Source organism: Heptranchias perlo, chromosome 8, assembly GCF_035084215.1.
Source record: "Heptranchias perlo isolate sHepPer1 chromosome 8, sHepPer1.hap1, whole genome shotgun sequence".
Lineage (NCBI taxonomy): Eukaryota > Metazoa > Chordata > Chondrichthyes > Hexanchiformes > Hexanchidae > Heptranchias > Heptranchias perlo.
The window spans coordinates 88,638,840-88,710,928 of NC_090332.1; the positions used below are offsets into that span (position 1 = coordinate 88,638,840).

A 72,089-nucleotide genomic window follows, 5' to 3' on the forward strand; every position below is an offset into this window, starting at 1 on the left:
CCAATTAGACCCACTCCCCTGTTCTTACCCCATGGACCTGCATTTCTTTTCCTTTTCAAGTATTTATCCAATTCCCTGTTGAAAGTTATTATTGAATATGCTTCCACCGCCCTTTCAGGCAGCGCATTCCAGATCATAACAACTCGCTGCTTAAAAAAAATTCTCCTCATCTCCCCCTCTGGTTCTTTTGCCAATTATCTTAAATCTGTGCCCTCTGGTTACTGACCCAGTGTCCTCTGTTCTTGGACACAGCAGAACGGTCCCAGATTAACTGAACCTGTGCTCAAAATGAATGGAATATTAACAGTGCCTGTGAAAAATATTCTGCTAAACAAGTTTGGTGTGGGAGTTATTCAGTGGAATGATTGCTGAAGTGCTTTTAACAAGACTGAGGTTTATGTCTGTGCAGCAGTACTTGCAGGCTTGTCTGCCAATCACCGCACCATTGCGGAATATGTTATACATCCATTTTTTATTTAACTTGAGCTGAGTTTGACATGCCCTGGCATGCCTCTGTGTACAGAGGTCACGTTGCTGTGCTGGGTTTACCTGTTTGGGAGGTAAATAAAGAGCTAGTGGCAATTAATGTGTTTATTCAATCATTTTCAGCCATTCAAAGACTAACTACCAGATGTTGATATTAATAATTTAAAAACGGATTTCTGGTGAATTGTGTGCTCAATGAGGTAGGGGACATTGGCCAGTAAGGCAGTTAATGGTTCAGAAAAGAATTCAAACTGCGATAGGAAACACAGATTCAAAGTGATGAAAGGCAAATTCAGGACTTGTATCTTTTTTACCACAAAAGGTAATTAACAAATGCAATGGACTTCTCTGTCTGGTGATTGAAGCAGGGACCAAGGAATCATTTAAGAGAAGGTGAGTGCTGTGATGGAGCAAGTTTATCAAATGGCATTTCTTCATCTAAATCGATCTTATGATCTTGTTGCGAAATGGAACAGTTTGTCATTTTGTGTTAGCTTGGGGAAGATTTCCTTGATGTTCTACCTATAGCACAGGCCAGGTGTAGAATTAAGCTGCCTGTCTGCCCTGTCCCAGCAACATACTTTAACTTCAGCCACAGTACAGCACCCCTAACTTTGCCTGTGTGATACCGATATTTCTCATCAGCCATGCATGGGCGTCTGTAAGTGGAATTGCCGGTTTAGTGCTAACTTGTGGTGGGTTTTGTACTCCCTACTAGTAACTAGGTTGAGACTGGCCAAATCTATCTCACACAGGAGCCTACAACCAATAGAGAGGCGAGACTTTTATCAATCACTCTGGATCCATACCCAAGTTCCGAAGGGGAAAAATTTGCAGGGCTACGGAGAAAGAGCAGGGGAGTGGGACTAATCGGATAGCTCTTTCAAAGAGCCTGCACAGGCACAATGGGCCGAATGGCCTCCTTCTGTGCTGTATCATTCTATGATTCTACGATTTTATGAAAAAAGATACGATCATTTCAAGTACAGGATGTCACAAACTAAACTCGGATTATTTCCAGGCACACAGCAGACAGATGGAAGATGTAACCATGAGGAGCTTCGATAAAACCCAGTTCAAACCACCGCCTGGTTAACCTGAGTCTTTTCAGGTATCAGTTTAAAACCACTCAAGTGAAACATTTTCCTCTTCATAGACTGATGAACTCGCACCTTGGCAGAGCTGTCTTACTGACATTTAGATTTGTGTCGGTAGTGTACACATTTGCCTCTAAATATTTACAAACTATTAGCATCAATTAACGCTTTGGCTGACCTTCCTAGTTCCCTAGCAATGGGTTACTTCTCAAAACACAAGCCGACTTTCTTGAAATATATGAGTTTTATTTCCCAGCGAGCGGCAGGCGCCCTCAGGTTGAGAGTGATGATTTGTGGAGCCGATTAACCCTTTTGTCGGAAACGTTCTCAACAGACACTGCGGGCGACTGAAAGGAGTTAAGGCAGTTACTGGAAAAGAAGACGCTACCTTGCAGCTTCATCACTCGAGGCTTTACATGTGGCATTATCGCTGTCACTGGAAATTCATGAAATTCCTCCAATGGCAATAGACTCTCAGACCAATGCAACAAGTAGCAGCAGGCAGAGGCACTTTCCCCTCCTCGTACTTTGGCGGGATTTCTTTCATCGGTATTTCTCTCAGTGGACAAGAATGCCTGACGGGTTTTCCTTTGGAAAGAGTCTTTTGGAAGATCTTCTTCTAAAATAAGTAAATAAATAAAGTGCTTGTGTCGGGGAGCTGCGAGTAAGCTGGTAGCTGTTCTATGTACATTGTCACAGGCAGCACAGGACCCTATTTTCTGGCTGCCGAACCATGGATACTTTCCAGCACTGTAGCGGTAAACGGTGAGTGGTGTTTAGATACAGGAACTGATTCATACAGGACCAGACAAGTCTCATCCTTGATCCCTGCTGTGCGCTGGATTACCTGATCTCAGGAGAGGGGGTGGGGGAGGTTCTGCAGTTGAAAATGAACTACAATTTTTCTTTAATAAAAACAGAAAATGCTGGAAATACTCAGCAGGTCAGGCAGCATCTGTGGAGAAAGAAACAGAGTTAACGTTTCAGGTCGATGACCCTTTGTCAGAACTCCATTTTTATTTTACAAGTTTGATAAATAAAGTCTCCATAATCTGTAGTTTCCTGTCAATTGTGCTGCGGTCTAGTTTCACGTAATTTAATATACTTAGCAGTAATGTCTGCTTAACAGTTATACTTGTATGAAAATATTGATACTGAACACTAAAGAAACAATATAGTGGGGTAGTACACAGAGACGATGTCATGACCTGCTGTGAGATGTTATTTATATTTCCACAAGTAAAGCGGACCGGATAGCTAACGAGTGATGAAGTCAGTCTTGAGTTATGATCAGACCCCTGAAGAGCAGTATAAATCATAGTAGCCATGACAAATTCTAGCTATATCACACAATTAATATTATTTTGAAAGGGATTGGTTTTTTTTTTGATAATTTATATTTATTAATATTTTACATTAATTTTTCCCCCCAGTCATTTTAATCAACATTATGAGGGCAGAGTGCTGTAATAAAGTAAGCTGCATATAAGCATGATGTCAGTAAAGCTGCTTTGCACTCATCACCATCCTCAACATCGCTTTCAGTGAGTAAAGTTAAAATTGGGGCATAATAACAGCACCCAAAAATGTGACATCTTTAAATATATTAAAATCGTAAACAATTTTACAACACCAAGTTATAGTCCAGCAATTTTATTTTAAATTCACAAGCTTTCGGAGGCTTCCTCCTTCGTCAGGTGAACGATGTGAAAATCGTTATTTAAAACTATATTAAAATCGGTAGATGTCACCACATTCTAATTCAAAATGCATTGAAATCCCCAGTTAATACATTTTCCCATTCTGAAAGTGTCCACATTTACCTGCAATGCCTGTGGTGCCTCCAAGTGGGGTTCTCATCCTTGTGTTCAAATCCCTCCATGGCCTCGCCCCTCCCTATCTCTGTAACCTCCTCCAGCCCTACAACCCTCCGAGATCTCTGCGCTCCTCCAATTCTTGCCTCTTGCGCATCCCCGATTTTAATCGCTCCACCATTGGCGGCCGTGCCTTCAGCTGCCTAGGCCCTAAGCTCTGGCATTCCCTCCCTAAACGTCTCCGCCTCTCCACCTCTCTCTCCTCCTTTAAGACGCTCCTTAAAACCTACCTCTTTGACCAAGCTAGCATTAGCTAACGTTACATGATTGCCGAACCGTCTAAATCTATATACTGATCTGAATGGCGCCAGTACAGATTGGCAAAATTCAGGAGCAATGAATTTCATTGAAAAAATTAGGAGCAGCGCTAGAAGTGTTGAGGACTCAACGGGAGTCATTTTGACTTTCGGCAGTGGCTGGAAAGCTGGTGGTGGCAGATCCACTGCCTGTTATACACCCTGCCTCGACTTTCCCTTCCATTGACTTCAGTGTGAGGTGTACACTGAGCGGCTGATCCGTGACTGCCAGTTTTCCGCCAGAAGTGAAAATCGGCCCTAACCGTGCTAAAATCAGGAGCAATGAAAGTTGCAAAGAAAGGGGGGGAGGGGCAAAATGTTTCCACAAATCAGGAGCAGTAGAGTTGTGCGATAAGTTGGGAGCACACTCCCCAGCCCTCCCTCACATGTCACTATGGTCATTTTTCAGCTTCTCCTCTCCTCTACTGAGATAGTTTTTCTATTATATTTCATCGCTGAGATACCATTTCTACTCTGTCCCCACCCGCCCAAATCCCTGCTAAAATAGTTTCCTGGCCTTATCCTACCCCCTCCTCCAACGACCCTTGCCCTCACCACTCCCTGCCGAGGTAATTTCTCTCACCCCCACCCCTACTGTGGTAATTTCTCAACGTTGCTCTCCCTCCCCAGGGTAGTTTTCTGCCCACCCCCTTGCTGAGGTTGTTTCCCCCCCCCCCCCCCGCCCTCCTCCCATTCCTGTCCCTTCCTCCAGCCCCTTCTCTTTATTCTGCCCCTTCCTCTCCCCTCCTCTTTCCCACCCCCCTTCACCTCTCTTCCTCCCTGATTTGGTTGTCAGCTGGAACAGATATTTAAAGCAAGTTTAAAGATCCTGGCCTTACCAACAAGACCCTTCTACTCCTCACTCAACAAGATTGAGGTGGGGTGGGGTGGGTTGATGGGGGAGGTGCTAATTACGGACACTGTCTTGTCCTGACCCACCGAAAATGGAACTAAAGCACAGAGCTGAGAAACTAATTTCTATGCGTCTTACTGCTCAGACCCTCAGCTCTGTCGATCTCATTTGCTTTTTGTGGTATATATTAATGATTTGGACTTGAATGTGGGGGGGCTTGATTAAGAAGTTTGCAGATGATACAAAAATTGGCCGTGTGGTTGATAGTGAGGAGGAAAGCTGCAGACTGCAGGAAGATATCAATGGACTGGGGTCAGGTGGGCAGAAAAGTGGCAAATGGAATTCAATCCAGAGAAGTGTAAGGTAATGCATTTGGGGAGGGCAAACAAGGCAAGGGAATACACAATAAATGTGAGGATACTGAGAGGTGTAAAGGAATAAAGGAACCTTGGAGTGCATGTCCACAGATCCCTGAAGGTAGCAGGACAGGTTGATAAGGTGATTAAAAAGGCATACGGGATACTTTCCTTTAATGGCTGAGGCATTGAATATAAGAGCAGGGAGGTTATGCTAGAACTGTATAAAACACTAGTTAGGCCACAGCTTGAGTGCTGTGTTCAGTTCTGGTCACCACATTACAGGAAAGATGTGATTGCACTAGAGAGGGTACAGAGGAGATTTACGAGGATGTTGCCAGGGCTGGAGAATTTTAGCTATGAGGAAAGATTGGACAGGATGGGGTTCTTTTCTTTGAAACAAAGGAGGCTGAGGGGAGATTTAATTGAGGTATATAAAATTATGAGGGGCCTAGATAGAGAGGATAGGAAGGACCTATTTCCCTTAGCAGAGGGGTCAGTGACCAGGGGACATAGATTTAAAGTAATTGGTAGAAGGATTAGAGGGGAGTTGAGGAGAATTTTTTTCACCCAGAGGGTGGTGGGGGTCTGGAACTCACTGCCTGAAAGGGTGGTAGAGGCAGAAACCCTCAACTCATTTAAAAAGTACTTGGATGTGCACCTGAAGTGCTGTAACCTACAGGGCTACGGACTAAGCCCTGGAAATTGGGATTAAGCTGGATAACTCTTTCTCGGCTGGCACGGACATGATGGGCCGAATGGCTTCCTTCTGTACCGTACCTTTCTATGATCCTATGATTGCGACTGCAGTCTGTTGCATTTAGCTTTTATTTATAAAACCTCACTCCGTGGGATCCCTCCCCTTAGACCGCTCTCTGATTGTAGGTTTGAACCATTTCCAATCCAGGCGCTGGTGAAGCCACAGGGGGTGAAATCGGTCTTCGCCTGGAGAGTGACGCGGGTTCGTAGCGAATCAGGAGCCCGTTTATACACCCCGCGCCCGGTTTATGCACCCTCCGCCCGGTTTGTACACCTCCCCCGCCCATTTTACACATCCCCTGCCCGGTTTATACCCCCCCGCCCATTTTTTTTCCAATTGGCGAGGATCAATTTAACCCCCGCAATAGCTGGTCAACTTGCAGCCAGAGCCACATTATTTGGCCACTTACTGGTAGGTTGAGAGCTCGTACTTTAGGATACAAATATGGACAAGGAGCTGGAAAGTTAAACTGGGTTACTGATAAATTAGAGGACAGTTTTGGGGCTAAATCTACCCCCTAATTTTTAGCTTCACTTTATTAATTTGACCTTTAACTTCATCCACGGAGACTGTAGTTAGCGGGGAAGAAAGTATGCAGCGTATAACATGCATTTTATTTTTTAAAAATAAATGATTAAGTGTTTTTAAACTTTATTTTTTCAGCGCAGTATTTAACAGTTTCAGTGACACATGATAGTTGCAGAGACTGGGAAACTAACAGGAAAGTTATCCCAATCCCCACTGCGAATTAGCTCATACATGTTGACATAATAAATAAAAATTCTGTAGTCCTGTCATTGCATTAAATGCCGTAAATTACACTGTCTCCATGTGCAGTATATTCTCCATTATTATTATTGGGGGTGGGGTTATGTTAGCCAATCAATGCACCAGCCTAGCAGTTGGCCTGCTATCACTGATGCCACACTTTGGGATGTCTCGAGGCTGGGAAAGGCGCTATATAAATGCAAGCCTTTCTTTCTTTCTTCCTTCGCTCTGAAGCAGGCTTGCGATATTAGTCCAGGAATGACTCAGACGGTGAATTCCTGTCCGTTTCCATGGTGAAGCAGCTGGCTCCCACCCAGCACCCTCCTCCATGTGACAAGGGCGAGATTGGGAGTTCAGGGGGCACTTCTAACATGCCCCTACCACACTGTGGGACAGTGCATTGATGGTACAGCACTCTGGGCTTCACTCTTCTCTTCACTTTCTGATATTCAGCTAGCAAGAAAACCTGTTGAATTATAATACCAGTCATATTCTATGTCTCTCTCCACCTCCCTTCAATTTTCTCCCCTCCTCTGCTGACTGCCCCCGCAGGATATGTCCCCAGTGGTCTCTTTAAATATGGGTGTCAGTAGATTGTTTGATGGTGGAGGCGCAACAGAGCCAAACCAAACCCCTCTGTGACGCCCTGTTCACTCTTTCGTCCCCCTCCACCATCTGCTCTCCTTTCCCCGGCACCTTCCCATCATGCAAGCGCAGGAGATGCAACACCTGCCCATTCACCTCTTCCCACACCGCTGCCCAGGGCCCCAAACACTCCTCCCGGGTGAGACAGCAATTAAAGTGCACGTCCTCCGAACTGTATTCGCTTCTCACCGTACGGCCTCCTGTCTATCGGGGAGACAGAACGGAGATTAGCCGACCGCTTTGCTGATCGCTTCTGCTCTGTGCTTCCCTGAGCTTCCTATCACTTGCAACTTCAATTACCCGTCCCACTCCCACTCTGACCTCTCTGTCTTTGGCCTCCTACACTGTTCCAATGAAGCTCAATGCAAGCTCGAGGAACAGCCCCTCATCATTCTACTAGGCAGGTTGCAGCCCTCTGCCCTTAACATTGACTTTACAAACTTCACACTTTCTCTTGGGCAAGAAGTGTTCGCAATGTGGGTTGGGTGTGCCGGCGTTTCTGGGGATGGGGAGGGAAGGAGAGGGCTGGGGTGGGGATCCCCTTCGGAAGACCATGAGGTGATCCGCATTCCTTGCTGTCAATCTTCGATGAGGTTCCTGGTAGTCTCCAGCCTGCTCTGGTTGGCCAGTTTTTCCATCATCTCTCCTATCCTCCACCTCTTTAAGCCAGTTACAGACTTCTCTGTGTCTCCACTGACATCAATGCAGAGTGAAATCGTGTGGAACGTCTCACTTCATCCATCCAGACTGACCCCATACTCTCCTCATTGCAGCATCTAATGGTTTCTTAAATAATTGCAGGCTTTTCATCTCCACTACTCCACCCACAAGTCCATTCCATGCGTTGATCAATCTTTGTGTAAAGAGCTGCCTGACATTGAAGGAATATTTGGTGAGAATTAAAGTACAAATTTGGGTACAGTTTGTGCAAGAGTTGTTGCTGCTCAGTAACGATTCTGTGTTCTGTTACCTCTAAATATTATTCTAATTGTGATGAAATATTCACTGAATGTTTCCTTCGCATGACCTGTGTGTAATGCGAGGCATTGCTTTGTGCAGTGAGTCCTAGTGTATGGCTGGCGATATCTGTTCAACAGGTCACATCCATATTCAGCAGATTTGACGTGTACGTGTTTACTGCTTTTAATAGTTTCTGGTGGCAACAGTTATGTCAGACGAGTAATTACACTTGGGTTCACTGTTGTGTAGATCGCTTAAAACTACACAAACAGAACATGCACATGTGTGCTTAACAGTGACTACACTTCAAAAGTACCTCATTGGCTGTAAAGCGCTTTGGGACGTAATGAGGTTGTGAAAGGCGCTATATAAATGCAAGTTCTTTCTTTGTATGCACGTGAACATTATTTGCTTTTATGGACCTTTTCGCGTTTTATATTACCTAAAGCGGGAAAAAGAACTGCCAGTGCTGAGAATGGGAAATGAAACAGAAAATGCTGGAAAAGCACAGCACTGGGTGGAACAGGCTTGAGGGGCTGAATGGCCTCCTCCTGTGATCCTGTGTCCGATAACATTGGATAAAGAGAAGAGACAAGTTGATGTTTTGAGTTTAGATCTTTCTGCAGTAAATGTCAATACACAAGGATTTTATATTTAATTATTAATCAGAATGCTATATTCAGCCAATAGGGAATCTTCGTCCACAAGGCATATCTGAGTTAAAAAGGAAAGCTAAGCTCCTCTCACGACTCAGTTGGTAAACTGTCCAGTGTGGTACTGTGCCTCCAATTGGCTTCAGTGCCTCTGGGTTAAGGAAAGAAAAAATAAAACCAACCAGGTTTACCTCCTGGAAAGTGCGTATGTGCTGAGGTCAGGTTAGGATAGGTTTTGGTCCATGCTGTGATGCCCTCCATAGTTAATTGGCCTGTCAACGTTCACCGCCTACGCTCATATGTGAAGAATCGCCAGCTTGGCGAGATGCTAGAATTCTGCCAGAGCACATGGAACTGTACATCTGCACTGGGTCACTGCCTCTGGGAAAGGAAGGGACAAAAAGGGGAGAGAACTGGCCAAAAAAACTATATCGCAAATTAAGTTAATTATAACATCGACTTAATCCAATAGGTGAAAACAATATATCTTGTCTTTAGTAAACTTGGGAGAGTCGAATGTTTATCAGATTAGGGATAACACAGAGATAAATTAGCTAAACACACCTAATTTGTGTATGAAAATTAGGTTAATTAGACAATAGACTTATCTCTGCAACATGAAGGGTGTTCATCCTGCTGCTAGGAAGAACCTATTAATGAATTGTGCTAGCTAGATTTTATTTGCATACACAAATTAAGTTAGTTCTAAATGGACTTCCACTATAGCTGCAAAATGCCCATGGTTCTAATGATAAAGGTTATGATGGTTGTGTTCCCCTGTGGCTCTGTGGACATGGGCTCAGCGAGGTACTGCATTGAGCTATACCGACTAGATAGGTCTCAGCTTCGATTGAAGTTCGCTGATCTCAACCAGGGTGGAAAGACAACAATTAACTTCGGCGCCCCTGGGCTGGAAGGGGGAGGGTGGGGGTGGAAATCACCCCGATTACGATCCAGTTGGAAAATTCAAGCGATGGTCCCACGATCGAGACTTGTGTCTAGGTTGACAGGTGAAGAATGGACATTTGAGCTTGGTGTCAGAGGAGAGTCAGCAGCCCATGAACCAGCGCAGGAAAGGAGAGGAGAAAATTGGGTTGCAAAAAAATGTTGTGATTATTAGAGGTAATATTAATGAATGATGCTAGTCGCGGGAAATTTATAAATGGAAATGAGCTTGATAAAAGAAATAGATTTATCTTCTATCTCCCACATTATAAATGTGTGTTACACAAATATCTTCATAGCTCTTGTGTTTAAATATACAAATATTTGCACATGTCTTGAGTATGCTTGCTTCATTTGGTTCTTTTAATAAAATATTCGGTGCAATGCAACGTGTAGATTGGAGTGCTTATGACTTATGTCATTTCTAGATTGCTAAAGCCATCAATTCAGGTTACCTTTTGGATGAATATTGGTCAGTGTACTCTCTTCTAACAATAGTTGCACTGTTTTTTTACTGTCTGACTGTGACATAAAGGCTTTTAGCATTTGACAGGACACACCTTCCCCAGGAAAAGACTATGGGCACAGACTTAAAATCTGTTTAAGTACATAAATGTAGGGTTCGACAAGGACTTTGCTAAATTAAAGAGATGTATCAAGTTCCTTTACAAATAAAACCGGTGCACTTTTTACTGATCCATTTTTAAAACAAATGTCAAATGCTTCTGTTGGTAATTACAGTTTGAAAGTAGATTAACCCTTAACCCTCAGCTTCCTGAACGGCCACTGCGCCAAGGCAATGGAGGAGTTGGTGAAGAAAAGGGGCCCAGGCAGTAAAGAGTTAATACCTTGTTCATGTGCCCGAAAGTCAGTGATTAATCCACAGACTGATGCTTTCACCTTAGGGCTGGAGACTTTTCTTTCACAAATGACAAAATTGGGGACATTATACCCAGACTTCAATAAGTAAGTAGCTTAAAACACAAAATGAACTCTGGAAGTGCACAGCATTTCCCTGAGCACAGAGAACAAAACCCCGAGGGTGACTGTGTTGTCAAAACACAGCCGACACTTTCTGCAAAGCCCGATAAAAGTGTGTCACTGGATGTGCCTGTGGATTCCAGTGCCTGATCTTCATTGGAGGGTACTCTCTGTCCAAGTTGACTCTTTTCCCCCCTTTTGTTTAACACTAAAAGCAGCGCAGTGGAGGGGAAGATTTCTACACAGTGGCAGTGAAGGGAGGGAGGGAGAGAAACATGATGGGATCTAAACGTAGTCCCTGTGCCCTTGTGAAGGCTGCTCCCTCGAAGCCAGTATACCTTGCTGCCTTGCAACTTTTTGAGTGAACGTGAAGTAGTCAATGAAGGAAATCAGTATTAGGTTACATTTTGAACATTCGGAGGATATTTTCAGGCAGGTGTGGCACTTCTTTGATGTTACTGTACAGCAACAGAAGAAGGGAACAAGTGGAAAATCTAAACAAGCAAAACTAAAACCCAGGAGGACAGAAGCCCTTCCAAAATAGCCCCAGCGACGCCACTGCATAAAGGTCAGAAAAAAGTTCCTTTTAGGTGATATTCAAGCCTTTAATAGCTCCCAGCCAGTTTTACAATGATAATTTTCTTCATTGCAAGGAGAAAACAGACTACTTATCGTCTACCTGTCCATGGCAGTCTGGAAGTAGCAGTAATCCAATCTTGCTTGTTTAGGGGGGGTAAGAGAGCGCCTGAAGGCCTCCCCAGCACTGCTTTAATTACACCAAGAGCCAGGACAGGATTCGAGTTGCAAGTTAGGCCCTTGCTGAGATCACTAATTATAATATCAGTTTTCCCCAAATTGGCCAGACTGAACGGCTGTGGTGGCAGAGGTGACTTAAAGTTTAGCAAGTATGAGGGAGAGTTTACCGGCTCCTGTCGTGATCCTTGCCACAAATTCACCCCTGAAAACCAACAGTTGCCACAAACAGTGGGATCCCTCTTCAATCACCATTAGGAACATTTCATTTCCATCATACCCGACCTCAGCATGTCATGAGACTTAAACAAGAACATTCTGTGGTGAACGTTAGCTACTGCCGAACCAGAATGAATTACTGTTTGTCACTGAAATAAATACTGTTTGCAGGAGCTGCCCGGACAATTAAATTGACATATTTTCCCGCTTGTCTTTCAGTGCTTTTAGTCTGCATTCAATTTGTAAAAGTTTTTTTTTTGCTATCTATATATTTCTTGAACTGCGGTTTTCATTCGAGAAGGTTTCTTTTCGACGCCTGAAGAGATGAGTACGTAGGAGGGGGGAAAGTAAAACACGTAACTTTAGGCACATTGTTTGAGGAGCAACTTTGTTAGGGACCTTCAGGATAAGAATATTCGGTGAAGCCAGAAATGGGGGATTATATTTATCACATTGGAGAATGTATTTTCAGGCTATAGGGCAATGAACCCCATCGAGAGGTAGGACTTTTAAAACAAAACTTTCTTCTTGGGGTAATTAATTACCCCAGGAGACTTCAGAACTTTTCCTTAGTGATTGAAATAAAGTTCTGTTCCTGAGTTTTATAATTTTATGCTTTTTTATTTAGTCTGTTTGTCATTGCTTGTAGCTTGTTAGCAAATCTCAAAGTTCTCGAGGTTGTGAAGAGACAGAGGAAGGGAATAAATGCCCGCTTATATTCTTCGAAAGGTGCTCCCACTTCCATGGCATCTTGCTGTGCTTTATTTGATTTAAAGCTACAGGATTTTCATAGAAAGGGCAATGCTCACTTACGTTATAAAATATGTGCCTCATTTTCTTTAAATTATGTTTCTCAATTATGTCATCTGTTGAGAGCCATGATTTAAACAGCACATTACTGAAGTGTAAAACAAGTATATATCCTGACTTTAAACATTCTGGGTAATAATTCCAGCAGGAAAAAAAAGTGAAAATTGCAAGGTAATAGATAATTTTAAATATTTTAGAAAGACCTTTCAGCTCTTATATTGGATGCGATTTTGAATGACAAAAGAGTCATAATGTTTTGATGTTTAATAATGGAAATGTATTGCAACATTATTGAAACATACAGCAAGCAACAGCATTCCCTTTACCATGCCATGAATTTAGTAAATAGGCAGATGGATGATGACTCCAGCTAGGGCTGGGAATTGCAGGCAAAACGAACGTAGAAAACATCATCTTTAAATCTGCAAGAGATACCTCTAAAGTCTGTAAGAGGAGATTGATTGAACGTTCATCTTGAAAGGAGTGAGAGACAGACAGGAATTCTGTGCTCAAATAACTATTTATATTTCCACTTCATGTGGTTTTTGTTTCTCTGTCCAGTATTTTACAGTTTTAGGAAGAAATGTTATCAGCACAGTTCTTTTGCAGGCTAGCAGTAAGGACATTAGTCCTAGTGATCAGATCCTGTGGTCTATGATTGAGGTGTACTTGTAGTCAAGTTGTAGGGGGAGTCGCCAATGTTGAAATTAGCTCTGGTAGATAAAGCTCCCACTCCCAGAATATTTTCATCTGAAATATGGCACTTTTAGATATTTCCTATGACAGTATTGAAAATATATATATATATATATACACACACAATATTATTATATATCTGTAGATTTTGTACTTATTATTTCAGATTGAAGAAAATAAGTGAGTTTCTGCCCTATTGAGTAAAATGATTTGACTCCTTTCATCTGAAAGAAACTCCATTTGTGTTTCATGCTATATTTTTGTTTAGTATTTCTGAATGAAAATGAACATGTTATGAAATTACTATAAAATTTCTCTGTTTCTTAGAATGCTGTAGTTTTGGAAGTGCTCCCCGATTTAGTCCTCACCGTCAAGAGTTCTTACGTACAGCAAATGATTTTGAAAGCAGAAGCAGTTTTCACCATTCCAAGTTCTGTAATCAAATTAAAGGTGTGGAACGTCGAGTTGTAGGAATTATTTCGAGCTAATAAGACTTCCTTACAGTATTTACAAATGCTACACTCTTCATGACTTGTGAATACAACGGGTGTCAGACTAGCTGTTTATGAACGTGTTACCTAGGTGATAAACCTTTTTGCTTAACAGGTGACATCTGCTATCCAACGTGAAAAGATGCTTCACATCGTACAATCGCAATTTCCCCGACTCTAATTTGTTCAGATGCGAACTGACTACTTTCCTTCATTCTTTGAGAACCACGGAAATGCTGATACCATTTGATGTTCGCACATTTCAGGTCTTCATACGTCTGATGAATAAAGGAGACTCCTGTCATCCAAGCACTTGTCTTTCTCATCAGTAACTTGACCTTGGTTTGGTAACTGTGCTCGGCAACTTAAGGCACTTCTAGATCCTCTGTCAGTTACATGATACCTCTCTGACGGCCACTGAAAGCACTCCATATTTTATTAATTTCTAATCAAGCGTTCTCATGCATATAAAATATGGATTTTTCATTTTAAATACTGAAACTATAGATGCTTGTAATGGGCATAATTCGTATGAGTGATATCCTTTGCATGACAGTTAAGTTCTTTGCTCTAGATAAATTGCCCTTATGCCTTGTTGAACCAGACTAATCAGCTCATAAAACAGATTGTCTGATAAACCTTTACATACATTAAATATGTATCTTTCCTTTTCTTTTACTGTTGACTCACAAAATCTCTACATGCTCTATTAAGCATTTATCGTTTGAGTACAAGACAAAATAGTATTTTTTTTCCTTCAGCCTAACTAGATATTAAAGAAAAAGAAACCCATTACTCAGGCAAATTTTATAAAGAGTTTTTACTGAACCATGTACACAGTCTGTGTTGTAAACATAAAATTCTTAATCTGCACTGTTCACGTAAACCAAACAGGAATTTTTCATCTTTCAACTTCTAAGATCAGTAGACGTAGAAAAACATGTAATCGAGGCACTTATTAGTGCTGATAAATACTGTGTTGTGGTCTAATTATTAACGAGTCAGCCTGAGCTACTCTAACCAGGGCGTAGAATTAGTTCAATTCCTTTCCGATGGATCTCATGTAAATTAAAAATCAATTTTTCATAATGTGTGAAATTATGTTCCAAATGGGCAACTGGCTCCTTTATTTATTAGCGAAAGTCACTGTAAAAATCTGGGTAGAAAGATTAGATGGGCTTCAGTCTGTCAACCAAGTGCCAGACTGCCAACGCATTTTTGAAACCAGTTGGGCCAGTGAAACCAGAAAAGCTTAAGGCAAAGTTAATTTTCGTAAGTGTTTTTGAAAGCATTACTTAACTTTTTAAATGTCTTGTTAAAAATCACCTGCGTAGTAACTGTCGGGAACATCACAACAAAATATGCAAACATTAATTGGGCATATGTTAATTAATAAATGCCAAAATGCTGCAGGAAAAGGCATGTTAACAGCATAATTGAAAGTTTGAATGTTAATGTGTTCTGTGTTCACCTGTGGGGAAAGCAGTTCTGATGTTAGTAACATCTATTCCCAGCGTAAAATACTGGTGTGCGGGTTTGCAAAATAACTCGCAGGTAAAGGCAAAAGCAAAAGATACTGTACTGTGTCGAGTAAATAATACAGTCTGGTGTAGAGGACGAATGGCTTTGTTTATTTTATTGGTTCCCTCCAGTTTCTTGGTGACAAACATGAACAGTCGCAGCTCATTCAGTGCTTCTTTAATATTTGGGCAATTACATGTCAGTGATCCGGTGACCTCTGGTGGCTTCTGTAATATTTCGAGATCAGCTCGTAGGAGTCCGATTTGCACGAGGGTGAGCTGTGAGGAGGTAAAAATACTGCAGCCAAAGTATGAAGTCTCTAGCTGTTTTCATGTTTCACTTTTTTTTTTAGCTTTGTTCAACAAAACTGTAGCATTAACTAACATAGTGCATTAAAAACTCCTCATTCAAGGACAAAATATCCTGTGGGTTGAAGTGAGCAATGTAAATGACATTTAAGGGGGTTCCTTTGGAGGAATTTTGAAAGCATATGGCCGTCACTATTCATTTGGAACAGAATGCAAGTATTTCTGTGCAGTGAGTTCTTGCTGTTGCTCATTTTTGCTTTGCAAACAGTTTTATGTTTTTCCAGTAAACTTCTAAATCTTATCATTAGAAACCAACAACGTGGACCTACATCAGTCCCGACTAATTGATTTCTTTTTTTGGGTATGAAGCCTTTCTTTTTTATTTATTTGCTGCTGCACTTCAAAGTAATTTACTGTGTGTGGAGCATTCAGGACATTCCTGTGAAACGTGCGGTGGTAGATAGATAGATAGAGGCCTCCCAAATGTTTTAAATTTGTTTTGAATGTGTTTGTCCTCTCTTAAAATCGACGATAATTCTGTAAGGCGAATAAAATATTTTATTTCATGAGGTTTCTTCTCACTATTATTTTTGCCTCTTTGCTTCTGAGATCCATCTTTGTTTTATTTTTCTCTCCCTTCCTGAAGGCACTGATGCGTGTCGAGATATAGTTCCACAGGCATTGGCGCCCATCAGTACGTTGCCCTGGACACCGTTCTTCATGCTGGACAGGGAGCATTGACGGGGAGTTTGACGGCGGGAAACATTACAGGGTGGGTCTTTATTTGTAGGGAACTTAGATTCGCTTTTTTTTTATCGAAGAGGAGTTGGGTGAAGGGCTGATTGGCGGCCGGAGATTGCACGAATCTATTCACAGTAACAACGGGCACAGTATAATCTCAAGGAGCCTCCGGCTGGAGGGGAGCATCGGCAAACGTAGTGATGGCGTTTACAATTGCAGTAACGGTTCTGCAAGTAGCTGGTACAGAAACTCTTACTGCACGGCTTAGGGCCTGCCTGTTTTTTCAAGAGAGCCAGTAGGTAATGCGGAGGGAAAGAGGGGGGAGGGAGGGTGGAAGGCAGAACTTCCTGGTGCATGTAGTCTTCTGTTTGTTATTGTAGGTCTAGAAAATAAACATGTTTCCCATTACCTTTTCTCTTTGTCTAAAATCGTAATCTTCAAAATCTTATCATTAAACTATTCTACAACCCGATGGGGAACAAAGTGTATAATAACACACAGGACCGGCCTTTGTTTGAAAGACATACTCTGAAGAAAGTAGAGAATTCCAAGCTCACCCTGTGTTTAGACGTGCTGTTAAAGTGATCCCACGGCCTTCAAAGAATTACAGCTGACTTTTCCCTTTTCACTTGCCTTGTAAGAGCAATCTTAAAGCCATAACGCAGAACCTTTCCACTCCCATCATTCATGCTCCCTGCAGCATTCCAAGCTGTATTTTGACATTTTTGGACAATGCACGAGATAGCAGCTTTCAAAAAAGATTGCTATATTAGGCTGCCACCTTTTAAGTTGGTGGTAACACACTGCAGCTGTAAAAAAATATATACTTTTTTTCCCAGAACCAAAGGCTTTTCTCCAATAAAAACCAATAGGCCTTATAAAAATAAGATTTTTATTTCCAAATTTGGATGGAGAATTGCTGGCATCTTTTATTGATATGGGATTTTTTTTAAAAAGCTATCTATTAATATTTTCAGGAGTGCACACAACAACATAACATGGCCTTGTAAAATGTGAGAGAGCAAACATGTATTATTATTAATTATCGTTCAAACATTAGAAGAAGAGAAAGTAGGCGTTGATGTCAGATTTAAAAACGGCCCATGTCCAATTGTCAATGGAATGAAAACTGACAGCTCCTACAATGAGCAGGCAGCGAAGACCAAAATTTTGCCCCATAGTCTAGTGGACATGTAGGTATGCATTATTTATAGCCTGGAAGATAGCTGAGACTGTGTTGTTTATAGGATGATAGATGGCCAGAAACATGGGTAGGAGTCCACATATATAACACATATTTAGCAATGAGTTTAATGTAGGTTAACTGATAGGTTGGGACTGTGTTATTAGGCAGCAGCACATCAAGAGGTTTGGTTGAACACTGAGAGTGAAGCTTAAGGTAGATTAACATCATCTGAACCATCAGACGTGTTACTGGGAAACTCTCTGGGTCCCTCTCTGTCTGGGTCTCTCTCTCTCTGAGTGCATCTAGGATTCTCTCTGTCTCTATCCCTCTCACCCTCTCTGGGTCTCTCTCTCTCTCTAGTTCTCTCTTTTTCTCTCTCTCTCACTCTCTCTGACTCTCTCTGGGTCGGTGTCTCTCTATCTCTCTCTCTCTCTCTCTCTCTCTCAGAAGATAAACAATATATTCATATCAGGCGTCATTTCATCTTTGTCTGATAGTGTAAAACGGGTCAGTGGAAATGGGAGTGATGTAAAGCAGGCTGCCGACTCGGTATCACCCGTTCTACACTATCGCACAAAGTCAAAATCTACCCCCATACAAACTAACATTAATCTTTATAAAATATATAGAAATATAAATATTTTTACCATTTTCTGGAAATCAGAGAGGAATCTGCTGCTGGAAAAAAATGGTATTAATGCAGCAGGAGCAGGGGATGTAGCACATTTGTAAATCTTAAGATGACTTCAATCTTTGTCACCCTTTCACCTGCATTGCACAATCTAGAACTTTCACCACAAAAAGAATAAATAAGAAAGATAAAATAAATTTAGAACCGTAATTAATGATTTCCCTCCCGATTTACAATATCATAGAATCATAGAGCACAGAAGGAGGCCATTCGGCCCATCGTGCCTGTGCCGACTCTTTGAAAGATCTATCCAATCAGTCCCACTCCCCCCTGCCCTTTCCCATAGGCCTGCAATTTTGTCCCCTTCAAGTATTTATCCAATTCCCTTTTGAAAGTTATTATTGAATCTGCTTCCACCGCCCTTTCAGGCAGCGCGTTCCAGATCAGAACAACTCGCTGCGTAAAAAAAAGATTCTTCTCATCTCCCCTCTGGCTCAATAGCCAATTACCTTAAATCTGTGTCCTCTGGTTACCGACCTCCCCTGCCGGTGGAAATAATTTCTTCCTAACCACTCGATTCTTATATATTTATTTGACTGAATGGTACAGGGAAATAGCACATTATATATTTATTGTAAAATAATGTTACATGCAACTTTACACCTTGAACTTTCTTTTCTGCCACCATGTCCAAGAAGGTTGGCGCAGCGTCCATTTTAACAGGCGTGAAACAGGTGCCTACGCATCCAATATGGCGGGCGGCATACGTTCAGTCCGTGCGGGAATTGCACCACCTGGCATATTGGTGAAGGCCCCTGCATAGGCATCCAGGACCCACGCCTGAAACAGGCATTAGACCCTTCGAATACGCAAAATGAGGGCCTAACGCTTGCTTGAGGCCCCCTTTGCAAAATTTGTTTGCTACTGATTGCAGCACAGGTAGGGGGTTGCCAACTCTGGTTGGACGTATTCCTGGAGGTTTCATCACACGGCCTCCCGTCTCCAACCCCCCCGACCCCCACCCCCCACAACGCTCCCGCCATTGGTCACCCAACACGTCCATCCTCATGCACTCTGCCATCCCACGGCCAATTGGAAAGCAAACAGGCTCTTAATCTGAGTGGAATGGGCCAATACTCTCTGGAGTTTAGAAGAATGAGAGGTCATCTCATTGAAATATGTAAGATTCTGAGGGGGCTCGACAGGGTAGATGCTGAGAGGCTGTTTCCCCTGCCTGGAGAGTCCAGAACTAGGGGACATCGTCTCAGGATAAGGGGTCGGACATTTAAGACTGAGATGAGGAGGAATTTCTTCACTCAGAGGGTTGTGAATCTTTGGAATTCTCTACCCCAGAGGGCTGTGGATGCTCAGTCGTTGAGCATATTCAAGACTGAGATCAATAGATTTTTGGACTCTCGGGGAATCAAGGGATATGGGGATCGGGCGGGAAAGTGGAGTTGAGGTCGCAGATCAGCCATGATCTTATTGAATGGCGGAGCAGGCTCGAGGGGCCGAATGGCCTACTCCTGCTCCTATTTCTTATATTTCCTATGTTAATTTCCAGATTAGATGATGCGTGACAGTCAGTCATACAGCCCTTTTAATCCCGCCTCCAATATTTTTATGACGAATAAATGATCAAAGGAGATTTTTAAAAATTCATACACAATTTTTTTAAGGCCCCTGTGATTTTTCTCTCGGGTTTACGCTGGCAGCAGTATCCTGGAGATTAATCTTTAATTCCTGGAGCCTCGGCAGCCCTAAGCAAACGCCGTGCTGTATTCTCAGGCACTTGGCAGCCAAACCTGTGGTCTTGAAAGGGTAAAGGTAAGTTTATATTTTTTGTTTTACTTACCTCGATGTGGGGCCAGGAGAAGCAGAAATGTTCCTCCCCGAATCCACAATAAATTTGCGAGCCACCGCTGACCACCCCTCGCCACCCACCCCCCTCACTCCCCCCGATTGGCACCTCCCCCACCCCGGTCTCTACTTACTGACCTTGGCCGGTGTCTGAATCCGACCGACCTCTGTGCTTCCCAGGACTGGCGAGCTGCCCCGGGGCCTCGACTGGACCCTGCAGCTCACGGCTAATAAGACAAACAAGGTCGAAAAGCCAACGTCCCGTGCTCCTGCCCCCCCCCGGCCTCGTTAAGGTGCGGGGACGATTCCGGCCCGATCCAATGTCTAGGCCCTTCGCTCCAACGAAAGGACCGCACACCGTGTACAGCTTGAAAAATTCCCACTTTAACACGCGTCAGGAAGTGGAATGACAGAGTGACACCGTTCAGGTTTAAACAGTGCTGCTACTGGTTCAGTGCTTGTGTAGCCCACTCTCGCTCTGTTTGTGTGTGATGTGAATGAGACGCTTTGTTCCGTGCATCTGGAAAACAAGAAATTCAAAGTTGAAATGCAAAAAGACATTGTTTATAACTTAAACTGGAATGATAAAATGTGTCAAGTGCTCGTCTGTTTATACTTGTGCTTATTATTTACTGAAGAATATTTTATTGGGAAATCATAGATTTCTTGTTTAAAAGAAAACACATGGAGTGCAGAATAAAGCAGAATTTCATGTAAATTGTCAACTTTATTAATTGTCTGGTTAAAGTGTAATCCAAAGTGTTGAAAATTAACAGGGTTGAACATGGATGTTAAAAATATTTCTTCTAAATGTAGCACTTTAGCCCAAATTCACTTTTCAACGAAACATTGAAGAGAAGAGGGCAGTCCCTCAGATCAGGGTGGTATCATAAACCATCAATGTTTAAAGGGTAATTAGGTAAAATATAACATCATTATGCAAAAGGAATGTACAATTAATTCAAGATGTTTACCAGAAGTTAGGATTTTATAAAGCAGGTATTAATTCTCAGTTATCTGGAACGTAGTCTGCATTGTTTAAAAATGCAAAAAGCAAAAACGCTCCTGTTCGCTCCGTGTTACCGGTGACAATAATTTCAGCCGTGTGAACGTGGCTGAGAATTTTCACGGCACAAAAGAAAATAATTAAAATTGAAAAAAAAATAAGAGGGAGCAATCAACAGCAAGTCTAAAGTATCTTGCGGGATTGGTAGTTGGCGCGAGGTTGAGATGTGCGATAAATATTTCACCAGCAGTTAGTGTGTGGATCTGAGAGTGACACAAAGGCGCCAGAAGGTGAAGAGAGATATCCAAGTGGCAGCCCTCCCCCTCAGCGTCTTGTTTACAAAAAATTCATTCGCAGCACAGCAGGGCAGCAACGCCGCCGTATAACACTGATCGTCAAACGGATAATGAGCTTTTCGAATACATTCAAATATGGCTAATACAACATGTCTGTTTTAGCAGTGCATTGAAAACAAGGTTGCACACTTCAAGCCCGCAGTTAATGATATGCATTTCTGTTTATAATTGATTGCGAGCAATTACATCGGAAAGTTTGCTGTTGGTGTGTACTTGTTAATTTCCTGGCAGCGTTCAACTGTCATATTTTTTTTTCCCCTCTCTCCGCTGTATGGAAAAATCATACTTGACTGAAAAGTTGGCAGAGTCTTATTCCCTCCCTCCCCCACCCATTGTAGTGGAGATGCTTTGTGTGCTGGTGCCCATTATGTTGATGCCCAAATGTAGCTGAGAATTGTTGGCCTCCTTTGAACGGTAGCAGAGTGACTGTGCAGGAATGAAGCAAGCTAGTTTTCACTGGAGGGGAGTGGAGTGGGGGGGGGACCGGGGGGGGGAGCGGGGGCGATGGGGAGGTCAGCTGTAGAGGAGCCCATGGTTTTTCCCATCTCTGTGGTGGCAGGAATGCTGCTGGAGATAAGACCCAGATATAAAACAGCTGGCCTGATCTCTGTAAAAAAAAATAATAATTTTCTCAGGGTAAAAAAAGAAACAGGGCCAGGGAAACCCCTTCAACCCAAATACACAGGAACTAATATCAATTTAATTTTTCAAAAATTAAAGAATTTTTAGAGCAGAAGGCGTATGATTTTCCACTTGGGCTTATTCATATCAGCCCCGTGCGATTTTCCAAAATGACAGGTTTTCAAACTATGCCTATGTGCCTGATAACATTTGTAAACAATTTTACAACACCAAGTTATAGTCCAGCAATTTTATTTTAAATTCACAAGCTTTCGGAGGCTTCCTCCTTCCTCAGGTGAACGATTTGGAAATGAAATCTTCATTTCCAAATCGTTCACCTGAGGAAGGGGGAAGCCTCCGAAAGCTTGTGAATTTAAAATAAAATTGCTGGACTATAACTTGGTGTTGTAAAATTGTTTACAATTGTCAACCCCAGTCCATCACCGGCATCTCCACATCCTGATAACATTGATGAAGGAAGAAGATTTTCTTTGAGTTAATGCTGAATAGTGTATATCGGACTTAGAGGAGCAGGTGGGATCGTGCGGCGTTTCTCAAAAAAATAAAAATCTTGTCATTTTGAGTTTTGCAGCAGGTCTCAAAGGGTTACATCGAGTTACATCGAGCCTACAGCACAGAAAGAGGCCATTCGGCCCATCTGGTCTATATTGGCATTTATGCTCCACATGAGCCTCCTCCCACTCTACTTTATCTTGTCGTTATCTCATTGCTGTTTGTGGGATCTTGCTGTGCGCAAATCGGCTGCCGCGTTTCCTACATCACAACAGTGACCACAAATGACTTCAAAAATACTTCATTGGCTGTAACACACTTTGGGAACACCCTGAGGTAGTGAAAAGCGCAGAGTATAAATGCAAGTCTTTCTTTCTTTACTTCATCTCACCCTATCAGCATAACCTATTCCTTTCTCCCTCATGTGTTTATCGAGCTTCCCCTTAAATGCATCGATGCTATTCGCCTCAATTACTCCTTGTGGTAGTGAGTTCCACATTCTCACCACTCTCTGGGTAAAGAAGTTTCTCCTGAACTCCCCAGTGGATTTATTAGTGACTATCTTATATTTATGGCCCCGAGTTTTGGTCTCCCCCACAAATGGAAATATTTTCTCTACGTCTACCTTATAAAATCCCTTCATTATCTCAAAGACCTCTATCAGGTCACCCCTCAGGCTTCTCTTTTTTTTAGAGAAAAGAGCCCCGGCCTGTTCATCCTTTCTTGATCATCAATGGTACAATGGTTACAATGGGTTCCTACCCAAACCCAGCACACAGACACACCACAGTGTACAGAAGACAGTACAGCTACAGTGACAATCAAAGGGGCATTTTAATAATCCCATCACACTGACACATCCCTGTCCTGAGAGCACTGGCTGTATTAGGCTGGGTCAGTTCCACACATGTTTTAATATTCCGAGTACTCGGTGGTGTTTTTTGCTGTTATTTTATGGGTGATGATATTTGAAAGTGTATCTTACCTGAACTGTACGTGTCCCCGGAGTCAGCACAGAATGGAACTGGGGAACAACTAAGTCAGAAGAGTAGATCTAGGAGAAAATCAACTTCAGCAGAAATAAACCTGAAGTGGGTCGTGTGTGATGTGACCATCACCATAAAATTGTTTGTTTTTCACTGGTATTGAGTGTGGAAGAGGCAGGGTCCAAACTGTGTTGTTCCCATGGGAGAGTTTATTTATGTTAGCAATTGTGATTCATTCTGTCCTCTTATCAGACTGCATTGGTGGCATTCAGGGAATGGAGCCAACAATAGAAAGCATTACCACAGAAAAGTTAAACGCAGGCCGGCGCAGGCCGGAGGACAATAAACACAACATAAAATCTTCATTGCATTGCTCTTATTCCCACAAATGTTCTCTCCTTTGCTGTGAAGGGGCTGACTCTTGTTTCGGTCTCAGGCCCTCATACCCTCACCAAATGGCTATTCTTTATGCCTTCACGAGACAGTGAGTGTTAGTAAGTCATTCAACCATGGAGGATATCATAGCTGGCCCTAGTCCTGTTCTTTCCCAGCTTTCTCTCACTCTCTCTCACACACACACTCTCACTCACACTCACACACATACTCTCACACACACTCACACTCACACAGACACACTCACTCACACAGACACACTCACACTCACTCACACACACTCACACTCTCACACATACTCACTCACACACTCACACTCACACACATACTCACACTCACACTCACACACACACACTCACACTCACACACACACACTCACACTCTCACACATACTCACTCACACTCTCACACATACTCACTCACACACTCACACTCACACACATACTCACACTCACACTCTCACTCACACACACACACTCACACTCACACACACAGCAGGAGTCATTGGACAACGAGCTGGGGGCAGGAACAATCAGCTGATTTTCTCCTCCTTTGCTGGGGTCCCAATGTTTGGCAAGCGCTGGTTTGCAGGGGGGGGGGGCCAAGCGGGCACTGAAGATGGGCACATAGTGACGCTTGCACCCGCCTACCCCATGCAAAGTAGGTGCACTCTCATTGACCCACGGTCGGCCACTGGACAGCGTCAGCGGGCGCAATGCCAATGTAACCAACGGGAATGCATCAGAAGGATTTTCAGGGCCCGCTCGGGTTCTCTGCTTCTTGCTGCACGTTTTGCAGATCAGGAAGCTTTTTTTTTCATACAGAAAAGCATGATGTAAATCTGCAGACTGTGACATTCACCAGCAAAGGGTTAATACTGCGTTCAGTCATAAATCTGGAAAGAGTCCTGCTCTGATGTGCGTAAGGAATGTTTTTGATGATGGGCACACTCCTTGCTGGTTGAAGAATGGGCAAGGGGGATGGGTCTTAGATCAGTCTGGTTGATTACAAATGTTTGCATTCGCTTTTATCATCAAGACTGATAATCTGACATCTGTACCTCGTTTAAAGATACTGTTTGTATTTTGTGCACTCCCGCGTGGGTGAAATTGTCCAAAGTGGTCATGTAATTGAGATCCATTCATTTGGGGCGGTGAAATAGAGGGTGCTGTATATAGTGAAACATTTTACTTACAACCCATGAACATTGTTGAACAGATAATTCCTTTCACCCCTCCGCCTCCAACCCACCTCCCCCAGTTGCCCCTCCCTCCTACAGGTTATTAAAACCCAACCATTACCTTCTCACAATGCCTTGACTTGTCTCCTCTTTCTTCGCACGGCCCTTCAAATAGTTTGTTTTTTTGGGGGGACTTTCCCTGCCTATTATCTCTGCTCTCCTGAAGATGCCGCTAGAGTAGGGTCCCAGCCAGCCGCTGGCACGCTGCAGCCTCGAGCAGCTAATCTTCCACCGGACGCCCAGACATCGAGGCTCCAAACTTCCTCTTCCGTTGCAGTGCACGGAACGACAGCTTCTGGGTGCGGCAAGGGGGATAGACCAGGCCCCATCCCTCCCCCCGCCCGTCCAAGTCTCCAGCGGATTTGGCGACCGGTTCATTAACGGACGATTACAAGGCAGTGCAATTGAGGGAAACACTTTACACGACATATTTTCTGTCACTTGCACCCCGGCAACACTTAGAATGTTAAAGGCCTCAAAAAGGGTTTTAAGGCCATCGATCGCTCCAAGTTACCGAGACCGGGTAGAACGAAAAGGAGCGTATTTAGAGACATTTTAATGCCAATTCCCAGAGGTCCACTTTCCCTCGTCCCCCACTTGAGCCCATTGGCGTTGTAAGCGCCCACCCATGATATTTAAATGACCCCAACCAGGGACATCTGGGAGTCCTGTCCCACTGCACCTCTGCCAGCAAAGCGGGACCACAGAAATAACCTCTAACTGTTGGGCCGGTTATTCAACTGCGGAGGCCTCGCCACCCAGTCCGATTCCATCCTCACTCGACATCCAGCACGGATAACTGGATGGGAACTGGGAGTGGAATCCCTGGCTGCTATTCTTTACTCCGGCCTCAGGGGGATACTCTGGTCAATTAAGCTGTCCCCCAGGGCAGCTCGGAAAACCGGTTAACTCCACAACACCAGGGATTGAACCCGGAACCTCCCTGGTGTCCACGGCTCAGTGGTGCACGAGCGTTTACCCAGCCAGCCACAGCAAGCTGCTGATAGACAATCAACCCTGTGAAAGGATCTACCTTCATGCTTTCTCGCTGCGTCCCTGGTCTCTGTGCATTTCTGCCGTACATTTTAACGTGTTTTCTATCCCCATTCAGCAGCAAGGACAGCCATTTGACCTACTGCCATTGTTGCTCTGTAACTGGTTATAGAGAAGAGCAGCTCAAGAGAGTCGCCCCCTGATTGTCCTGTCCTCACCGTTGGAAAACCACAGTGTCTTTTTTTGCTACCCGTCCCAGACGATAATTTAAAAATCTATTCATTGTGTAAATAAGACAGCTTCCCCGATGCTTGGTCTGGTTAAGGCTGACCCCGCAGACCAGAAGACAGTAGGTTCTTGGGCGGGGGAGCGGAGGGGGATGTGGGGGGGGGGGGTCCGATCTCGGGGACAGGGTAGGGTGCCCAGAGGGGTAGTGGCCCAGGCTGGTTTTGTGGAGCCTGAGGGGTGGCACCTCCTGCTCTTCCCGGCCCCATGAAGTACAACTTACAATCTGGTCTCCATATTATAAAAAGCATATCGAGGCACTGGAGAAGGTGCAAAAACAAGATTTACTAGGCTGACACCAGATCTGAGAGGTTATACCGACCAGGAAAGTTTGAGCAGGATGGGGCTCTTTTCTCTCGAAAGGAGAAGGCTGAGGGGTGACCTGATAGAGGTCTTTAAGATTATGAAAGGGTTTGATAGGTTAGACGTAGAGAAGATGTTTCCACTTGTGGGGGAGACCAGAACTAGGGGCCATAAATATAAGATAGTCACTAATAAATCCAATAGGGAATTCAGGAGAAACTTCTTTACCCAGAGAGTGGTGAGAATGTGGAACTCACTACCACATGGAGTAGTTGAGGTGAATAGTATAGATACATTTAAGGGGAAGCTGGATAAACACATGAGGGAGAAAGGAATAGAAGGATATGCTGATGGGGTGAGATGAAGTAGGGAGGGAGGAGGCTCGTGTGGAGCATAAACACCGGCATGGACCTGTTGGGCCGAATGGCCTGTTTCTGTGCTGTACATTCTGTGTAATTCTATGTACCTGTCAGCTCCTCTCTGGCTCAGCCACCAGCTGATACTGGCCGGTGCAAACTCTGCCTAGTTCCGTCCTCAAATAGCATCGGTGGTCCTGTGGACATCATAGGACTCCGATTTAATTGTCTAAATCAGCTCTGCCACCTCTTCAGGCAGCTGCCCAGACTGCCTATTCAGAGACCCCCACCCCCCCATCAAACCTGGACAAAATGGAGACAGACGCAGCTACAGCGCGAACAGGGAGCAAAGTTTTCTCATCCCCTCTCCAGGGCGCTACCGTCCCGTTTCCACCTCACACGCCCGAGACATCAGACATTTTAAAGTTGCAGTTGAGCCCGAATGGAGTGGGTATTTCACCCACTGTATTCGATCCGTGCCCACCCCCCCCCCCCGCCCTGGTTTCCGCTGTGCGGGAATGGGGGGAATTAAATCCCTTCCAGATGAAAAGAAAGACTTGCATTTCTGTAGCACCTTTCACGACCTCAGGACATCCCGAAGCACTTTACAGCCAATGAAGTACTTTTGAACTGTAGGCACTGTTGTAATGTAGGAAACGCAGACCCCAGCCCCCCATACACAAAAAAAATAACGTCCCAGTACAGAAAATTCCAAACCTCTATAACTGAATATCAAAGCCCTCCCGGTCATTCGCCCCCTCCTCTCCTCTCTCCATCTTTCCTGTTCCTCGCCCCCAAACTTTTACCCTCATCCTCAGCCTCGTCCTTTTCCCCCCCTTCCCCAAACATTGAAATCCGAGAGACGTCGGCCCTTGAAACTCCGCGGGCTGGAGGACTGATTGGCGGCAAAGACTGTTCCCTGATTGGCACCAAATTGACCAATCAGGGAGTAGCCTTTTCTGGGTCCGCCAGGCTGCGGAGGTTTAAAGGGCTGAAGCTAAACCATCATTTTGTAATCGGTCTTATGTGTTCAAGTTGTGAAGAACCAGCAGGGAATTCAGAGGTGAGGTAAAAGGGGCTTGTGAGCCAGATTTAGTCTGTAAGACTCATGTTGGACACACCTGATCTTAGCTTGGGTGGTGCTGAAAATTTCCCTCAGTGTCCCTGGGTCTGAGGTCAGGACTATCCGGCAGGGCCCCACTCCTGGTTTCTGTCTAGTGAAACACACTCACGCATACACGTGTGAATGATACAATGGGGCTTGGCTGAAACGCCCTTCCACAATTGAATAGCCTTTCTACGCACAGGATGGCCGCTTGAGTGAATTATTCCAGCGCTGCTCCAGCGGCAGGAGCTGGCTTCAGAAAAGTGGAGGGATAAGAAGGAAAGAAACTGGAAACTGGAAAATAAAGCATGCGCCACGCCCTTCCCTGTTTGTTACCTGCCCACCTGCTCAGGCATCTCCTGGCTGGGGCGTCACACCTTTGTGGTTTGTGTTCTTATCTGCTTGACGCAGTTTCATTCAAGGGACCCGGCCACTGGCGAGATCTCCACTCTGATGATAAACCGCTCGATCATGGCAACATTGGGTTAAATAGTTTGGCCAGATACAGCTCCAGATGCAAGTCAGCCGTCGGATCTGTGGGTATGTTCAGCTCCACGAACTGAACACTGCGTCAAAAGTTGAAAACTGTGGATTCAGAAGGAATTCCGCATCTCACTTATAAATTGAGGACGATGCCTATTCTGGAGTCCCCAGGCTGAAAATGCCTTAAATGGCGCTGTAGCTTTCTGTATCTGAATAAACGCATCTGCCTTTTTGGAGCAAAACGTGGAACTAAATTTGAATTAATGCTTGTAAACTTTTGAAATACTGTTCATTCATGGAGCTAAACATATTCAGTATCTGCAGAACCAGCCAGAAAACTACCTGATATCAGGGACTGGGGCTGCACTGATTATTATCTTAATCTCCATTTAATAGATTTGCAACACAGCAGCCAATCAACTCTGAAGAGAGGGGAAAGCCACGGTCAGAACAGTCAAAGCACATAATCTCTAATAAAATTAAATGAGACGCATTTAAAATAAGTCTATTTATTATTTTTTTAATCATGTTAATTTTTTTTAACTTAGAAATAACTTGACTTTATATAGCCTCTTTCACAGACTCAGGACATCCCAAAGTGCTTCCTAGGCGAATGCAGCAGGCAATTTGCGCACAGCAAGATCCCACAAGGAGCAATGAGATGAGTGACCAGCTAATCTGTTTTTTTTTTGTGGCGTTGATTGAAGGATAAATATTAGCCAGGACATCATCTTGCTCATCTCCAGATGGTGCCATGGAAACCTGCACATTCACCTCAGCAGATGGGCGCTCAGGTAAATGTCTCTGCCAAAAGACGGTGGCCTGGAAGTCCATTGGCACTGCGCCCGTTGGCGGGAGGGCCGAGAACCAAAGGACACAGATTTCAAGGTGATTGGCAAAAGAACCAAAGGCGACATGAGGGAAAAACTTTTTTACGCAGCGAGTAGTTATGACCTGGAATGTGTTGCCTGAAAGGACGGTGGAAGCAGATTCAATCGTAGCTTTCAAAAAGGAATTGGATAAATACTTGAAGGGAAAAAAATTGCAGGGTGACGGAGAAAGAGTGGGGGAATGGGACTAACTGGATTGCTCTTACAATGAGCCGGCACGGGCTCAATGGGCCGAATGGGCTCCTTCTTTTCTGTAACTATTCTATGATTCTATGAACAGGTCTATGCCGGAGTTTATGCTCCACACGAGCCTCCTCCCTCCCTACTTCATCTCACCCTATCAGCATATCCTTCTATTCCTTTCTCCCTCATGTGTTTATCTAACGTCCCCTAAAATGCATCTGTGCTATTCGCCTCAACTACTCCTTGTGGTAGCGAGTTCCACATTCTCATCACTGTGCGTGAAGCTATGTAAATGCACGTTCTTTCTTTAGTCCCACTAACACGCTCGATACACACTGAGGAATGCACTCGACTGGCAACAGTCCAGTTTCAGATAAATCGGAAATTGTTTCAATGAACCTGCAGCATGTGCAAGACTTGGTGCTTTGCTTAAGAGCAAGTTTGAGAACGGTAAGCAGGTATTTAAAAGGTTGATGCCACCTCCCTGAAGAGTTTATAAGCAGGCTGACAAGAGGCTGTTCTGAAAACTCCATTGTAATACCGCTGTGTTGGTTGCTGGGAAAACCTGCTCATCAGCAGATACCAAGATCTTGAAATGATGCTGTGCAAAGATTGGTTTATGAGGGATTAACACATTCAAATTACATTTATTTTATTTTCAGTGGATTAACACCTCAGTTGAAATAGCAGACTAAGGAATTAAATGTGAATGTGTTAAGTGTTCGTATGTTACTCTTTGGACCGTATCATTTCAAGGTCTACGGGGGTAGATTTTGACTTTGTGCGATAGTGTCAAATGGGTGATAGTCAGTCGGCAGCCTGCTTTACATCGCTCCCCGATTGAAGTCAGTCCAATTAAAAATTGGGAGCGATGTAAGACAGGCTGCTGACTCACTATCACCTGTTTTACACTATTGTATAAAGTCAAAATTACCCTCTGTGTGTGCTCCAGTGTAGATTCCTGAAATGCCCTTTATTGTCCTATTTCACATCGTTCACCTGACGAAGGGGGAAGCCTCCGAAAGCTTGTGAATTTAAAATAAAATTGCTGGACTATAACTTGGTGTTGTAAAATTGTTTACAATTGTCCTATTAAGACTGTGCTTCTTTCTGTTCTTCTGGTTTGTAATTCAGTCGTCCACTAAAGTTTGCTGTTTAGAATTTTTCAACACGGTTTCACAGGCTGTTGTTTCTCAAAAGCAAATGGCTTAAGGAAGATTTTGCTAATCAAAATATGAACTGTGGAATTGGGAATACCAGATTAAGGGGCAATGGGGGTAATATCCAACCTTGGTGCTAGTGCAAAACGGGCAATAGCGAATCGGCAAACCTGTTTTACACCCCGCCCAATGGGAAAGTAAATCGGGTGGAGTGTAAAACGGGCTGCCGATTCATCGTTGCCTGTTCCCCGTTACCGCCAAAATCAGATTTCACCAACACCACTTTCGTCAGGAAATCCCGTAGTCCATGTTATAAATAACAACCGGTGCAATGGATACCTGAGACAGATTTCAAGGCTGTAACCCAGTCTCAAGACGCAGTTCACAGTCAGAAATAGCTCAAGTCTTGGTCTTGGGTTTATCACATCATCTGAACTCCTTAGCAAGATTACACAGCCACGTGACTCCCTCCCTATTTCTGTATGTAAATGACAGGATAATGAAGGCAAAAGCATCTGTCCCAGACATTCCACCCTAAGCTCTGGAATTCCCTCCCTAAACCTCTCCACCTCTCTCTCCTCCTTTAAGACACTCCTTAAAACCTACCTCTTTGACCAAGCTTTTGGTCACCTGTCCTAATATCTCCTTATGTGGCTCGGTGTCAAATTTTGTTTGATAATCACTCCTGTGAAGCGCCTTGGGACATTTTACTAAGTTAAAAGCACTATATAAATGCAAGTTGTTATTGTTGTTGAACTGTATCGATTTAACCAAATCCTGTAGAAACGAAGGGATAAGTTATCTGCATGACTTGTCAAACCAGGAAGTGGTTGAGTTCACAGGCTTTGCCCACAAGCTTTGTCTGAAATCTCGGCTTTGATCAAAACGATTCTCTCAGCTGTTCTGCTGGGAAAGGATTCTGCAAGCTGCCTTTCAACAATTTCAGGTGAGGAAACCTTCTGTCACAGAGCCCTTACCGTCTGATTCATTACTGACATTCCCATATATGTCCTCATGATGGAGGCAAAACAGGAGCAGGAGGTAGAGGAAATGAGAGAGGCACACGAGATAAGGCTACACGAAAGGAGACGATTAAGTGGGAGGTACCCTTCCACCAGAGTCTACAGACCAATCATTCCCTCGAGGATGTATCAGAATAGATCTGCTTAAGGAGGCAGTTGATTGATTAAGGAGGCATAGAAGGAATTTTGTGTTCCATTGCAAATTGATCTTCAAACATCGTCTCAAACATAAACACCAAACAAAAAACAGATGTACTTCTGAACACTGGACTTCATATCACATGTTTACTGTGCACATTTACATTTAAAACTGTCACATCATTTTACCACCATGCATACCTCTGGTGCCTCTCTGTGCTATTTCTAACCCTATCTCGGTGCTCCGTCTTGGTGCTACTTGAGGGCCAGCGACTCCAGTGGTGCTTAGCTGAGCAACGCAATGGCACCATTAGAATTTGGGACCCGGAAGTGTCCAGACTCACACATGAGAATTGGTCATTAGCGTCAAGTACTGGAGGACTGCAGACACTCTAAAGACATAGCTCAGCATCAACCAATACCTTCAGGACAAGAGGGGAGCAAATTGGAAGGATTATACAAGCCGTAGAAGCCAATCCTTTGTTAAACGTGAAAGGCCATATCACTATCATAGAGAATGGACAATCTCCAATTAAACTGCCTTGTCATCATTTTTTTCTCTCTCCCCTCTTTGCTCCCATCAAACATCAAGTGAACCTTAGGCCACTGAATGGAACTGATATTGCTGTATTTTCTGTAAGGAAAAGCATGTTTTACTCTGCTGGCTTTTGTTTGATGTAATGATTGCTTAGTAAATGTCCCCATACTTACTATCATTTTAAAGGAAACTATAAATGGGATAGTTCAAGGTCCAGAACTGTAATGGACAGGAAATTCTGCCTTCAGTTTATATAACTAGGGCTCTCATGTCTTTGTAGACTCCAAATAAGGAATACTGAGTTTTCAAGTGTCAAGCTATTCACATATTTCCTGTCCTTATAATTCTCACAGTTCGAGACATTCCAAGGTAGAGGGTCATTCAGACATAGTTGTAATTTCTTGTGCATATTTATTTTCAACGTATCATTCACATTCTTTCCCATTGAAATCATCCACTGGAGCCAAGGGAATGCCAAATAGGTTATTTTTCAAGATCAAGTATAAGGAGCTGTCAAACTTGGCCATTTTGGAAAGAGCCAGAGTTAACTGGAATGTACTGTACCGACAGAACAAGGAGAATCAGAAAAAGAAAATATCAAAAGCATATTAATTACTGAAATGTGACATTCCTTCTATTATTCCAAGTTAATCTTTCAACTTTTCAAGGTCTGTGGTAACATACTTTTATTCCCCCCACCACTTCAAAAACTAGGACAATCCAAGCCTTTCTTCATCATGTTTAGATAATGTTTATCTCTTAATATCCAGCATTATACTTTTGTGGAATGATTTGTAGAAAACCCGATGAGTTGCTTTGTTGCCAAAACATACATCGTAATTTAAAGAGGCAATGTCTGGACTCGGGCTTATCAGGAACATTTTGTTTGGGGGGTAATTATTATCTGCACTGTCAAGGGTAGCGTTGAGCCATGTGATATTGGCTTTGGATACAGTTTGAAGGATCAAATTCCAATGCTCTAGGTTTCTATCTCAGGTTTGAAGAGCCAAATCAAAAGCAAAGATAACTTAAAGTCAGATTAAAATTCGCTTCCAATGTTGAACCCAAGCTTGAGGTGTTCACCCCTAATAAACAGAACGTCTAACTGTGACTGGATCCCACTAAGATATGTATTTGTATTCCAGTAATATACAGTGTAGGATGCTGAATGCAACCCACAGTCTAGGCTCACACACATGGTCAAGGTACCAGTGGGCTACTAGTGCCAATGGATTCATAAGCTGGTCTGACCCATTACCATCAGGAGAGAGGCAGAGAACATTTAGGGGGAAAAGTGCTTCTTCACTCACCCTGCTGCAGTCCCCAATGGTTTCACGTCCAGCAATCACAATCTCAACATGTGACTGCACTTCATTTTCATTGGCGTTCGGGAAGTATTGGCATGTTTTAGGATTTTTTTTTACCATGGCTATCAACTATATTCTATATTATAATTCATTATATAAACATTTGCTCCTTTGAAAATTCATTTCACATCTATCACTACGTCACAGGAAGTAACACTAAGGACTTCCAGGCGATTTAATTACAGTCACAAAATTCAAGAATTCCAGCTCATCACTAACAACCCATCTATTTCTTCCTGTGAGTTTCTTTTATTTTTCTTTTGGAATCATATAGCACAGAAAGAGGCCATTCGGCCCATCGTGCCTGTGCCGGCTTTTGAAAGAGCTATCCAATTAATCCCACTCCCCTGCCCTTTCCCCGATAGCCCTTAATTTCACAATATAATTTCATGGACAATGTGGTCCTCGCAGAGCAGGGTGTACTTGATTATTACTTGCAAACAAGGATGCAAAGTTTTTAAAGGATTTAATTGAAGACTGGAATTTATCAATAGAGTTGCTCAGATGAATCCCTTCTACAGTGAATGATTAATGATTAAAAAAGGATAGTCAAAGCTCCGTAGGGAGCCACATGGGTAAAGGCACAATCCAGCCCAGCACCAAACCAATGCAGAGCAGGAGATCCCAGGCTGAATTCCCTGTCTGCGCTGAGTTGTTTGATCTGTGTGACATCCAAATGGAAGCACTGAAGTCCATGCCAGATCAGAGGTTGGAGTGTTGCAATTGGCCTCGGTCTCCCTGGGCAAGGTGTGTGCCAGCATTGGGTGAGGAAAAAATCAACCACGGTGGAGGAAAAGGCCGACAGCACTCTCTGTCTCGGGCGGCCATTTCGGGACGGTACTGGAGGGTCGCTGGTGACCTTCGAACCTGGGCTCCAGCAAGAGTCAACACCTTCGGAAGGGGAGGGAAGAAAATGGAGAAAAAAAATTGATAGTCTTGAGAAAACTAAACATAAGGCATATTTCTTTAATTCAGAGAAGCGACCACACATCATCATTTAAATATTAACATTCAATTGGCAACGTTGAAATAACACAATGAAACTGTGGAACAAAACCTTGTTTAACAGAATTTTGCCTCCTAAGAATGCCTCCTCGCTCACCGGGCTGTCGTCCCATATGGTTTCAAAGACCTCATTCTCAACATGGGACTGCAATCCATTTTGATTGGCCAGTACTTTTTGAGATTTTTTTCCCCCTATGAATATTAACTATATTCTATCTTATAACTCATGTAGAAGGTAAGTGCGACTGTAGAAGTTACCATAAATCATACCGTGTAATCTCTGACCTAGAGGTCAGACGTACACACTCAATAACAGGGTCGTGCAATAGGGCGGGCATTCTTTAGTTGGGAGATGACAAATTCTACATTATGATATACAAAGCAACGTAACCAACTTCAACCCTGTTGATGGTACAGCACACGTGGTCCTTTAGGTTCTGTGGTGCAGACGACAGCTAATGTTCTTACAGTAGGCAAACACTGAGCTATGTTTGCAGTTATCTGTCTCGCTGAATAATATATTGCTGAATTCAATGTAATCCAAATGAAACTAGTTCATTGCAATGGCATTACACAATTGTGCAAAGCCCCATTGTACATTTGAGCATGACATCATAACCATGCTGAGCTGGGCATTATGAGAGAGAGGTACACTGCAAGAGGGGGCAGGCCTCTCTCAACTCACCGTTATCTTACAACTGCTGCAAATATTTGATCAACTGCAGCGCAGATTGAGAAAGTCCATTAAATAATAAATCTGAACATCCATTCACGTTCATTTCCAGTCTTGGCAGTCTGTCGAAAGCAAAGTTAAATATATATCACCCATGCAACAGGGGTTGTGGAATAATGACATTATTTAAGATGCGGTGCTTAATTTTTCCATCTATAGTCTACAAAGCTGTCTGCCGACCTGCCATGCTCATGTCAGCGGAGTAGGACCAGAAGGAATTTGGGGTCCTTCTATCTCTATGGGATAAATTGCACCCCTGGTGCAGACCCTTGCTCGATGGCTGGGCAGATCGGACGATTGGGCACAGAGGTCAGCCTGCCCAATTGACGGCCCTTTCCAGTTTTCCAGTCATTAGCTTTAATGAGAGAAAATCAAGGGCACCAGGAATTGACTGCGCTGACCCCCACATCCAGTTGTCAGACCTGTCCTCCTTCAAATGACGATCGATGCCCAGAGCCTTACCTGGTATAATTGACCCACTGATGTTATTTCTTCCAAGCAAGAAAATGTAAAGTAACCAGGAGTGATTAGACATACACAATACTCCGAGAAGAGGGTATTTGAGGTTAACTCGTGAATACCCTAATATTACTAAATTTGAAGAATTTGGGACTTAGGGTGGCCTGTCTCTTTAATTAAAAAGACCAGTGGGGGTTGATTTTAACTGTTCCCGCCTCTTTCACACCCCGCCCGATTTTTCCTATCCGTTGAAGTGAATGGAATGGGAAGTGGAGAAGGATGTACCCACGTCTGACCCACCGCTGACCCTGTTCACCGTCTGGGGGCAAACAGTAAAAACCAACCCCTTCAAGTCTGTCAAACGACAAATAAAAACTTCCCTCTGCCCTGAGTCTGCGCAATGATAATGAATGGCAGGCAACTGGCTGCTGCCTGCAACTGAAGCCCCAGTAATGAGGGGCCGCGCTGGAGTTTTGTATTTCCGACATGTGAATTGTTTTTTTTTTGTCTTTTACCCTGCGTTCTGGTGGTGGGAGCGAGGGAGAGGAGGGCGTTTGACCCTTTTTACATTATTTGTGAGTGTCTGTTCACTAGTCGCCTAGTGATCATTGCTTGTCTGGTGCTGCTTATTGTGCCTGTTTTATCTGGCATGTACACACACACCACTGACATACAGGAGAGTCACTCTTCATTTAGATGATGGTTTAAGTGGGAAAGATGTGTCCCTTCTCACTGCCGGTTGAGGCAGAATCAAATCACACGCTGACTGCAGTGAAACTTCTGATTATGGGCCACGAACACCCAAATTTTATCACTGTTGAATCCTATGTGATATGATGTCATCATCATAAATCACTGACATCATCACATTAGCTTCTGCACATGTCCGGTGGTGAACTTTTGGCTGCTGGTAATTTCAGGGCTGACCGGAAACAAAGCCAGCTGTTCAGAAAGATTATGCAGCTGGTGAGAAACAGCTGCCTAAGAACAGCTCCGTGTCTTCACCAGTTGAGAAGACATAAATAAGCATTGTTTATTCATGGTGGGTTTCTTGGAAGTCATATTCTCTACTTTCTGCCCCTTAAAATTCTCACCCTCGTGTCCAAATCCCTCCATAGACTTGCCCCCTCCTTATCTCTGTAACTTCCCTCCAGCCCAACAACCCTCCGAGATCTCTGCGCTCCTCCAATTCTGGCCTCTTGCACATCTCTGATTTTAATTGCTCCACCATTGGCGGCCGTGCCTTCAGCTGCCTAGGCCCTAAGCTCTGGAATTCCCTCCCTAAACCTCCCCCTCGCTACCATTCTCTCTTCCTTTAAGACTCTCCTTAAAACCTATCCCTTTGACCAAATTTTTGGTCGCCTGTCCTAATATCTCCTCACATGGTTTGGTGTCAAATTTTGTTTGATAATCGCTCCTGTGAAGCACCTTGGGACTGTTTACCACGTTAAAGACGCTATATAAATGCAACTTGTTGTTGTTTTGGGAATTTTTTCTGTACCAGAGACCTGCCTACATATATAATCAGCCCAAAGGAGGTGCATGAAACATGGCCCTGAGGTGACTAGTGTTCTGATTCTCCCTGCTTCACTTTGCGGAGTAACCTGACTTCTAGCCAGCATGCTCCCATGACGATAGGCCTCACATCAGGAACTCACATCCTGGAGAGTTACAACAACAACAATTTGCATTCATATAGCATCTCTAACGTGGTAAACAGTCCACAAGGCGCTTCACAGGAGCGATTATCAAACAAAATTTGACACCGAGCCACATAAGGAGATATTAGGACAAGTGACCAAAAGCTTGGTCAAGGAGGTAGGTTTTAAGGAACGCCTTAACGGAGAGAGAGGCAGAGAGATGGGGAGGTTTAGAGAGGGAATTCTTGAGCTTAGGGCCTGGGCAGCTGAAGGCACGGCCGCCAATGGTGGAGCGATTAAAATCGGGGATGCGCAAGAGGCCAGAATTGGAGGAGTGCAGAGATCTCGGAGGGTTGTAGGGCTGGAGGAGGTTACAGAGATAGGGAGGGGGGCGAGGTCATGGAGGGATTTGAAAACAAGGATGAGAATCTTAATTACAGGCAGAAGCCCACATCCTGTCACTCCATGGCCATCGATTTTAATAACTTGATTAACCAGCTGCAATTTTTGAAAATGTCACACAATTTCTGCATCGTTGGCGCCAGCACAAAAAGTGTAGCAGAGGATTTCAGTTCATAATGGTTCATGACAATTAAATTGTTGTGTCACTTTAAGACTAGCATTAATCTCCACTTGTCATCCCTGTTTAATGCGGGTTGTAAAAGGCACTGTGTTTTAATGAATTGGGATGCATGAGGTCTTTTAGTATTGAATAACTGACAATGAGCTGTTCAGCCTGAACCCATCATAAAATCTCAGGGAGCAATGGAAATATGATAATCTGACCAGGGAGGACAACCATTTCCTAATCAAAACACTGGCCAGTGACAGTCAAGTAATTATCTTTCTCACCATCAGTCATGTCCCTGCTCTTCTCTCCTTTCAGGCACCACCGCTGTTAATTAATCGTGTTTAGCAAAACAGCACCTATGCATCCAGTAGTCCTTATGCCCTTTTGAGATTCGGAACCTATTTGCAGCAAGAAGTGGTGAATGTTGGAATCTTGACATGCCGCCTGACAGAGCATTCTTGCCGACTGACCTCCCAGCAAGAGCTAAGCATCCTTCACTGTACTGCTGACACCCTTGGGCTGGGCGCATGCTAATTTGCCCCATAGTTTCAGGGTGAATGGCTTCACAGTATTTATAAACAATGGCTTTTGCATAAGCCTCCGTATATGTGGATTGCATTCGAATCTTTGTCTCTGTCTATTCCACCCACCTCCCCTCCACATATAAAAAATATCAAGGGACAAATGTTTTGTTTTTAAATTCTGTGTGTTACAAGGGATTACCAATAGGATTAAGTGTGTCGGCCTGGCTAGTTTATATTCATTGCCGCCAAGTGCACAAATAGCGAATATGTTATTTACAGAGATCAACTTCAGACCAGCCTTTGTCAGCCCAGAGACACTACATGTTATATTTTTAAAACAAACGCACACCCTTTTTAAAGCCTATTGTGCGAGGCTGCATTTCAACACAATCAGAAATGGAATCCACACTTCTTGCTATGTACATTGGCGCCGTGAATGAAATACCCCTTCTTTTTAACATTGCTTTGTTTTGTCGACCCCAGTAACATCAGGTTCTCACAGAGCCTGAAAGAAGATAACAATAAAAAGTCAAGAACAATATGAGGACATTGAAAAGAGCAACAATTACTAAAGGTTTTGTATAACACCATTCCGATTATTTTCCAATCACATCAGAGGTTCCAATTCTGGCCTCTTGCGCATCCCCGATTTTCTTCGCTCCGCCATTGGCGGCCGTGCCTTCAGCTGCTTAGGCCCTAATCTCTGGAATTCCCTCCCTAAACCTCTCCGCCTCTCTCTCCTCCTTTAAGACACTCCTTAAAACCTACCTCTTTGACCAAGCTTTTGATCGCCTGTATCTCCTAATATCTCCTTATGTGGCTTGGTGTCAAATTTTGTTTTATAATCGCTCCTGTGAAGCGCCTTGGGACATTTTACGACACTAAAGGCGCTATATAAATGCTTATTTCATGAACAGTCACCAGAGAAATGGGAATCTGGAGGTAGTTGAGACATTCCCAGTCTGTAAGCGAGATGTGGTCCAGGGCCTAAATTTTTACTTGTGAATGTAAAGGTTGATTTCAGACCATGCCAGCGGCTGGAGTTCCTCAAATCACAGTGAATTCTTCCTTCTGAATGCTACGAATAAGGAGATAAGCCCCTAACTCACTCAAGCAAGCAAAGCAAACCTAAATTCATGGCACTTCTCCCATTGAGGTCCAAAGAGTCATTGATGGCACCTTCCGCCTTCCTCTAGAAGCCATGGGGTGGGCTAGAAGTAGGACCTTTACCTAATAGAATTGAGGTGCCCTAAGCCTGCTCATGCTCCTTCACCATAACACTCTAATAGGATAACAGAGATCTTAGGAAAGATGAAGTAATGTGGGTTAAAGTCTAGACAACAACGACAAGTTTAGACAGCGTTCAATCCCCCTGAAAAGAGACTACTAACAAAACCTATTCAATAAGAGTTGCTTTGCAATGGCGGCAGGTTGTATTTAGAGGTAGAAGAGGGTCAAAAAAATATTTTAAAAAGTGATCCTGACAGAAATAATAAGCCTCTGGATTTGATTTTTTCAAATTCCACTTAGGCCCTGAATTTACATTGTGTGAATATTAGCATTTAGATGATTAAAGCATTCATGTGAAATTCTTTTGTCCACTATTTTAACAAAGACATTGACGTATATAAGTATGTTAGGTGTGCATTTGCTAATATTCACACGGTATAAGTAAAAGAGCTTATATTTGAACAATCAAGTGCTGTGGCGTATTGTTTCACCATCTGTAGCATTGGGAGCTGTCCAAACTTAGCCCACATCACTGTATCATTCCTAAGAAGCTGTTTTATCCTATTAGTGTGTTATGGTGCACAAGCATGATTAGGAGTCACCTCACTAATGGTCAATTCTATTGGCTTGAGGTTCTACTGTCCTTAAATTCATTCTGGGGATGTGGGCAAGGCCGGCATCTATTGCCCATCCCTAGTTGCCCCTTGGACCTTCTTGAACCGCTGCAGTCCAAGCTATGAAGTTGTAGAGGAAGTTGAAAGGCACAGTAGGATAATGCCTGTTCCTGAACTAAAATGGAAGAATACTTTGTACTAATACTGTACTACGCAGAAACCCTATTCCTTTGAGTAGAACATAGCATGATTTGTGAGATGATGTGCATTTACCTGTCTAAACATTAAACATGAGTATTCTTGTTACAAAGTACAATTTCACCCAAAATAATCATGGTTGGCAGTGACTGAGTTTGGCAATGAAATGCTGCCCTCGTTTAAGTAGCTTTATAAAATACTGTTAATATGCAAATGAAAATGTCCCTATTTTTAATTATTGAATGCATCCAGTAAATGTATTGCTAATGTTTTCAAGAGTTATTAACCAAAGTTCAATATTTTTCAGTGCGCTGTATTCAAATAAAATGACTATTATTTTCTTGACACATCTGGGAAATTGCTTTAAACCAAATTCATAAAGCAAGCACTTGGAACCTTTGAAAAGGGCGAAGTGTTTTAAACCATATTCTTACCTATAATGGGTTTCATTTTTCATCATAATAATATGGAGACTGAAAAGAGAAGTACTCTCTTTTGAAGAAATAAGAAAAAACCATAAAGATTGGAAATCTGAAATAAAACTAGAAAATGATGCCAGCAATACCCTTTCAGACCCCGACGTGAGTTGACCTCCTTAAAACTCTTCCAACTCACCCTGGCAGATCCTGGCGCACCCACCTCCGAACTTGCACCAAGTTCACCTCCATGTCAAAAGACAGCATCGGGAATCTGAATGAGTTCTACGCCACTAGGGAGGGGGAATAGCAAAAGGTATGGAAACAGAGGCTCAGCACCCCATACCGCATACCCCCATGTCCCACTTAATCGTCACGAATTTCACCCCTCCCTCATACCATATGATTGCCAGTGGTACTCCAGCCAAGAGGATACCCTCCCCCTACACATAGTATGATCATTCCCCTCAATTTTGCATGGCAGTCCAGAAGCCTTCAAGGACCACAAACAATCGCCCAGAGGGCCAGGTCCATTTTTTTGCTAGGTTTACCTGCTAAGAAACAACCCCCACCCCCCAACACTGCACATGGGCTAGGACAATGCTTGCTGCCAGTTGCAGAAGGTCCATTCGCTACCCTGCCACCCCCAACTGAGGCAGAGATGCAGACTTCCCCACAACAAACATGTGGCTGCAGCAACTACGGGACACAATCCCAGTCTGAATGTGTGGGATGCCATCTGGAACTGGAGACATACCAAGCAGTCTGGGGAACCTCATTTTTGGAGGCTCATTTAGCACAAATTCCAACCTCCAAAAACACCCACAGCACCTCCCAGGATGAAACGTAGCTCAGCAACAGAAACCCACGCATAGATAGACAAGGACCAGGAGCCCAACTCAAACCATTAGTAGGTAGGACCCATACTGAGCCTGCTGAGCAAGAAGACACACATTCATATAGACTGGGGCTCTTTTCTCTAGAGGTCTTTAAAATTATGAAAGGGTTTGATAGGGTAGACATAGAGAAGATGTTTCCACTTGTGGGAGGGACCAGAATTAGGGGCCATAAATATAAGACAGTCACTAATAAATCCAATAGGGAATTCAGGAGAAATTTCCTTACTCAGAGAGTGGTGAGAATGTGGAACTCGCTACCACAAGGGGTAGTTGCAAATAGCACAGATGCATTTAAGGGGACGCTAGATAAGTACATGAGGGAGAAAGTAAACGGTAGGATATGTTGAGATGAAGTAAATAGAGTGGGAGGACGCTCTTGTGGTGCATAAACACCGACATAGACTAATTGGGCCAAATGGCCTGTTTCTGTGCTACAAATTCTAAATAATTCTATATAATTCCTTCAACTCTTAAGCAAATATTGCTCCCAACCCTAGCACAACCATGCTGAGAAACCTCGATCTATCAATATATTCCTTCTGCAAGCAACTGTGTAATCAAAATGTACAAAGATTTCATAAAATATATACGTGAATGTCAACTCTTGAAAATCCAATTTAATAAAAACAGGAATTGTTATAATAATAGGTTAACGCTTCAGGTGGGACTCTGAGACAAAACTTAGTAGTGAATAGTTTAGAACCTGAAACACTTTCTTATTTTTCCTTTTAGATGCTGATGGACCCATTGTGCATTTGTACCATCTCTGTTTTTATTTCATTGTCTCAATAGAAATTGTACCCGTTTGACACTGGTTAGAAAATTCAGCCTCTCTACGAAGTATTGTTTATCTTTGCGTGGACACGGTGTGGTTTATTGCTAATTGCGGGGATCCACCTGCTGCATCAATAATCCAGCAATACCTGTCAGCTGTCCAAAAGGCCTGGCTTATTTCTGAGTTTGTAACCAGACAGGGAGACCCATTGTGAAGGATCCTATGATGATAATTTTTGGAAAATCTCTGTAATATAAAATTCGGCTGTCCTTTTCCGTCTGCATGGTTTCAAGCAAGTGAGCCCTGCAGGTCCCGATATTGCCGAGAGGATTAATAATTGTCAGGCATTAGAGGACTTACGACAGCATATCGTTTGACCAGGTTTAAGAGGAGGTGACTGAGCAGAGCAGTTTCACCTGGGGGTGGCCTGTGTCAAAAGGTCCCTTGTAATAGGGCCTCACGCATCCTCCAGACCTGTAAATGAGATGAGAGGGCGATATACTCCACTACACTCTCTGTCTCTCACTCTGATGCCCTAATCAAACAAATTGCTTAGCCCATGCCCACGGTTACTGATCCGAAGATGCTGCCGCAGACACTTGTCTAGAATTTTCTACCTCACCTCACCCACAGTCTGCATCTAAAAAAAAAGCATCAAGCGCAATCCTCTGAAGCCCAGTTAAGGTGCGATGGCTTTCAAATCCTGTTTACAGAGCTTGCAGGCTAGAAAGCAGTTTCATTTACCTTGAGCAATATGTACACTGCGGTAGGCAAATAAAAACAAAAAGGGAATGACTGAGAGTTCTTGTTTGTTCTTGAATATAGGGGTCGTTTCTACTCCTGGGCGGGAGTGTGGCCTAGCCTGTGGCCGTCCTGTCTGGGACTGGTTGCAGGGAGGCTAGGCCGGGTTTTTAACAACCTGGCCTTATTGGCCCGCTGCTCGCCCACTTCCCGAACAAAACAGTCAGGGAGCGGCTACCTGACCGTTGAAATCAGGAAGCTCGGAGGCTCCCGGGGGAATCGTTCCCCGGCACAAGGCCATTCATCAGTGGGGCTCGAGGAGGGGGGAGTCTTAGTCTGGGGAGGGGTAATCCCCAGGGCAGGGGTAACCCCTGGGACAGGGGAGGGCCCAGGTTTCCTTGTGGGACCCAGAGGAGCACTCAAGGAATCTGTTAAAAAAAAAATTAAATTTACCCTTACTTGGCCCTTTTCTAGCCCCTGGATCCGACCCGGGCGGGTTTGGCAGCCAGGGTAGACACCACTGCTCCCCATCCTCAGGTGCAAATAGCAATCGGGTCCCAATGGCATCATCGGAGCCCAATCTGCATATTTAAAGAAGGACTCGCCCGCTTCTGGTGGGTGTCCTTGTCGCCTGCAATTTAAAATGGCAGTCAGCCAGTTTGTGGTGGGAAGCAAGTGGGTAAATCCCCCTCTCTTTAAATGCGTCACCAGCCTGCTTTCCACCAGAGGGTAGGGAGGTAGGAGTGGTAGGGGAGGAGGAGGTGGTCAAAAGCCCCCCATAATCTCAGCACTGCCTAATTTCCTGAATGCAACCGAGAACACTACTGAAGAACTCGTTGGGCGCTGTCATTGGGCGAACACAAATCCTCCTGAAGAATGAAAAAATAATTTATCTCCTTGTTTCTCATGTTACGTACTCGCTGAAATTTGCTGTAACATTGCTGGTGGCAGCGTTCCCAGCAGTGGGACCCCGTGCGACTGAATGGTCAGGCGTTCGTTTGCATAAGATTCTGAGCACGCGAAGAAGACTGAGCGGAAAGGAAAGGAAAATCAAGAAGAGGAGCCAATGCCCACCTGCTCCTCCACATCTCCTTGGAGCCAGTTGGTATCGACAGCAGCCCAGAAACAAATCACTGACCTGATCTATCAGCTGAGCACTGGTGCATGGTACGGGTGAGATAAGAGAAAATAATAAGATTGCTTTTAATAATAAATATGCTTTTATTTAATACGGTTTCTATCATTTTTTTTGCAGATACCGTGGTGTTGCTCACAGACAGAAAGTAAAAGCAAAACTGTGTGTGTCTTTCTGTATGTACGGTAGGCGCTCTGTAGGCCTCCTGACAGGAATCCTCCCAAACCCGTGACCTCTACCACCTAGAAGGACAAGGGCAGCAGGCACATGGGAACAACACCACCTGCACGTTCCCCTCCAAGTCACACACCATCCCGACTTAGTAATATATCGCCGTTCCTTCATCGTCGCTGGGTCAAAAATCCTGGAACTCCCTTCCTAACAGCACTGTGGGAGAACCGTCACCACACGGACTGCAGCGGTTCAAGAAGGCGGCTCACCACCACCTTCTCAAGGGCAATTAGGGATGGGCAATAAATGCTGGCCTCGCCAGCGACGCCCACATCCCATGAATGAATTTTTTAAAAATCAGTGAGCCAAGTGTAGAGGGGTTACCCCCTGCCTCCAAGGAGCCAGCCTGACACCTACTGGCCTGGGGCAGGGGGCGGGAGGGAATTGAAGGCTGACGCAGTATAAAGATATCGTGACTACTGCCCGGAGACCCCAGCACAGACCTGCATCTGTGGTCACAGAACAGCCGAAGTTTCAGGGCCTGGAACCGCTTCCTGTTCTAAAACGTGGCTGGTTCTTGGACGTGGGCAGTCAATGACGTCTTGCAAACTGGGGAAAATTTGCCAGCGGTGCGGGCAAATCCGAGAGCTCTTTCCTCCCAGTCAGCAGCCGGTAAGGTGATGCATTGCTGTCTCCGTGGGGAAGAGAGCATCCCATCACCCGCTCGGTGACTGTATGACTGATGTCGCTTGTGTCACCTGTTGCAGCTTAGAATGAGCCCATGGTCTCGAGGTTGAGGGCTATCGTTACCGTCACAGCAACAGGCCGTACTGTGTGTGCACCCGGTGTTTGGCTCCAATTGCCGCTGCAACGAGTGACGTAGGTCAGTGACCGCCGGCCTGCTTCCTGCACTCGTCCTCTGTCATGTTGGGGTGAGATACCATGTTGCGAAAACACCCACATCTGCAAGGAGGTGAGGCCTCCTCGGCCCCTTTGCCTCTTTCGCTCTCGTCTCCGAGCCTCCACAGGCCTGTGCTGCTGCTGTGGCAGCCTCAGTGGTAACCCGGACAGCATTTCCACCTTTTCTGGTCGTCCTGCGGCCAATGAAGTCAAACAGTGCAGCTGCTGCCAAAAGGCAGCTCTCAGGCAGCAGCTCTGCAGTATCAAAAATTGCCAAAACCCAGCCATAGCAGGCAAAAAAAATCGCACCGAAAATTCCCAGTGTCCAAAAATGACTATCCAGAGACTTGTCTTATTGGAGGGTGAGAGTCCCTTTAAATATTGCTGCTTTCCTGAATGCACATGCCATGTTTAGCTGAGTGGGCATAAGAAGGAGCAAATCAAAAGCTCCCTGGCACCAATTTCCCTAAAAGGTTCCTAATACAGACCCCTGTTTAAATAGTTTGATGAGGTCAGTTTTCATTTCATGCAACCTCCAGGGACGCTTAAAAAGGCGCCTTAACCAATATGGCAACGGTCACTTTCTGTGCAGACTTCCGGCACGAGATGTCCCACCGTGGAATTGGCTAGTGGGACGCAGGTTTCCCGCCCAGAAACAAACTTCTGCCCCGTGCGGCCTCGAGTGGTCTAGTATCAGAGCACGAGCCAGTTTTATTGGTGCTGTTAAGGTTGATCAGTCTGTGGACGTTGAGAGGGTTTGCACAAAACCATAAAATGGCTGTTTTCTCCAGGAGTGTAGCAATCTCAATCAAAAAAAAAAGTGGGAAGAGTCTGATCCCAATGATGTAGCGAGTCTCGTACACACTGGTCGACAAGATCGGGATCACATCTTTGACCTCAGCAATCTGTGATTCTTCAGGAGCACTGAAGCCAAACTGAAAGTTGAATGCCAAAGAAACCCATGCTCTTTTCAGCCATATTTAGCTGGGAAGAGCTGGCTCATGCCAGTAGAACACAGTGACAGCAATGGGGAAAAATACAGCAATGCATCACAAAGGATTAGGAATGCAACGGGGAAAATAAGTTGACAGAAAACATTGTATTTAAATTTCTGAGGCATCAGTATCATGTCCTTTGACTGCGCCTATCCCTCATTGCCCCAGGAAGGCTGCTGTCTTGGTCGGCGGTAGATTTGCCCAAAGGTTAATGCTGACGTCCAAGCGAAGAGGTCCATTGCCAACAGTAGGAAGGATGGGATGACCTCAAACAATATACATAGGGAAAGGCTAGCAAGATACAGCAGGGACTACTACTGGTAGGCCTCGTATCCAGGAAAACCATCCAGGTTTGAGGGAGCTCACCCAGCTGGAGCTGAAGGAGCAAGAAGAAGCCATGTGCCCCCAGTAGGGATGATTTTTGCACATGGCATCACAGATCACTTGCATTTTTGTGGCATAGTTCCATTTTAGAAAAGATATCCTCACTGTGGACAGATGGCCTGCAAGCCACATGTATGCAATTGATTGGACCCCAGAGACTTAGTAAAGCTGTTGCTTGGTAATCATCAGCTTTCATTTGCTGTTGTTGACCCAGGATCTGTCACCTGCAACACACAACATGACTTGGATCCTAGATGATGCCAGTTCCATTTCGCACTTATGTGTGTCACGGACCTAAATTGAAGCAGGTACACATTGGTGTGACCTTAATAAGATTTCCTTTGAGATCTTGACACGGGTTATGGAGCCCGTGCCCCTATTGATTTGGGAGCCTGCATGATCCTGGAAGTTATCCCAGAATGTAAAACCTTTCTTGGAGATAACTTTTATTGCCCACCTTCATTGTTTTGCTGCTTTGGAAGAAAAGATACAGTCATCCTAAGCCAATCTTGTGGTTCTCCAGCGTGTTGAAATGTTATTCTCAGCATAAAGGTGCTGGCACTGCAGTTGTGCAAAATTCCTATGTGCACTATTTTAACAAGTGCTAACATCAACAACTTTGGTAAAATAGCACACATAGGCATTTTACACAAGTGCATTAACCAGTGCACTATAAATAGGGCTCAGCAGAATTTCAACCTCTAGTGACCCTTTGGAAAAGCTTTGGGAACTGGTTTGCCCCCTTCCCAAACAAGGAATAGGATGTAATTCGGGAGAAAAAACTGCAGAGGAGGAGGAAATTAAAAACCTACAAAGTGAGGAGAGAACGATAAAAGGAATGAGCCACGTTGTGAGAAATGGACCAGCAGCAGAGCAGAGCATGTTAACAGGAGCTTGCACTCGGACTCTCTGTACTCTGATTCTACACAAAATGTCTCACTCCAGAACAGTAATGTTTGCCGATTAGCATCTAAGTTTGAATGTGCGTTTCTCTAAGACTGCGCTCGTCATATCAGATTTCACTGAAAATTTACCAGAATTGTGGTTGAAAAAAAATGCATTTCTACAGATTCGCAAATCCGTGTCAGTCCCGCCCGCCCCCACCTCTCTCTCTCTCTCTCTCCGTCCACAGTGTTCAGCCTTGATTTGGGTTTTCATCTAGTTGTCTGGCCGAAAACTAACTTAACTCTTGCACTGCCAAGTGACCTAAGGTGCAGGCAATGTTGAAACTGTAAAACCTGTTGATGCCTATCCAGTGAGAAACGCTCATTACTGAGTACACAACGTCAGGTTCACGTGAACGCTGATGACACCCAGCTCTACCTCAACCCCTCTACTGCCTCTGATTTGTCACACTGCTTGACCGACTGGATGAGTAGAAGTTTCCTCCGACTAACTATTGGAGAGACCGAAGCCATTGTCTTCAGTCCCCACCACAAACTCCGTTCCCTCGCCACCGACTCCATCTCTCGCCCTGAGGTTGAACCAGACTGTTCACAACCTCGGCGTCCTATTTGACCCTGAGATGAGCTTCCGACCCTGTATTCTCTCCATCACCAAGACCGTCTACTTCCACCTCCGTAACATCGCCCGTCTCCGCCCCTGCCTCAGCTCATCTGCTGTTGAAGCCCTCGTCCGTGCCTTTGTTACCTCCAGACTTGACTATTCCAATGCTCTCCTGGCCGGCCTCCCATCTTCCACCCTCCGTACACTTGAGCTCATCCAAAACTCTGCTGCCCGTATCCTAACTCGTACTAAGTCCCGTTCACTCATCACCCCCTGTACTCGCTGACCTACATCGGCTCCCAGTCCGGCAACGCCTCGATTTTAAAATTCTCATCCTTGTTTTCAAATCCCTCCATGGCCTCGGCCCTCCCTATCCCTGTAACCTCTTCCAGCCCTACAACCCTCCCAGATCTCTGCGCTCCTCCAATTCTGGCCTCTTGTGCCTCCCCAGTTTTAATCGCTCCACCATTGGCGGCCTTCAGCTGCCTAGGACCTAAGTTCTGGAATTCCCTCCATAAACCTCTCTGCCTCGCTATCTCTCTCTCCTCCTTTAAGACGCTCCTTAAAACCTATCTCTTTGACTCTGTCCTAATATCTCCTTATGTGGCTCAGTGTCAAATTTTGTTTCACAATCACTCCTGTGAAGTGCCTTGGGATGTTTTACTACGTTAAAGGTGCTATATAAATGCAGGTTGTTGTTGAGATGAAGTAAGGTGGCCGGAGGCTTGAGCATAAGCACGGGCATGGACCAGTTAGGCCGAATGTTCTGTATCTGTGCTGTACGTTCTATGTAATTCTCTGTACAATAGATTCCAATACACTACAAAGACTAATCTTAATTTATTGCTGCTGGCTTTAAGACAAGAGCAGCTTGTACTAGTGCAAAGTGTAAACTCCCCCTCCTGCAGATACAGAAAGAGAAACTGAACCTGTGCCAGACTGAAAGTAATTTTATTTATAGCACTAGGATAGTATGAGCTATTTGCATGGAACATTGAGATTCGGTTCAGGGTGGAGGCTGGGCTGTTACTGCTGGAATCTTACTTAATGATTCTAAGGCACAAAAGAAACCTTTTGAGAATATCACGTAACCCAAGGGTTAATGACACCACAGCACAGTCATTATAAAAGAAGAATGGTGTGCTACTGAACCATACAGACCAGGAAGATTCCAGGTTGATTCTCTCTCTCTACTGTGTTATTTGATCCCAGCTGCGTTAAGACTCCTTCACACGATCGCTACCCAGTGACCATGACTGGAAAGTGTGTGCATGTGGATGTCGGGCGATGACAAGAGTTGACGCAGCTGTGAGGCCCCCTATGCTCGAATAGCTGCCGCCTCTCGCGACTCAAGCACAAAGAATAACTATTTGGGTGAAGCTACCAGGGCCCGTGAGATTGCATCCAAGGAGAAGCTAGTGCCTTCGGGAGAGGAAGGGAGAAAAACTGGAGGCAGGGGGGAAATAGTAAAATAAGAACTTTTTACTGTTCAGCCCCTGGACACAGGTCCCAAAAACAAGTGTGCACTTTAAATAACATTTAATGAACCGGCACGTTAGAGGGGGAGAAAGAACGGGATTTGATGTGATTGAGCTGATGGCAGCGGCTATTTCACTCCAGTACGTCAGGATCTATAGCAGGAAGTGGTGCAAGACACAATACAAAAGGATTTACATGCAGCTTTAATGCTCCCCATTCAATGCCAAAACCAACATGAAAATAGCATCTTGTGCCAGGGCTCAAGGCTTCTGCATCGATGAACTTTGAAAGATGAACATTATTAATCATGCTGTGGTCAGTGTCATGGTGTTGGTTTGGCTCTTCTCCTAAATCTGATTAATCTGAAATAATCATGTTACATTGCTGAGAATCAAGATCAACACAGTTGATAATACCATAATGGCTGATCAATTTGTTGATAGAGTTTCAAAGAAGTACAGTACACTCCCTTGATAATTCAGTAGATAAGTGCACATAATAGTGTGGTACAGACTTGTAATGTTTGAGCCTCGCTCTTTGGCGAGTTCAGTAATCTGTGCCAAAGCAGCAGTTGGAATCTTTCAACTGGGCCTCACTACCCATGGGCTAAAGAGGGGAAAACATAATCAGCCTGTTTTATTTTTAAATTAAACCAAGTTCCTGTTCCTAATCAGCATCCAGTGACTAAACTCGCCCAAAGGTCATATTTCTAGAACTATTTTAATACTTATTTCTGAGATGTAAAACGACAGTGATATTGATCCTGTGAAGCTGGTTCTCATCTCATGAATTTATATGTGTGCCACTGATCATGAATTTATATATGTGCCACCGGTAAACATTGGCCAGTCCGATCTCTTCACTGCACTCAGAGCAATTCAAATAGCTCACAAAAAAGATTGCATCACAAAATCAATGGATTAATATCCCATGTAAGCGTGAAAGACAGTTTGCAATGAGTTTGTGCCAAAAGAAAATGGGCAACTGTCATCGCAAGATACAGAGGCCAGAGTAGAGGCAGCAGATATCCACTGGGGGTCATTTTGACTCTGGGTGATAGTGTGAAACGGGTGATATCGAGTCAGATGCCCGTTAAAGTCAATCGAAATGATAAATCGGGAGAGATGTATAACGAGGGGCTGATCCGATATCACCTGTTTCATACTATTGCCCAAAGTCAAAATGACCCCCCACTCAATGTGACCTGTATTATTAGGGATTCACTGTTGTCATCCACAATAGCATCATAGGACCAATGTCAGCATTGTTTTGATTCTATGCCTTTTGTTTGATCTTTTACTTATTTCCATTTTTCCCCCTTTCACCGTTCGATTCTTTAGGTTTTCCCCTCCCAGTGTCATGCTCCGTTCCCTAATCGTGGGGGTGACCAATGGCCTGCTCCCAAGCTGCTGGGAATGCTGCTCTCGAGTTGATTGCTAAGAAGTTCATGTCTGGGGTCCTTGGTTGATTTGCTCTCTGATTTCTCCCTACCCGTTGATAATATACTTGGTGTTTGTACGGTGATGGCATGGTTGGTGGGTATAAACAATTTGTTGGTGCAGTGTATTTGTGCACCAGAACACCAGATCAGCAAAGCGTGATTTGATTCTAGTTTGGAGACCAGGCTTGGCCGGACTTCTGAGACTCCGCTCAATCCTGAAGAAAGTTGAGTTCTTTCCTTCTAGTCGGATTTAATTCGATTATCTCAAATTTCTCCTCACAATCAGGAGTACTTTAAAACAAACTTTTAAAATTGTTTTTGAAGCGAATACTTCTGATTAAAAGTACATTGCTGCCTGCACACACACACACATGCACGTGCACACACACATACATGGACGCACACACAAACACGTGCACGTGCACACACACATACATGGATACACACATGCACGCTCACACGCAACTAGATATCTTTAATTATTTTTGAATTCTTTTGTTTGTGCTTTATTCTTCACCTTAAAGGATTACAAGTAAATTTATGGAGCATTACACAGCTTAAAGCAACAATAAGAAATGTGAAAAATAAGTCTCTGAATTTTGTGAAGCAACCAGTTCACGGGGAAGGTGCTGACATTTTATTGTCAGCGCCTGATGGACTGAATACACAAATGTCATTGATGTCCTGGTTATGAAAAGATAGATCCTTTTATAGGGAGATTCTGGAACCCAAAACTGTCGGTTTCAGAACCATCTCCAAGCGCTAGTTTAAAGTTACGGCTTAGGGATATTTCCCTTATGTTAAAAACAATTGGATAACTTTGCTTTGTTTGGAGAGGGGGAGAAGCTATGGGTCTCTTTGACTGCAATATGGAATGCAAGTGAGGCGATGGTGCATTAAAATGCGATTTATGTCATCGCACCGTGCATTTTCCAATGAAAAAAGGTTTGCCAAATACTTTTTCATGAAGATGGAGCCCCTTCAACCCATGTTCATTTATTGTATTGTTTTCCTTGGCATTTTCTTGAATGAATGGATATTAGAAAATTTAAACTGGTTGCACCCAAATTGTGTAGGAGGCAAGGAGTGCCAGGATATGCTCTGGTGACACTAAACAGTACAGGGGAGATTTTCCACTTTGACCTATTAGCTCATGCTGGGATCACATATTGGGAAATTGTGCTCAAAGAGTACCAAAGCTGGAACACTCCCCTCATTCGCGCCTCCGTGTAGAGTCAGTGGCGAGATGAGGAGACAATTTTTTACGCAGCAAGTTGTTCTGACCTGGAACGCGCTGCCTGAAAGGGCGGTGGAAGCAGATTCAATAATAACTTTCAAAAGGGACTTGGATAAATACTTGAAGGGGGAAAATTTGCAGAGCTACGGGGAAAGGGCAGGGGAGTGGGACTGATTGGATAGCTCTTTCAAAGAGCTGGCACAGGCACAATGGGCCGAATGGCCTCCCTCTATGCTGCATCTATTTACAATCTATATCAATGACTTGGATGAAGGAAGCAAGTGTACTGTGGCCAAATTTGCTGATGATACAAAGATAGGTGGAAAAGTAAGTTGTGAGGAGGACACAAGGTGTCTGCAAAGGGATATAGACAGGTTTAGCGAGTGGGCAAAAATTTGGCAAATAGAGTACAATGTGGGAAAATGTGAAGTCATCCACTTTGGTAGTAAGAATAAAAAAGCAAAATATTATATAAATGGAGAAAGACTACAGAATGCTGTGGTACAGAGGGATCTGGGTGTCCTCATACATGAAACACAAAAAGTTAGCATACAGGTGCAGCAGGTAATTGGGAAGGCAAATGGAATATTGGCCTTTATTTCTAGGGGGATGGAGTATAAAAGCAGGGAAGTCATGCTACAACTGCACAGGGTGCTGGTGAGACCACACCTGGAGTGCTGGGGCCCTTATTTAAGGAAGGATATACTTGCATTGGAGGCAGTTCACAGAAGATTCACTGGGTTGATTCCGGGTATGGAAGGGTTTTCTTATGAGGAAAGATTGAACAGGTTGGGCCGATACTCACTGGAGTTTAGAAGAATGAGAGGAGATCTTATTGAAACATGTAATATTCTGAGGGGACTCGATAGGGTAGATGCTGAGAGGATGTTTCCCCTCATTGGGAAATCTAGAACAAGGGTGCATAGTCTCAGAATAAGGGGTCGCCCATTTAAGCTGGAGATGAGGAGAAATTTCTTCTCTCAGAGGGTTGTGAACCTTTGGAATTCTTTGCCCCAAAAAGCTGTGGAGGCTGAGTCATTGAATACATTCAAGACTGAGTTAGACAAATCTTTGATCAGCGAGGGAGTCAAAGGGTATGGGGAAAAGGCGGGAAAGTGGAGTTGAGGCCAGAATCAGATGAGCCATGATCTCATTGAATGGCGGAGCAGGCTCGAGGGGCCGAATGGCCTACTCCTGCTCCTATCTCTTATGTTCTTATGTTCTATCATTCTATGATTCTATCATATAAGCAGCTCCGTAATACAAGGGATTGCTACAGAAGAGATTGTGCATCGGGGTTCAAAGGAAATTGCTGCGTTTTCTTTTGCCAATTTTCAACCCTCCTCTCCTGCAGGGATTGACTCCTTACTGAGATACAGTTCCATCGGCCTGCAGTGCCCTCCGACACCTCGATCAAATAACTAATATTCACATGTGAACCCTGACAAAGTCGGCAGGCCTTCCAGATGAGCCTGATCCCGTCCTCAACCACATCTGCACACATGCACTCTCCGGCAAGCATCACTGGATAACTTTCAGCAGTGGAGGCCCTGGCAGAATTTTGCTGCCAATGCCCAGGGCCAACACCACTGTCATTAGCCAGCTCAGCACAGAACGAGAATCGGATCACAAAGACCTTTATTGCCAAATATCTAGTCACACAACAGCGTGACCCAGGGTCGTAACAATGAAAACCACTTGTTATGTGAACTGGATACGGAAATCTCGCATGTGCCCCGATGTGCGTTTCTCCTCTCTTCCGATAGGAGCCCTGATGAGCCGGTACAGGCACGATGGACCGAATGGCCTCCACCTGTGATGAACCATACTCTGATACTATGAATACTGTCGTGAGACAAGGTCAACTGTAAACCAACAAGCTGATTTAGTTTGCATGTAATGTGTGAATAAATCCAATAACAATTACAGTGAATTTTAACTTATTTCATAACGCTCCTGGTAATATAAAAAATAACAAAGCATGACACCCATTAGTGGTCTAAATACACTTTACTGACTAGCATTCTTGAATCTTGCCAGCATTATGCTCAACATTAGAGCTTTCAATCTTTGGGTCTTGCTTACCAGATCTCACCAGAGACTGCCTCTACAGACTGTGTCTTTCTTTCTTAGCTGGGCCTCTGTTGCTTCCCGATCTCTCTGTATCTGCAGATTGCACAGTTGCGCTGACGATCAAACCAGCTACCACCCTCCTAGGTGTGAACTTCCCCACTGGGCTCACAAAAAAAAACAAGCCATTCTGACATTCCATATGTGATATCACTGGGAAGGGTTGAAATGTATTAATGACCTTCCCATTGTCTCAAACCGATATGGTTGGCAGTTTTGAGGGATGGCCCTTTTGGGAGGACTCGTTAAAATATCGAGTCCCCCTTCTTCCTGTGACTCAAGCCTGTTCTCGCAGAAAAAAAAAAATTGCAGGACCATGGGGAATTAACCCTCAGAATACTACATCTGACTTCATATCAAAGATGTGGGTGGATTTTTCTCTGCTCTCCCACTCCAAATGGGGGAGGTATAGCAGCGGAAATGGTGGGTGAATCAGCCAATGACGCCTTCCATCACATTCCCTCCCAACCTCTATTTATCTTCTCCCACCCCCTGCTGTCCCTTCACCTCCCCATCGTGTGTAAATTCCAACAGGGAGGCAGGGCCCAGCAAGCCAACCTGGTTTCCCCGCCTTCTGTCGCAGATCCATTCGCTCCCAGGGATCACCAGGAGATAGAATCATAGAATCATAGAAGTTACAACATGGAAACAGGCCCTTCGGCCCAACATGTCCATGTCGCCCAGTTTATACCACTAAGCTAGTCCCAATTGCCTGCACTTGGCCCATATCCCTCTATACCCATCTTACCCATGTAACTGTCCAAATGCTTTTTAAAAGACAAAATTGTACCCGCCTCTACTACTGCCTCTGGCAGCTCGTTCCAGACACTCACCACCCTTTGAGTGAAAAAATTGCCCCTCTGGACCCTTTTGTATCTCTCCCCTCTCACCTTAAATCTATGCCCCCTCGTTATAGACTCCCCTACCTTTGGGAAAAGATTTTGACTATCGACCTTATCTATGCCCCTCATTATTTTATAGACTTCGATAAGATCACCCCTTAACCTCCTGCTCTCCAGGGAAAAAAGTCTCAGTCTGTCTAACCTCTCCATGTAAGTCAAACCATCAAGTCCCGGTAGCATCCTAGTAAATCTTTTCTGCACTCTTTCTAGTTTAATAATATCCTTTCTATAATAGGGTGACCAGAACTGTACACAGTACTCCAAGTGTGGCCTCACCAATGCCCTGTACAACTTCAACAAGACATCCCAACTCCTGCATTCAATGTTCTGACCAATGAAACCAAGCATGCTGAATGCCTTCTTCACTACCCTATCCACCTGTGACTCCACTTTCAAGGAGCTATGAATCTGTACTCCCAGATCTCTTTGTTCTATAACTCTCCCCAACGCCCTACCATTAACGGAGTAGGTCCTGGCCCGATTCGATCTACCAAAATGCATCACCTCACATTTATCTAAATTAAACTCCATCTGCCATTCATCGGCCCACTGGCCCAAATTATCAAGATCCCGTTGCAATCCTAGATAACCTTCTTCACTGTCCACAATGCCACCAATCTTGGTGTCATCTGCAAACTTACTAACCATGCCTCCTAAATTCTCATCCAAATCATTAATATAAATAACAAATAACAGCGGACCCAGCACCGATCCCTGAGGTACACCGCTGGACACAGGCATCCAGTTTGAAAAACAACCCTCGACAACCACCCTCTGTCTTCTGTCGTCAAGCCAATTTTGTATCCAATTGGCTACCTCACCTTGGATCCCATGAGATTTAACCTTATGTAACAACCTACCATGCGGTACCTTGTCAAATGCTTTGCTGAAGTCCATGTAGACCACGTCTACTGCACAGCCCTCATCTATCTTCTTGGTTACCCCTTCAAAAAACTCAATCAAATTCGTGAGACATGATTTTCCTCTCACAAAACCATGCTGACTGTTCCTAATTAGTCCCTGCCTCTCCAAATGCCTGTAGATTCTGTCCCTCAGAATACCCTCTAACAACTTACCCACTACAGATGTCAGGCTCACTGGTCTGTAGTTCCCAGGCTTTTCCCTGCCGCCCTTCTTAAACAAAGGCACAACATTTGCTACCCTCCAATCTTCAGGCACCTCACCTGTAGCGGTGGATGATTCAAATATCTCTGCTAGGGGACCCGCAATTTCCTCCCTAACCTCCCATAACGTCCTGGGATACATTTCATCAGGTCCCGGAGATTTATCTACCTTGATGCGCGTTAAGACTTCCAGCACCTCCCTCTCTGTAATATGTACACTCCTCAAGACATCACTATTTATTTCCCCACGTTCCCTAACATCCATGCCTTTCTCAACCGTAAATACCGATGTGAAATATTCATTCAGGATCTCACCCATCTCTTGTGGTTCCGCACTTAGATGACCTTGTTGATCCTTAAGAGGCCCTACTCTCTCCCTAGTTACCCTTTTGCCCTTTATGTATTTGTAGAAGCTCTTTGGATTCACCTTTGCCTTATCTGCCAAAGCAATCTCATATCCCCTTTTTGCCCTCCTGATTTCTCTCTTAACTCTACTCCGGCAATCTCTATACTCTTCAAGGGATCCACTTGATCCCAGCTGCCTATGCATGTCATATGCCTCCTTCTTCTTTTTGACTAGTGCCTCAATCTCCCGAGTCATCCAAGATGGGTGGCAGTTGTCTTTGGGGCAGCAGTAGAAGGCTTGCTGACCCCCCCCCCCCCCACTTTAGGAGGGTGAGGGGCCAGTAGGTCGCACTTCTCCCTCTCCTCTGGTCCCAAATTCTTACCTTTGTTAGGTCGTGGCTCAGTCCTAGTTTAGGGTCACTGTAGGGTCAGGACAGCCGTCAGAAGTTCTGCCTCGGCTCTCCTGGGGCAGATTCAAGAAAATCTAGCCCAGATTATACCTTCAACCAAAAACCCCTTCGTGGCCAAATAGTCAAAAATCCTGAAATGTAACGGCCTCACTGTTATTGAATAGTTTGTGTTACTCTAATTGTCGAATAGCTTTGCTTTGTTGCTTTAATCATTCAGAAGCTTCACTCTGCTGTTGTAATACGAACATACAAACGAATTAAGAGCAGGAGTAGGCCATTCGGCCCCTCGAGCCTGCTCTGCCATTTGAAAAGATCATGGCTGATCTGATTGTGACCTCAACCCTGCTTTCCCGTCTACCTACTATAACCTTTGACCCCCTTGTTAATCAGGAATCTATCCAACTCAGCCTGAAAAATATTCAATGACCCTGCCTCCGCCGCTCTCTGGGGAAGGGAGTTCCACAGACTCACGACCCTCTGAGAGAAAAAATTTCTCCTCATCTCCGTCTTAAATGGGAGACCCCTTATTTTTAAACTGTCCCCTAGTTCTAGTCTCTCCCACAAGGGGAAACATCCTCTCAGCATCCAACCCTTCAAGTCCCCTCAGGATCTTAAATGTTTCAATAAGATCACCTCTCATTCTTCTAAACTGCAATGTATACAGGCCCAACTTGTCCAACCTTTCCTCATGAGATAACCATCAGAAAACTTTGCGCTGTTAATATCATTCAGTAACTTCACTCTGTTACTAAAATCATTAAATAGCTTCACAATGTTACTCTAATTGTTGAATAATTTTCTTACTCTAAGTAATAGTTTAATTGTTACTCAAAGTACGCACAAAGTCTCTAACACTTCAGAGTTCAAGGGTTAGATTTTAATCTTCACTTCCTGGTCAATAACCTAGTTGGACAGCATGTCAAAATCCTCTTTCTAGAATGCACCCGATTTTAATTCTAACTAAATCATTCTGGGCGGATTCTGTAATGGGCGGGTGGTCCATTCCACCAGATTATTGCCCAGGCAGTGAAGATTAGAATCAAGCAGTAGGTCAGGTACAGTCCTTGGAACAAATTAACAAATAGCTTTCATTCAGTGTAGCCGTAGAATTCTGATTCAGCTCTGCATGATTCAGAAACCACTGTTGACATAGGGCATCTAAATAAATTAAGAATAGTGGATATTCTTCTGCTTCTCTAACCCTGATAATTACCCTACTTGATAATTATTCTAAACTTAATAATTGCTCTAACCTAAATACGTGCTCACAATAACTACTGTAACTTAAATACTACTCTAATATACTTACCTTAACGTATATAACCGCCCTAACTGAAGTACGCACCGTAACCCTAATACTGTAACCCTGGCAACTACCTTATACTGATGATTGCCCTCACTCAAGCTGTAATCACTACCCTAAATAACTGTATTGCTGCTAGTTATCTTACCTCTAACCTAATGAAAAAGTGATTCACAAGCAAGGCTCCTTTCGATGTAAGGAATTATATCACCCTATCAAAATGTTATACAAAGGTAATTACATACATAAACACCAGTGTCTGTGTAAACACAATTATATATACAAATGCACCATTTGATATTTTGCAGATCTGCATACACGTACAGACACCTGCATGATTGCACAGTGTGAAAGCACAGAGATAAAAACAGCCTTGAAATGTATGACACCGCTCATATCAGACGGTACATCTAAGCTAAGCGGGAATTTACAAAAGCCTTCTTGGAGTATGTCATGAGAGGAAGCCTGTTCCTTTGCTGATTTACAAGTAACATGTGCTGTGTTACTGTAATTTATAGAACACAGATGGTCAGGGAGTGCCCCTGTTGACTTATAGCTGAATTGGAAACTGAGACTGTGTGTCATCTGTTATGGGTACCTTTGGTGTGTTTTCCAAATCCTATCTCCGAGCTAGGTTTCTCTTACAGACCAATAAATCGCAGGGATGATGTAGTATTTTAGTGGTTTAGAACTCGGAATAAATACACTTTAATTTATATTTCACCTCCTATTCATTCATTGCTTTAATCGGATTGTTACAGCAAAATGAACCTCTGTAGGCCATTGGTTATGCTTTCTCCTTAGTTGTAGGTCCAGTGATAACCTGGGAAAAAGCAGCTGATCAATAAATTCAATCCTGGAACCTCTAATGTACTTGGTCCCAGACATCAGTCCATTTTCAGGCTAGGACTCGGTGCTGTGTGATTAGCGCGGCCCCAAACCAAGAGGCTCGAGAATCGACAGGATTTGCTCCACGGGCCTCGTTAACATCTCCGTCATGAGCTGCCGGAACTGGTCACACCCACAAGTGCAGCTCGTACCGAGAGATGACATTAATGTCAAGCTACCTTCAGGTGAGTGCCAGCAGGGGACTCTCGCTCCTCCTGCCTCCACAGGATGGGGTTTATTTTCACAAAAAACAAATTCTAATCACTTAGAATCATAGAACGATACAGCACCGAAGGAAGCCATTCAGCCCATTGTGCTTTTACCGACTCTTAAGAACATAAGAAATAGGAGCAGGAGTAGGCCATTCGGCCCCTCGAGCCTGCTCTGCCATTCAATAAGATCATGGCTGATCTTCGACCTCAACTCCACTTTCCCGCCCGATCCCCATATCCCTTGATTCCCTTAGTGTCCAAAAATCTATCGATCTCAGTTGAAAGAGCAACCCAATTAGTCCCACTCCCTTGCTCTTTCCCCACAGCCTTTCAATTTTTTTTCCTTCAAGTATTTGTTCAATTCCCTTTTGAAAGTTACTATTGAATCTGCTTCCACCGCCCTTTCAGGCAGTGCGTTCCAGATCATCACAACTTGCTGAGTAAAAATGTTTTTCCTCATGTCGCCTCTGGTTCTTTTGCCGATCACCATAAATCTGTGCCTTACCTGGAGTTGGCGGCCACAGGTGCCTGTAAAGAACCCTGAGAGGGCAGGCCCAAAATCTGCCCCATCCATCACCGATAAAATTCCCAATAGGGTCCTTCAACAGGCGTTAGGCCCCTAATTTTCATATTTAAGGGGCCTAATGCCTGTTTACGGCATCCTTCATGAGGCCCCAAAAAAAAGGACCCCACAAATTTATCAATGGGACTAACGCTCACGCAGATTGGGCGCAGATTGTCCCATTGATAAATTGGTGTGCTTTGCGCCCATTTTAAGCCCGAGAAATGGGTACAATGCATACCAATTTCTACCCCGTCAGCTTCCTAGGGGAGTAAAAAACCTCTTTGGTCAGGCTAGACATTTTAGTTTGGTAACAGGACTAAACTCAAATCAGCATACTGATAAAGTGCAACCAAGGTATACTATATAAATATTAAAAAGAGAGGAGGAATTTCAGCTTCCTTCTTATTAAATCTCATCGATTTTAACGGTCATCCAACTACAAAAAAGAAATTAGTCATTGTATAAAAAATGGAATGGGATATGGTGCCAAGACGGGTGGATGGAGTCAGGATACAGATCAGCCATGATCTCGTTGGATGGTGGAATAGGCTCGAGGGGCTGAATGGCCTAGTCCTGTTCCTATGTTCCTATATTCCTACGTTTCTATGTTCCTATGTACAGCATTGCTAGCTCTGTGAAATCTGTTTTAAGTTAAGTTCCTTTATCTTTGGGGCGTTTAGAGTGTTTTTCTGGAGGTGCCATGTCTCGAATGTAGGCGGATACATCCACGCAACCATTTCATTACACAGGTCCAAACCAGGGGAAAGTAGCTGGTGAGTGTAGCTACCAGTGACGGAGCACATTTTGGTACACGAAAGGAATGGATAGTGTATCTGGTGAAGAAGGCTGACCATCAAACAGCAGAGAAGGGACTGGAGCAAGACAAATAATACGCAGAGCGCAACTCATGTGGCATTATTGAACGTTGCACCAGGTGAATGCACCTTGATAATAACCAGCTCTGTTCTTGCAGCAGGGCTGAGTGGTGATGAGTTAACACAAACTATTCTCACTTTTATCCATTCATATGCGGATTGGTAGTTAGTTGTCCTTCGCTCATTAAGGGTGAGTAGACATGAGTTATTCTCTCAACTAGAGGCCATAGTCTCAGGATAAGGGGTCGCCCGCTTAAGACGGAAATGAGGAGGAGTTTCTTCTCCCAGAGGGTCGTGAATCTTTGGAATTATTTACCCCAAAAAGCTGTGGAGGCTGAGTCATTGAATACATTCAAGGCCGACAAATTTTTGATCAGCAAGGGAGTCAAAGGATATGGGGAAAAGGCGGGAAAGTGGAGTTGAGGTAAAAATCAGATCAGCCATGATCTCATTGAATGGAGGAGCAGGCTCGAGGGGCCGAATGGCCTATTCTTGCTCCTATCTCTTATGGTCTTATGGTCAACCTGCCATTTTCCCATCTTGCCAATGTTCTAGACAGTGTACTTCCAGAAACACAGAGTGGATTCATAGCAAGGTGAAGCACAATGAAATGATTTTTATCGGACATCAAGTGCAATTCCTATAATAAAAATCAGGGACAATGTGATCTTCTGGATTAGTTTTGATCGCCTGAAGAGGTTGGAGAGGGATTTTCCAGATTTTGCTCCCTAATTGGCCTGGGTTGTTATTCTGGTGTTTCGCCTCTCCCAGGATAGTATATGGCTCAGGAGGCAGGTGGGGAATGTCTGTATTCTGATGCTGCAGATATCACAACTACACATGACAGGCCAGATGGAACAGTAGGTCTTTTCCTGTCTGTCATTTTCAGACGTCTGTATGTAGTAGAAATGTACAAAACGGGATCTGACCTTCTCCTCAGGCTGACAAAAGCGTTTGACACAATCATCTGGACTGCTGGTGGAAAATGTTGGACAAGTTCAGGGGCACGAGTTTAACAGCGAAAAACGGGTGGGTTGGGGGCGAGGGGCATTCAAAATTGCAACTATTTCAGACCCGCCTCCAACCCGCCCATTTCCGGCTTTCAAGGGGGAGGGACAAGGGGTGGGCGACCAACCCGCTCCCAGGAGGCGGGTCGGACCTTAAAATCTTTCAAGGAGGCTTTGGGCCTTCGTTCTCCCGCAGTTTCCGATTTCAATCCCGGGGTGCCAGGATTCCCAGGCCTTCTCTTTTACGTCTCGTGAAAGGAGGCGAGAATGCCCGAGACTAACAGGTAGGTGCCTTTCTGGCACAGATTGTGGACCGGGAGGAGCAGAAGTGCTTCCTCCAGTCCCAAGAAGCCTACCTGCAGCGTCCCCCCAGTGATCGCGGACCCCCCCCTCCCCACCGATCCCCGATCGCAGACCCCTGACTCCGATCGTTGATGGTGGACCCCCGACCCCGATCGCAGACCCCCGAACCCAACAGTCTACCCCTGTGATGACCCCCGATCCCGTCAGCCCCCCCGTGACTGTTCCCCGATCCCTCCCCCCAGGACTGACGACCTCTGTGCCTATCTATGCCCCGTGCCAACCCATGCCCCCCGTGCCCACCCATGTCCCCCATCCATACAAACAAAGACTTAACTGAAGACGTCCTCTCCCTGGCTGCTCTCCCGTCCGACTGAGACTAGCCTGTCAATCAGCCGGTCAGTCAGATGGGAATCCGACAAAAAAAATGACGTCCTTACGTCAAAATCGTAAGGACGTCTGGGAAACCCGTACTTCCGATTGTTTGGCAACTACACGATGGTATGTTGGGCTGAACATACATGGACAGCACCTTTCCAAATGATTTAACACTCCATTGGGTTCAGGCTGGCCATCAGTTCTTACACCAAGCTTCTTTGTTTTTTTCTTTCCAGTGGTGATTGATGATGGTCACAGACGATCTGGACACACGTCAGATTTTATACATCCAGCAAATTCTTCAACTTGATCAGACTCTGCACATTAACCAAGGTAAGTGAAGAGCTTGTTCGCAGATGTCTCTTTGCCGATGACTGAAACACACATCCACGAGAATCTACAACTGATCCGAAACAGATTTGCGGCACTAGCGAAGAATCGGCACCAACCTGACAATGTGATGGACCAACCTACACCCAGGTTGAAGAGTTTATCAAACCATTCATTACCATCGGCATTACTGGACTGATGCCACAACGGATTTCATCTACCTGGAAAGCCTGCTTTTGAACACTGCTCTTATTGATGAAAAAGTCTTTGCCTGCACCAGAAATGATTGCTCCTTTGACAGCCTGGAAGAGCCAACTTGTGGACAGCATGCTTTCTATTTGCTGACTAAACTCAAAGTTTATCACGCAACCGTGATCTCGACTCTCTTCCAGGATGTCAAACTTGGCCCGAGAGAATCCCTAGTTTGGCAATGGATGTTTAAACAGACCAGGGGGAAACCCCAAGCGGAGAATATTCAAGGCCTAATGTGTTGTCTTGATTGACATTGAGAGAAAACTAAATGGCGCACCAGAGATGTTACAGCAGAAACTCTTAAGATGCCATGTCAAAGAACGCAACACTTTGCAACTGTACCAGCTCAGGTCCAGCATGCAAATCAAACGGCAGGAACACATTACCACTGGCTAGGTGCCGGAAAATGGAAAATCAAACAGTGCTGAAACAATGCTAATAAAAGCACAGCTCCAGCGGGTGGGACAAGTTGTCTGAATGGATGAGGAATGACTTCCAAAAGCATGTTCTGTGCAGTTAGCTCAAAAATGGGAAGCATTTACAGGCTGGCCAGAAGAAGAGTGAGAGAGATTTGCAACTATGTTAGAGCTTTTCACATCTTTCATGAACCATCTCAAAGCATTTCACATGTACAATAAACTCCTTTGACTTGCCATACTGTTGTTACGTATGTCGACAGCTTTAGAGACGTGTGGAGAAGCAGAAACTGAAGTTATGTGGCACTGACACAAACCACCGGGAGACGTTTACCTCAGACGGACCTTCCGATACTATGGCCGGGAAAATTCCTCGGAGCTGCTGCTCCCAATCTGCTGGCACTACTTTGCCGGAGATGCGACGGGAACGCCGTTTGCATGTGTAAACAGGGTTTTCCACCGGACTTCTGGTGAAATAACGCCAGCGGAGTGGGAGCAGCTCCGTGGAATTTCCTGGCCCATGACTCAGATTGGAGAACTTTGAAATGCAGCACTAACTGCAACAAGAAATGCGGTTTCTGCTGAAGAGAAGTGTTCCCTTCTCATTAGGTCAATTAAGATGTGGGGAAGCATTGCTTGTTCATTATTTTTGTATTATTACACAAAGACATGTTGTACTGATTGGAATTAGTGAACCTGATTATAACCATTGCTCTGTATGTTCATCTGCTGTGAAATAAAACGGCTTAACAATTCGATTCTGACTGTCTCACCAAGGGTTTGCTTGGTCGTCCTTTGACGAGATTGAAGATATACATGGGATAGACACGAATACCCAGTTCAGATCACAAGGGGGACACTATTGCTATATCGCCGGGCCACGTCAGTTATTGGGCAGCGCAGGCACATCCCAAAATATCAGCTGCTCAGACCACTTATTAAAGTGACTAGCATCACTGTACGAGAGAGAATATTTAAGACATATTGAAGGATATATCGGCCTTGGAAGGGGGGTGCAGCGGCAGATTCATCAGAATGACACCAGGGCTAAAAGGGTTAAATTACGAGGCGAGGTTGCACAGACTAGGCTTGTACTCCCTTGTGTATAGAAGATTACGAGGTGATATAATTGAGGTGTTTAAGATGATCAAGGATTTCATAGGGTACATGGACAGAATCTATTTCCTCTGGTTGGGGAGTCCGAAACTTGCAGGCACCACCTTAAAATTAGAGCTCGGCCGTTCAGGGGTGATGTCAGGAAGCACTTCTTCACACAAAGGGGAGTGGGAATCTGGAACTCTCTTCCCCCAAAAGGCTGTTGAGTCTGGGGGTCAATTGAAAATTTCAAAACTGAGATTGATAGATTTTTGTTTTAAGGGATGTGGAACCAAGGCAGTGAATGGAGTTAAGATACAGGTCAGCCATGGTCTTATTGTATGGTGGAACAGGCTCGAGGGGCTGAATGGCCTGCTCCTGTTCCAATGTTCCTATGACAGAGACACAGGTAGTCAGGTATATTTTTAAAGAGAAAACCCAGAGGGCCTTCACCAAGACTAAGAGATTAGAAAAGCCAGGAGACAGTTAGAAGTAACCTCGTTGAAATTAAGTAAGGCAGCCCGCTGATGTGGGAAAGTGTAGCATATTCATTATTTTGTATTATTGCACAAAGACAAGTTTGTACTAATTAAAATAAGTGAACCCAATGATAACTAGCTCTGTATGTTCACATGTTCTACAATAAAGCAGCTTAATGATTCATATCTGGCCTCGAACTCATCAAATTCTTCCTCGGTCTGCCTTTGGAGAAATTGAAGCACAGGTGTGAAAGACATGAATGTCCAGTTCAGATCACAGGTGCATGCGACTGTTACACCCCCAGGTTACACTCATACAGTTAGATATTGGGCATTATGACAAAACACGAAATGTAAGATGCTCAGACTACTTATGAGAGTGACTAGCAACGTTGTACCCAAGAGAACATCGAAGGTGAGACCTTATACTTGTAACAATTGCATTGACCAGCATGATCGTATCGTGGATGTTGTGGGAGAAATAATTATAACATTTAATATTCCACGTTGTCTTCTCAAAGCTAATAATATAAAACGATAAACTACCTTTAGTAAACTAAGTCACAAACATGATCGAGCAAAAATATACAAAATATTTTTTAACAATATTCTCTGGATGGCTGAACAAGCACTATTCTGACTGAGGTATTATGTATTAATGCTTTTGGGTGTCTTTGAAAGCTATTCTATGGTGATGTAGTGCAGCTCTGCTAAGAACTCTGCTATGTGTAACTTGTTTTAAAATTGTTTCATTCCTGTAGCGTGAATATTTCTCCACATACAGTGAGCAGCTATTTTGGACTCAGCTTTTCTTCACAGCAAGCAAAAGGCAGGCAACCTTTTATGTTTCCTTTCTGTATAGGAATGGATGCTGGTTGTAATGTCACTCTAGCACTGCTCTCCTGTCTGAAACCTATTACTGTTCACTCGAACTAAAGTGGAAAGTGAGCAAGTGCTCTCAAGCAGCAGGGTTCAGCCTCTACCAGCAACGGAGAGGCATGTAGACGCTGGGGAGAAAACGGAAAGAATAGGCATGATACTGTGGTAGGAGGAGAAAACCTTTCCTCCTCTAAGAGCACCTCACGTTAATACTTCTTTAAACAACAATACAAGAACGTTAAGGGTGCAGCAACTCTTTCTGGTATGTTAAACTGCTCATGGATTTGTGACACGGTTAACTCCATTTCTCCATCGATAGCTGCTGATTGTATTTTGAATGAGTCTTCCACGCGAAATAAGTTTTTTTTGTGTTTTTATTGTTGTAGTGGATCCCATTCAAAATAATGATGGGAAACTCAGAGTTGGGAGATTTTTGCCAACATGACAGAACTCAGCACACTTTTTTTTTAAATTGTGAATTGTATTTATTTAACTATAATAACTTGAACAAGGAATGTAAGACCAAAACTCATTGCATGTCAAAACAATACAAGTCAGCATGTATTTTTTTTATAGAGGGCTTTAAGTGCTTTGAGGGAATTTTTGAAAACTTTTTTTTTTGCTGGAAAGTGCTTGAGTGAGGTCTGTTTTGTTCTTTGTCACATTACTAATCTTAATACATTACAGACCTTTGCTCAGATTTATGGGCTGGGGCAGTGCTGTGTGTATTTACAGTCTAGTGACCTGAGGACCCAGAGCCGAGGAGGAGGAGGAGAAGAAGGAAGTCAGGGCCCACTCTACAAACAGGCAAGCATTTGAGAGGGAAAAAAGCAAGAAATCATACACACTCCAAACTGAAAAAAAAATCAAGTTGTTTAATTTCTTACAGCAAGTCGAATTTAAAATAATCTAAAATGGAAGTGAAGACAATGCAATCGTATAATATCTACTTGATTTAACACTAAATAAATAGAAAATGTTTAAAACACTTACTACAGAAACACAATTTTTCATTGGAAAGGCTAGGCATGGAATTTATTTGTCCAATGAAATGAGCGTTTAGTATTTTTTTTTCTTTCTCCAGGCTGCTTGTTGTTCTCCCAGTGTGCAGTGAAATTATGATCAGGTAGTCGGCATGCAACTCGCAATGTACCTCAGCCACAGTGACAGGCAACAGTCTAGCAAAGACCCCAGCAGACAAGTGTCACTGAAGTATGCTGCTAAGAGCATTGAGATGGATAGCTCCCTCTCTTTTTACGAGCCATAAAAGTTTTATTCAGCGCAGCGCTGAACAGGTTTAGGCAATGGGTCGACGCGCCCTTAATAAATAAACAGAAATAATTCTTACTGTTGAAGCAAAAATGAGCAAGTATGTATTGGCAGCATGAGGTGTTGCCGTGGTTCATGTCCTGCTTGTTATTGATACGATTTGTTTGTGCTTTTTTTTTGTGTGTGTTTCAGACTCCAGCGGGGGCCTGGCGGAGTTACCTCATGCTCTGTCGCTGCACTATTGGAAGTTGAAAAGGTTTCGTGACCCATTGCTAGTTCTACCACTGCTCCATATGACAGCAAAGTATCCACTTTGGAGTCTGGTTTGCCTATTTTGTTTTCCTGCTGACCCTCAAATCAACTTTAACCTCTAACCTCTGGTGGTATCTATCATGACAAGGAGGCTGTTAAAATAAATGGTGCCCATTTTTTTTTGAGAGGGGAAGAGGAAGATTGCTCCATATGAAGAATTCTGGTTGGTTTTTTGCACCCTCTTTTTTCAATCACCACAGGTGAATTCCTTACTGACAGCAGGGTTATGAAATAATGTGAGGGGAGCCCTCAGTGAACTGAAAGCATCCTCAGCTGGAAACAAATGCCATGCAAATCAGATTCACAGTGAAGACAATCTTCAGAATGGACAGCGAAATATCTGCAATTCCAACAACTCTGTGCCTGAAGGTAGAAAATGAGCAGCTTTGATAAAATGGTAAAAGAAAAAAAAATCTTTTTATCTTCCAGATCACTAGCACATAGCAAAATTACATTGTCATTTTCTGCACCTAATTTTGGGTGGAAGGAGAGAGGTGAACCTTCTTGAGACGTCTTGCTTTTGTGATTTGAAAGCAGGAGGTGAAATCTTCCGGGTTTTTTTGTTATCTTGAGAATCAATTCTTATTTCTTCTTCTTTTAATTTGAAATATCCATATTTTAAAACTGAGTCCATTTTTGTAATTGAAACAGCAGGATCAGCAGTGTAACTATTTTGTAACAGGGGGAAAAAAATTAAATGTTTCTTGAATGCTGCTTTATTTTACAATATTGATGTGGTGCCTTTTTTATGTACAAATGAAGGGGAAAAAGAAATCATATTTCTTTCATCAGCATTAAACACAGGCATGACAAACCGAGCAATAAAGCAGTTCAATTTGCATTCACGGACTGTTCGTGTCTTATTGTTCAGAAGGGCAAAACACAGCTCAGATGCCGAACAATGAAATTACAAGAGAGAATTAGTCTGGCAAAAGCCTGCTTCTCTGGGCTCTTATGATTCATTATTTCATATTAAATAGAATATTACAAGTATACACCAGATAGCTTGCGGTCACTGAACTCTGAGCACATTATCAATATTACAGAGCGCTAGGGAGTAGAATTATGTAACTTTGGATAATGAACAATGTGGCTTTGGTGATAAACACACCATATGGCTGATCTGTATCAATTGACTTCTGATGTTGGTAGAATTAAAGCTTTATTTAATGTGGCAGAGTTTAAAAGGATCTCTTCTGTGTGGAAACATCAAATGTTTCCCATTTCACTTCGGTGCAATAAAGTGATGGTTGTTTTATTTGATTATGAAGTACAATGTACAAAATCATTTTTCATCAATCCCACAACCAAAATAAAACCTAAAGAGGAATTTTTCGCATTTAAATAATTTCTAATTTGTGTTTTTTTTAAAAAAAGACAAAGATTAGTTTCAATTCCTTTTGATTGCGTGTTAAATCCATGTCCATTATTCAGTGTAAACTCCACTAATGCAGTAATTTAATGAATATCAGGTCGTTAATTCAAGCTAAAATCTTTAGAGTTGTGTTGTTTGCAGAAACAGCATGTGTGTCACTGGATTGTTTTAGAAGGAACCGTAGCAAGTAAAAATAATTCCCATTTTCTTTTTGCTTAGTAATTGTTTAATTGTTTTGCCTGCACTAGATAATAATTATGAAAATGCTGATTTGAAAATATCAGTTTTAAATCATGTTTGAATGTAAAAGCATGTGGGAAGCAAAGAGAGTGCCTCTTGAATTAAGACAGCAAATAAAGCTCTAGATGTTCCAACGTGGTGCAAACAAGCCCACAGTTGAGCAATAGCATTATGCATTTTTATCAGCGTGGTGTAATTTTACTGTTGACAAAGTATCTGTGGCAGTGAGAATGAAGGCAGTTAGAAGTGTGGCGGATTGTAATCAAAGAAATGCTTAGCTGTGCAACACTGCATCTTGAGCAGATTTGAAACAACATTGCCTTGGGGTCAGAAAAGTCCATTAATTTTTAGTGAGAAAATTAGAGTGGCACTTGATGAAGTGAAGTTTGACATGCGTTAATTGCTCTGCAGCTCTTCTAATTAGAGAATTTCAAATTCTTTTACTGCTGTCTGAATGATGTTTCGTTGTCTGCTGGTCAGATAAGGAAATTGCAAATTTGGTGGATCGGAGACTCTAGTTAGGCATATTCTACTATGAGTCGTTTTTTTTAATTACTTTCAATAGAATGCCGTGTACTGTACATAGTGACGGTTAATAGATTCAGCTCAAAAATCTATTTCCATAATGCAATGTACAGCATTTCCACTGACTTTGTGCCTGCTATTGGGTTTACAATTTTATAATGTTTTAAGCACAATTTTTTAAAGCAAAAACATATTTCCCCTAAACTACAATATTTGTTGTTTCTTTAGTTCATGTTTTGGATTAAATGAAATTATAATTTATTTAGCAAGAAAGTGTGCATTAAATTGTGCTCGTTTACTTTAGGTTGTTGTGATAGTAAGAACATTAATTTTCCCAACAAATATATATGTATACATCTAAACTACAATCATCAGAGTTATTCTCGTTTTGGGAGTAGTGTTTACCAACCAACCTTCTGTCGAATGCTTCTTAATTTCTTATTTAATTGCATATTTGGCCTGGCCATTCTTTCCTGAAATAAAAATATTTACACTGAATGAGGTTTTGATTTCGGGCGAATTACTTGTTACCAGATGGCATTTATTTATACAGCGTGGAATTATAAACCATTGTTATTGCCGTGTCTTTGCCGAATTGTTTATGACACCAGTAATAGGAGTAATTGTTATTGTTGAAATTACCTGTCAGCTACCTATAACAGTGGCCCTTGTCCCACTGACAAATAGTGACAGGAGAGAGAGATCGCCAGCACATCTTCCTGATGGTTTCTCCACTGATAATAAGAAGAGCAGGGCCCCTGATAATTTGCCTGTCAATTGTGAGTGCAGCCAGAAGAGAGTTTGCCAAATTGTTGTCATTCACTCCGACAAAGAAAGCAAAACGCTAAGTTTAGAAGAAAATAAAACCGAACCTTTTCTTAAAAATGTTCTTGGCGAGGGGAGAGAGAGAGATAGAGAGGGGGAGGCATGAAAAAGAATGAGAGCGCTTTTGTTTGGAGAAGTGAAATATTATGTTGATTCTAATAATTTGTGTCTATATTCAATAGCAACATTGGAAAAGAAAACTTTTTTTATAGAATTATGGCTGGGATTATTTAAAGAAAATATGAATATTTAAATGCTAAAAATGCTGCACTTCTATACATCTTGTTTCCAACAAAATACTAAAATAATGAAATGTGAAATTTAGAGAGACCTGAAGCTATAATATTACACAGTGAGCCTCTGCTCCGTGGTAATGTTATTATTAATATTTGTTTTACATTGGTAGACAAATTTATCAGATTTAGAGCTGATCCAACATATTTAAACATCTTTCCTACACTGCAACTTTAATACAGTCTAAGCTAATATTCCCATGTTTGAAAGTCAGAATTATTGAATGTTCACATACAGAACATATTTAATGTGCACTGGTTATTTTCATTTCATTTCAGTTATTTTATTTTAATCATTTTTAAATCGCCTCTGCTGTTAAGAAAAAAATTTTCTTTTAAAAAAAATGTCTCGCAAGAATAATTAAAAGGTATAACACTCGAGCGTACCTAAAGTAAACGAGAACGTTAAAACCATGTGTGAGAGCTCGGAGCTGAGAGATTGCGCCTTGCATTTTCCCTGCTTTGCTGTATTCTTCGTA

General features: G+C 43.6%; 2 long non-coding RNA genes across 2 annotated transcripts; one reads left to right on the top strand and one right to left on the bottom strand.

Moving 5' to 3' along the window:
- Positions 1-14,465: 14,465 nt before the first annotated feature.
- On the bottom strand, positions 14,466-23,510 carry LOC137324275 (uncharacterized). The gene is made up of 3 exons (XR_010963581.1): positions 23,372-23,510; positions 20,029-20,410; positions 14,466-16,595 (listed from the first exon to the last, which is right to left on the bottom strand). It is a non-coding gene; the product is annotated as an uncharacterized lncRNA (long non-coding RNA).
- Positions 19,777-54,807, top strand: LOC137324274 (uncharacterized). Its single transcript, XR_010963580.1, has 2 exons — positions 19,777-19,857; positions 54,236-54,807. It is a non-coding gene; the product is annotated as an uncharacterized lncRNA (long non-coding RNA).
- Positions 54,808-72,089: the final 17,282 nt, after the last annotated feature.